The sequence below is a fragment of the Cynocephalus volans genome, chromosome 10 (assembly GCF_027409185.1).
Source record: "Cynocephalus volans isolate mCynVol1 chromosome 10, mCynVol1.pri, whole genome shotgun sequence".
In the NCBI taxonomy this organism is placed as follows: Eukaryota; Metazoa; Chordata; class Mammalia; order Dermoptera; family Cynocephalidae; genus Cynocephalus; species Cynocephalus volans.
This window is the reverse complement of record NC_084469.1, coordinates 37,559,227-37,631,034: the sequence shown is the minus strand read 5'-3', so window position 1 is coordinate 37,631,034 and position 71,808 is coordinate 37,559,227. Positions and strand designations below refer to the sequence as shown.

The 71,808-nt window shown below is 39.4% G+C and overlaps 3 protein-coding genes across 8 annotated transcripts in view; 2 read left to right on the top strand and 1 right to left on the bottom strand.

Moving 5' to 3' along the window:
* TMEM220 (transmembrane protein 220) overlaps positions 1-9,529 on the top strand; it is an 18,846-nt gene extending 9,317 nt beyond the window's left edge. The window contains exon 6 of the mRNA XM_063110515.1: positions 8,304-9,529. Within this exon, the coding sequence (XP_062966585.1) occupies positions 8,304-8,439 (136 nt within the window). The 3' untranslated portion in view covers positions 8,440-9,529. The remainder of the gene's footprint in view (positions 1-8,303) is intronic.
* Positions 9,530-12,234: 2,705 nt separating this feature from the next.
* On the bottom strand, positions 12,235-24,120 carry ADPRM (ADP-ribose/CDP-alcohol diphosphatase, manganese dependent). 6 transcript variants are annotated; one of them, XM_063110509.1, is made up of 5 exons: positions 24,073-24,114; positions 22,924-22,998; positions 17,204-17,830; positions 16,177-16,293; positions 12,235-12,645 (listed from the first exon to the last, which is right to left on the bottom strand). In XM_063110509.1, exons 3-5 carry the CDS (start codon positions 17,802-17,804, stop codon positions 12,335-12,337), a joined length of 1,029 nt encoding a protein of 342 aa, XP_062966579.1. In that variant the 5' UTR covers positions 17,805-17,830; positions 22,924-22,998; positions 24,073-24,114; the 3' UTR covers positions 12,235-12,334. The 6 variants fall into 6 exon arrangements, with proteins under 6 accessions (XP_062966579.1, XP_062966583.1, XP_062966584.1 ...); XM_063110513.1 differs by having other exon boundaries at positions 12,235-12,624; XM_063110514.1 differs by having other exon boundaries at positions 17,204-17,645.
* Positions 24,121-24,207: 87 nt separating this feature from the next.
* On the top strand, positions 24,208-40,689 carry LOC134388780 (protein SCO1 homolog, mitochondrial). The gene is made up of 6 exons (XM_063112082.1): positions 24,208-24,517; positions 25,730-25,820; positions 30,953-31,150; positions 31,957-32,049; positions 33,857-33,972; positions 39,741-40,689. Exons 1-6 carry the CDS (start codon positions 24,233-24,235, stop codon positions 39,873-39,875), a joined length of 918 nt encoding a protein of 305 aa, XP_062968152.1. The 5' UTR covers positions 24,208-24,232; the 3' UTR covers positions 39,876-40,689.
* Positions 40,690-71,808: the final 31,119 nt, after the last annotated feature.

Genomic DNA, 71,808 nt, shown 5'->3' with positions numbered 1-71,808 from the left:
ACTAACAGTTGATTCAAGGTTTCATGACCACTCCTATGTTCAGTGATACCATAGTTTCCTATGTGGCCCAGTGTAGTCAGAGGCAGTTGCCAGCCTAATGGGTGTTCTTCAGGGTGAAGGAAAATGATCGCAGGAGGAAGCTTGGAGGTCCAGAAAGAGTGAAGAAAAAAGAAAATACAAATGTCTGGGTACATATAAATGAATATTAACTTATAAATTAATGATGATGTCTTATGGGGTTTAAACATATAAAGAATAAAATACATGACAAGAGTAGCATATAAATTGGAAGGGGACGAATAGAGTCAAAGTGTTCTAAGGTCCTTGAATTGTCTGGGAAGAAACAAAAGGACCAATTTATATTAGACTTTGACAAGTCAAGGATTCATGTTGTGATCCTTAGGAGACAGGAAAAGAGAGGTGGGAAAAATGAGCAAATAGGACAAATAGGAAGCATATTTTTTTTTTTTTTTTTTTTTTTTTAAAAGATGACCGGTAAGGGGATCTTAACCCTTGACTTGGTGTTGGCAGCACCACGCTCAGCCAGTGAGCGAACCGGCCATCCGTATATGGGATCCGAACCCGGGGCCTTGGTGTTCTCAGCACCACACTCTCCCGAGTGAGCCACGGGCCGGCCCAGCATATTTTAAGATAGAAATCTAAACCCACATATATAAAAAAAATGCATTAAATGTAAATGTACCAAATATTCCAGTTAAGAGTCAAAGATTTTCAAAGTGTATAAAGAGATTAAAAACCCAACTCTACACTGCTTACAAATGACTGAAAGTCAAAAAATTTAAAAAATTTACTACATAAACACCAATAAAATGAAAGCCAGTATAGCAATTTTAGTAACAAAATAGACTTTAAGACAATTAGCAGAGAAAAAGGAGGGCTTTCTTGTGATTTTTTAAAACATTTTTGTTTTAACTTTTTATTTTGAAAATTTTCAAACATATACAAAAGCAGAGACTAATATAATGAATAAGATGTATCCATCACTCACCTTCAACAATTATCAATATATGTCCAATCTTGTTTCATCCATACCACTATCCACTCCATACTGTCAGACTATTTTGAAATAAATCCCAGACTTTATATTGTTTCCTCTATAAATATTTCAGTATGTATCTCTAAAAGATAAGGTCTTAAGAACTAACCATTATACCATCAACCATACAAAAAATAAAAGAACAATTCTCTGAATTATGCATTTCCCAATCAATGTTTAGATTTCCCCATTTTTCTTATAAACATTTGTCCCCGTGCTTTATATTTCCTGCAAATTGGTGGTTAGATCTACAGGCTTGACCAGAATCTATTATTATTATTGCTCAAGACTACTTCACATGAGAGTGCTATGTACTTCCACCATAATATACCTAACACCTAAGCTGTTTCTCTGTGATGTTAATAGTCTTTGATGATCACTGCCTAAACCCAATAATTCATTTGAGTTGCAAAATGGTGATATTGTAATTATATCATTGCTTGCTTATTAGGTAGAAAACTTCTATAAAGTGAAACTTCTGCTTATCGATTCTTTTCCTCCTCTGAGGTACTGAATGTAAGGGAGAAAGGAAAATAAAAGGAATTGATTCCCTACCTTTATTTACCAGTTTTCAGAATGAATTGTTACTTATTTGGGCATTCTCCAAAGCTGACCAATGAGTTTTGTTTCTTTGTTTTGTTTCTAAAGTTATGGATTTCAACACATTTGATGTGTTTCAGTCCATGGCATTTATTATCTTTATTGATGTTCCAAATCATCCCATCTTTAAAGAGTGGCACTTATTCAGGTTGGCTCTTGCATTCTTTTTGACATGACCCTAATAATCTTTGATAGAGTCCTTGCTTTCTAGTATGACAATATGTTCCAGGCCCATGTTTTATGCCCCAAACCTGAAATAGATCATTCTTGCAATTTATGTATATGTGAATTTATGTGTATGTATATATATATATATGTCACAAATATTTAAAGATAAAATATCTTATGAGCTCATACTAACTATTCAAATTCAGGGATATTGGTTTTCATTTAACCTCACAGGCAATTTTATATCTATATCTCTTTTTAATCATGGCAAAATCTCTGGTCTCAGAGACCTCAACATAATAACTCATTTGATTTATCCTACAATACAATCACAATCTCAAAATAATATGACTACTGAAAACAGGGTTTTTTTGTTTCTGTCATTAGTGTACATCCACTGAAGGATGTACACACAAATTACTAGGAATAGTTGCTCTGTGTTGTTAATGCCCCCAAGTGGGTAAACAAGTTCATTTATTTCTAGAGATTATCTTACTTAAAACACATTAATATTACTTTATAATTATGTAAAATATCTACATGGTTCCAAAGTCAAATCTACAAAAGAAGATATATCCAAGGAAATCTAGCTTCTCTATCCCCCGACCCTATATCCTCCCTTTCCCTATAGGTGACTTTTTTCAGTTTTTTGATTTATCTTTCCATGGTTTTTTTTTTTTTCCTGCCACAAAACAAGTCTTAATACATTTAAAAAGATTAAGATCACCGAAAATATGTCCTCTGACCACAATAACAGGAAGAAATTTAGAAAATTCACAAATGTGTGGAAATTAAACAACACTCTCCTAAATAAACAATGGGTAGAAATAAAAATCACAGAGAAATTAGAGAGTACTTTGAGATAAAAACCAAAGCACAACATATCAAAATTTACAGGATGCAGTGCTTAGAGGAAAAATTATTCTTGTAAACACCTATATTAAAAAAAAGAAAAATCTCAAATCTGTAATGTAAGCATTTACCTTAAAAAATAGACAAAGAGCAAACTAAATCAAAAGCAAATGTAAGTAGGAAATTACACTGATTACAACAAATATATGAAATAGGGAATTAAAAAACAATAGAGAAAATCAACAAAACCAGAAGTTGATTCTTTAAAATGATCAACTAAATGTGCAAACCTTTATCTAGACTGACCAAGAAAAAAGAGAGAAGACCAAAGTTACTAAAATCAGAAATAAAGTAAGGGCATTATCACATTTTAATTATGGGGGTTTTTTGTGGTTTTTTTTGGTGGTGGTGGGAAGATTTAGTTTCTTTCTCTTTCTCATTTTCATTTTTGTTCTACTAGTGGGTTTTGTTCTTTCTTGTGTATTCATGGTAGTGATTACAGTTTTTCAGATTCCAAATGCAGCTTGAGGATTTCTTGTAGGGCTGGGCATGTGGTGGTAAATTCCTGCAGTTTTTGTTTGTCTGGAAAGCACACTATTTTCCCCTCATTTTTGAAGAATAGCCTTGCTGGATATAATATTCTTGGATGGCAGTTTTTCTCTTTTTGTATTTTGAATATATCATCCCATTTTGTTCTGGCCTGTAGAGTCTCTGTGAGAAGTCTGATGTTAGTCTGATAGGGACTCCCTTATAGGTGACTTGATGATTTTCTCTTGTTTCTTTTAAGATTCTCTCTGTCTTTGAGCTTTGCCAGTTTGACTATGTGTCTTGGAGAGGATATTTTTGGGTTGAATCTGTTTGGGGATCTTTGAGCCTCCTGGATCTGAAGGTCCATGTCTCTCCCTATACCTGGGAAGTTTTCAATTATTTCATTGAATAGGTTTTCCGTGCCTTTTCCTTTCTCCTCCCCTTCTAGAACACCCATAATTTGAATGTTTGTGCACTTAAGGTTGTCTGCTAGTTCTCTTAGATTTTCTTCATTTTAAAAATTCTTTTAAACTTTTTTTTAACCCACACAGGTTATTTCTAAAAGACTATCTTCAAGATCAGAAATTCTTTCTTCTGCTTATTCCAGCCTGCTGCTTAAGCTATTGGTTGTGTTTTTTATTTCACTGAGTAAATCTTTCAGTTCCATAAGTTCTGCTACATTCTTTATTAAGATAATAATCTCTTTGTAAATTTCCTCCTTCATATCCTGGATTTTTTTCTTATTTCATTATGTTGTCTGAGTCTTCTCATATCTCAGTGAGCTTCCTCAAGATTGTTGCTCAAATTCAAGGTTTTCCTGTTCTATAGGGTCTGGTATTTGAGAATTACTGTATTATTTTGGTGGTGTCATATTTTCTTGGGTTTTTGTACTTCTAGTTTCTCTATGTTGGTGTCTGGTCATCTGGTACAGCAGTTGCTTCTTCTATTACTCTGGAGTGGGCTTTGAGGAGAAGAAGATCCTCATCTTTTTCCAGTCTCTGATGGTGACTCTCCTTGTGTCAATGCAGTTGAGTGCCTGCTGGGCTGGGCTGCCTGCATGGAGCCACTTTTGCAGTAGCAATGGCTGTGGTGGTAGCTGTGGTGGGCCACCCACGCATTAGTGGTGTTTTCTGCTCTGTGCCCTTCTCTGTTTCTGGGCAAAGGGCGCTGCCCTTGATTCCTGCCTAGGACCCTGTGTGTGCTCTCTTACCTGCTTCCAGGTGGAGGGGACTGCCCTCCACTCCTTGCTAGGACCCTGGGCATGCTCTCTTGCCTCTCTTTCCATGTTTTTATGAATGGAGCAAGTATGTGCATTTATTTGTATTCCTGCTTGTCTTGGGTAAGTGATAGAGTTTTATCAACAATTGCATTCTCCTTGTTTTTCTCTTACTTCATCCTGGAGATCATTCTATAGTATACAGACTTTCCTTATTCAACTGATAGCCCCATATCTTATTCAAACAGTTCTCTACAGTTCTCTACTATTTAGGCTGTATCCAATTTCTTGCTATTAAAAATAGTGCTACAGTTAGTAGCCTTATACATCTATCTAATATGTTTTTACCAATGCGTCTTTGGGATAAATTCCTGGAAGTGGATTCCTTGGTCAAAGTGTAATTGCATAGTTAATATTTTGATATATTCCCAAATTCTCCTCCATTTGGGTTGTTCCATTTTGTATCCCCACCAGCAATGGATAAGAGAGCCTGTTTCCCCACAGTCTTGCCAACGGAGTATTCTGTCAACATTTTGAATTTTTACTAATTGGATAGTTGAGAAAGGGTAGTTTTAACTTGTATTTCTCTTATTAAAAGCAATGTTGAGCACATTTTTATATGACTAAGAGCAATTGCATTTTTTTTATAAAATGTTGGTTCATCTCTGAGAGCGCTGGATTTAAACAGATTCTAAGGTTGTTGGTCTTCTCTATTTTTAGAAGCTCCTTTTATACTAGGGCTATTAACTCTTTGTCTGTGACATATGCTGGAAATTTTTCTTTGCGGTTTGTTATCATCCTTTTACTTTGTTTATGCAAAATATACTTCGCTATGAAAAAGTTTTTTGTTGTAGGGTTTTTTAAATGTAACCATATTTATCAACACTTCTCCGTACTGCTTCTGGATTTGGAGTCATAGTTAGGAAAACTTTCCTCCCTCTCAGATTGTAAAGTAACTTTCCTAACTTTTCTTCTAATACATGTATGGTTTCATTTCTACATTAAAATTTTTTATCTATTTAGAATGCATCCCAGTGTAATGGTATGAAGAATAGGTCCAATGTTATCTTTTTGTATATGGTTACCCGGTTATCTCAACACCATTTATTAAAAAGCAGATTTAAGAAGTCAAAGAAAGATGATAGTGATAAAAGGTTCAGTTTGTCAAGAAGATGTAACAATTCTAAATTTGTATGTACCTATTAACATAGCTTCAAAATAGATTTTTTCAAAAATTGACACTTCTCTCAGTTACTCATAGAGCAAGCAGACAAAAAAAAAAATCAGTGAAGATACAGAAGATTTTAACTGCACATTAAGAAACTTGACCTAATGGACATAACCTGTGTACAGAACATCTGAACCAAGAATGGCAGAATCCACATTCATTTCACATATCCATTGAATATTTACAAAATGACTATATGTTAGGCCATGAAAGAAGTCTCCCAAAATTTCAAAATACTAAAATCCTAGAGTATGTTCTTTGGCCACAGTGCAATTAAGCTAGAAATCATTAACAAAAAGATAATTAGGTAACCACTGTATATTTGGAAGTTAGGAAATACAATGTTCAAGTAACATTTGGGTTAAAGAAGAAATCACAATGGATATTAGAAAATAGTTTAAACAGAATAAGGAGAATACTACATATCAAAATTTGTGGGATGCAGCCAAAAATCATGCTTAAAAGGAAATTTATAGCCTTAAGTACATATATTTGAAAAAACAAAACAAAAAAAAAACAAGAATGGCTGAAAATCAATGAGCTAAGCTTCCAAGAAGTTAGGAATTCTCTGGTTCAAGAAGTTAAGAAAAGAACAGCAAGTTAAATCCAAAGAAACAAGAAGAATATAAACATTAAAGCAAAAACCAATGAAATGAAAAATCGGCATGAAAAATAATTAACAAAGCCAAATATTGATTCTCTAAAATGATTTATAGCATTGATCGGCCCTGGCAAGACTAAAAAGGAAAAAAATAAAAGCAAAAGGAAGCAGGAGGAGACACAAATAACAAATATCAGGAATAAAAGAGAACACCACTACATACCTAATAGATATTTTAAAAATATAACACAAAAGTCAAGAACCCTGTACCAGCCAGAACAAAACAATTGTAAGAGGATATTATAAACAACTTCATGCCAATAAACTTGAAAATACAGATTAAATGGACAATTCACCTGAACAATTTACCAAAACTTACACAAGAAGAAACATTCAGAATAATCCCAAAATTATTAAGGAAACTGAATTTATAATTTAAATTTTTTTAAAGGAAAACTCTAGACTTAGATGGCGTAACTGGAGAAGTCTACTTAACATTAAAGGATGAAATAATGCCAAATTTCAACAAACACTTGCAGAGAACAGAAAAAGAGGAAACACTTTTCAAATCACTATATGAAGGCAAAACAACCTTGATACCAAAACTTGACAAGAACATTATAAAAAAGGGAAATTACACAGCAATCTCATTCATGACCACAGATGGAAAAATCCTACTAAATAAAACATTAGGAAATCAAATCCTTCAATATATAACCCAACCAACAAGTTGAGTTTATTCTAGGAATACAAAGTTAGTCTAATACTTGAAAGCCGACCAATGTTTTCCACTACATTAAGAGAATAAAAGAAGAAAATAAACTATCTTCTCAATCTATACAGAAAGAACATTTGATAAAATTCAACAACCATTCATGATAAAAGATCTTAGAAAATGGGTGTAGAAGGGAACTTAAGCTGACAAGGGGTATCTACACCAAAGGATGATACTTAATGATGAACAACTGAAAACTTTCCCACTGAGACCAAGAACAAGATGAGGTTAGCCACTACTGCCTCTTGTACTCAGTGCTGTTCTAGCTATCATCGTAGCCACTACAATATGGCAAGAAAAAGAAATAAAAGGCCCAAGGATTGGAAAGGAGGAAATGAAATTTTCATTATTTGTAGGTCATGTGATAGCATATGTAGAAAATCAAAAAGAATCTAAAAAAATTACTAGAATTAATAAATGAGCTTAGCATGACTGCTGGACACTAGGTCAGTATACAAAAATCAACTGCATTTCCATCAGCAAGTAACAGAAAGTGATAAAAAATTACCATTATAGTAACATCAAAAAAATCAGCTTCCTAGGAATAAATCTAGCATAGATATGCAAAATCTCTACACGTAAAACTACAAAACATTGGGGAAGAAATTAAAGAAAACCTAAATAATTGGAGGGATAAATCTATATTGGCAATAAGATGAATACATATACTAATGAAACAGAGCAGAATCTAGAAACAGGTCCATACATATGTAGACCTTTGACTTATGACAAAGGTGGGACTGTAGGGTAGCAAAGAAAAGTTGTCTTTTCAATAAACAGTGAAAAAGACTACCTCTTCACTATTCACTGTTCAAGTGGATCAACTGAATATCCATATGGAAAAAAAGTGAAACAACTCCTACCTCACAAATTTTATAAAAATCAATTCCAGGTGTATTACAGATATAATGTGAAAAAAGCAAAACAATAAAACTTCCCCAAAAGATAACAAGATATTCAAGATCTTGGGAAGGGAAACTTTTCTTAAACAGAACACAAAACTTGTTAGGAAAAGATCAACTTTAACACTGACTTCTGTTCCTCAAAAGATACCACTGATTGGGACAAGATATTCGCAACATACATAAACAACAAGGATTTGTATTAATATATCAAGAATTCCTACAAATCAGTGAGTGAGTTGTTTCAATGAAGCAATTGAGAAAAGAGAATACCAAAATGTAAAGATGTGTTTAATTCAATCTTTATATTTGTTTCTAAAGCAAGCCATAATTTTTATTGGATTTTTTTTTATGATAATTTTTTGTGTCTTTATAGGAATCCAGTTGGTGGAAGAATTCAATTGGCTACTGCCATTGTTATCACTCTTTTCCCATTTATCTCATGGGCCTACGTATACATAAACAAGGAAATGCGGTCCTCCTGGCCAACTCACTGCAAGACAGTAATTTAAATGAAATCAAGAATCCTGTTTTTAAAATGAATATTTTCAATCAATCTTTTATAAACATTGGGGTAACAAGCTAGTTTCCCAGGAGTTTATTTCAGGTAACTGGAGCTAATAATACAGATTTAGTCCTAAATAATGTTTTAAAGCTGCCTACAATACAGTGTAAGATTGGATGGGACTAGTAAGAGACAGGGTCTGACATTCTCTGGAAGCCTTTTCTGAAGGGTATTGTGTCACGATGTAGTAGAATAGGCACTTGAACAAAAGCTAAGAAATATGAGTTCTAGTTCAGCTTCATCTCTATGTAACTTGGGCAAATAAACTGCCTGGTGGATATTTCCTTATGTATAGAGTAGGACAAATCCCAGATGTCCTACTTACTTATACGGTTGTAAGGATCAAACTAGAAAATATGAGTGCACCCTGAAAATATGAAGTGCTTGCAAGGATCACAAAGGGCTGCACATGATTATCATAGAGGGGAGCAGGGTTTGGGTAACATATTGAAATAGAGGTTCAAGAGAGGGTGCTAGCCCTGAACTAACCTCACTACACTGAACTGGCACAGTACCATGAACTAAATGAGGACTCTAGATGAACAGGCACATATTGGAAGGAAAGGGAAGTTGGGTAGAATAAAGGAATTGGGGATCTATCAAGAAGGAAATAGTATTAATTACATTCTAAATGAGAAATAAAGGCTAATAAAGTCCTTGTGCATTCTTTTTGAATGAATGTTCAAAATCATCCTAGAGAGGAGAGCATTTTAGAGCTGCATTCCACTATTGCTACCGTACTTGAAATGTGGCAAGAGTGACTGAGAAAGTAAATTTTTAATTTTCTTCATTTTCATTTAAAAATTTGTATTCAATTATTAGAAAATTTTTAAGTATGTTTGGAACAAATTAGGTATATGAATCTATTTTTCAACTGCAAATTTTAGTATATCAAAATACAGATCAAGTATTTCTAATGAAAATTTAGTGTCCAAATGAGTGGGCTGTAAGGATAAAGTACACACTGTATTTTAAAGACATGACGTGGTATAAAAAGAAAGAATGTAAAATATTTTATATTGATTACATGTCGAAATGATAATATTTTAGATATACTGGGTTAAAATAAAATATACTAATAAGATTAATTTTATCTGTTTCTGTTGACTTTTTAAAACATGACTGCTAGAATAGTTTAAATTATTTATGTAGCTCACATTACATTTCTGTTGTCCAATGCTCTTTCAGACATCTGGATGGAAACTTTTTACATACGTTAGCACAAAACTATAGTCAGATACAAGGGTACTTCAAAAAGTTTGTGGAAAAATGGAATTAAAAGATATTACGGATCTTTCCATGAACTTCTTGAAGACCCCTCGTATTGCTTCACGAAATTTAGGATATACTTTACTCAAAAGAATTAGTACCTATCACATGTCAGGAGAATGAAAATTAATCTGGTAGCTTGTTTCTATTTTTATAGCCTGTAAATAGTCTATAAATATCTGTGTTGAATATCTATGTTAAAGAAGGTATGCATGAATTTTTTTGTTTTCGAGAAACTATCAAGATTAGATGAGAGAAAAAGGGAAAAAATATAGTTGATATTAAAGCAGCTATAATGAAATTTAAGGATTAATAAAATGCATGTAAAGGATTTGAGTTTTCCAGTCTACATTTAGCTTACATAATATTTATGGCTTTTATACCTCCTTTAGTATTAACTATTAAAGTCACACACATTTGCCAGTTCTATATAGTTCTCTCTTTCTCTCTATAGATATGTATGTATGTATAATTCTATATAGGCTCTACCCATCCTCCAAGTCATGCTTGCTTCTGTATCTAAAGGACAGTATGTTCAAGGTACACTTTCATTGAATCAGCATCTCCCATGTCAGACTAAATTCCATGAATACTCATAGTCCCTTTTGCATCTCGAGTTAAGCATATATAAAAGGTACTAACTTTTGGTGGAGTGCTGCCTTTTGAAGTCTTAATGAAATTGTTTTAAACTCTATTTTCCAACTGAATTGACATATTATGAGTAAGTTTAAGCTATCTATTATCAAAGTCTGTCTTCCCTGCCCCTACAATTTTTTTCCTACCACTGTCCCTCTTCTACATCAGCCTCTCGTCATCTGCTGCCTAGGCTGACACACGAATCGAATCACATCTTCCCCAGCTCAGAAACCTCAGGGTTCTTCACTATGTGCCAAGTTACATTCTGATTCTTGGCTCATCATTCAAGGCTCTTCACAACACAGCCCTGGCCTGTCCTTTTGCACCTTGTTTCTTGCCACACCCGAGCACTTTGGTGAGTCCTCATTTCATTACTTGCTACTCTTAAATTAAGCACATCCTCTGATGCTATTGCTTATGCTATTCTGTCTACTTGAAATACTCTTCCCCACTTATTCAAGCCATTTTTCATGTCACCCCTAATCCCTTCAAACACAATTAAATTCCTCTTCCATGTTCCACAGTCCTTTTTCTGTAGTATGTCTCCCACTCACGGTTAAGGTCTGTGAATGCAAGAGCACATTACAGTCACCTCTGTGGTCGGCTGGGTAATAATGGCCCTCAAAGATACCCAGGTCCTAATCCCTGGAAACCTGTTAACTTATATTGCAAAATGGACTTTGCTGATGTAATTAAGGATCCTTAAATGGAGGAGATTACTTAGATTATCCAGGTAGGCCCTAAAGGTAATGATAAGTATCTTTACAAGAGGGAGGCAGAGGGAGATCTGACTGCACAGACAAGAGAAGATGATGTGACAACAAAGCAGAGCAATGTAAAGAGGCTACACTGCTGACTCTGAAGACGGAGGAAGGAGCCATGAGCCAAGGAATACTAAAGGTACAGCTCCAGAGGCTGGAAAAGGCAAGGAAAAGGATTCCTCCTAGAGCCTCCTGAGGGAGCGTAGCCCTGCCAAAACCGTGGTTTCAGCCCAGTGAAAATTATTTCAGACTTCTGACCTCCAGAACTATAAGAGAACAAATGTGTTGTTTTAAGCCATCAAGTGCATGGTAATTTGTTGCAGCAACCATAGAAAATGAATAGACCCTTATATATCACCATAGTGCCTACATATTCAAAAGGCACACTTACGTTCACTAATATTTCTCTACACTTGAACAGTCCTCATTTGCCATTTACTAAGTGTATCTGCGAATAAGCCTTAGCATATATGAAAGTAGGTTACACATGTTCCATCTGTCTGTAAAGGGAGTAGAGGGTAAATTTGTTTACCCACTGTAATCTCATGCAGCACCAGCTGATGATGCAAACATCCCAAGCTAGCAGGCACACAGCTGCACTGCACTGGGCCCTGGTTTGGTTAGAATTACAAGAGGATCCAGTGACTTCTCAGAAGCCCGTATAGAGATGCGAATGCCGCACATATACCTGTGAAATAACTATTGAAGGTTTTTGTTTACAAAATGGGAATACCAACCTATAAAAGTCCAAGTACCAGTATTCTTACCAAAAACTGTCCAAAGCTCATTCACACAGCAGCATGAACAGAAAAAGTTTACCTGAGTTTTTTTTAATCATGAATTTTAAGTAACATAGTTAACAACACATGAATACTTTCTCCTTGTAAAAAGTAAAAAATTTCAGGTAGGGCCAAATAAAGTCCCTTAGGAGGACTATATGCCTCCATCTCAGTGCTTCCCCTAGTTTATTTTGCTTCTAACTTTCAGAACTGAATATATTACCCCCAAATGACAATTCAACCAACACACACTGAAGTCATAAATACATTTTGTCATGCAAGCAGAATACTAAACAATGAGGTTGAGGACTTTTATTTTTGTTTTTCTCTTTGTTTGGGGGGACAAACACAAAGCTAAGTCATTCTCTTTCTACCAACGTAAACAAATCAAATCAGACTAAAAGTGGAAAGATGCTTCCTTCTTGAAATTCATAATTCTGTCTGGAACTCTGCCTCTCCCTTTCAAAATCATTTTGTCAGGATAGACATGAACTGTGCCAAAAGCTTGGCTGTCTGGAGCTGTTTCAATAACTCCTTCTAGGTTGACATGGTGCACACCAAAAGGATCCCGAGAGTAGCCACCATCATGAGTGTGACCAGCAAAGAAACCCACCACGCACTGGTGAGACCACATGACTGCCAGGGCGTCTCTGTAGTTCCAGGCCAGGCACACGCTGTTAAAGGAGTCTGGGTAAATGGGAAGATGGCCTGTTAGTTAAAGAAAAGAAGAGTTATGAGCCAATTAGGAAATATCTCTTCCATAAAGATAAATGGCTAAAAGCTATTTACTCAGAAAAGAAAATGTGTATTGCTACCTCATTATCCAAATGGACTGAGACCAGAGAGAATCCATATACATGAAGAAGTATGCAATCTATAGCCACGTCTCTGGAGCACAGAAAGAAGTGTAAGACAGTTCACATGTGAGCAGGAGAGGCTACTGTAGAGGCAAAACCCTGAGATCGCTGAGGCCTACATAGAGTCTCAAGTTGCCCAAACACTGAGGAAGAGTGAGGACATTCTGTGCAGGGCAGTCTGCAAAGCCAGCAGAAATTAGGCAGATGCTACGTGTGCTAAAATCCAATCTCACTGACTTCCTTAAATATGAATGTTATATACACAGAAAGTCGTAATACTAAATGAGAACAATTCAGTGATGGGCCACGATGATGTGTCATTTTTATAAACACTCGACACCTTAGAACTGATTCATAGGACTTTAAACATCTCCATGACGTCAAGGTAGCCACGCCCATTTTACAGGTGAGAAAACTGAGTTAAAGCATTAGGGAAGGTTTATACTGGGCCCCACAGGAGATATGTGGAAGCAAAGCCAGGAGAATTTCAAATTCTTAATGCTAACCCATCTATGAGCCTATACTATATATCAGGCCACAGTTTTCTCTCTTAAGTATAGGTACTCACTAGTCTTTGCAGGAGATATGTGGAAGCAAAGCCAGGAGAATTTCAAATTCTTAATGCTAACCCATCTATGAGCCTATACTATATATCAGGCCACAGTTTTCTCTCTTAAGTATAGGTACTCACTGGTCTTTGCTTTTTTCCATTAAATCACTTTTCTTTTTTCTGTTACTGTTTATTTTTATTCTGAAATTTAAACAAGCTCTGCTTTATATTTGTTTGTAATCAATGTAAAAATAAGTGGGGGGCAGAGTGTAACAGGACAGGAGTGCACATGCTCTCTCTCTCCCTCCTGCACACACACTGACTCCCACCCTTTGAGCTGTAATAAGGGCTAAGAGTACAAGAGTCTAAAGGGGCAGTGTGACTTTCCAGTACCTAGAAGCCATACTGACTCATCTATGAAGTCCCTGTAGCAGTTGACACAATTAGTTGCTCCCTTCTTCCTTGAAACACTTAGTTTTCCCCCAACCTCAATGGTCACTAATTTTCAATCTCTTTTGCTGTTTTTTCCTCATTTCCCCAGCATCTTATCAGGAAAGCCTGAATGATTGGTCCTTGGACTTCTCTATCCATATCTAATGCTTTGGTGATCTCTTATTTACATTGCTCTAAATATCATCTATATTCTTTTTTATTTATATTCTTTTTATCATCCACATTTATATATCTAGCTTAAACCTCTATTCTGAATTTCAGACTGCCTACTCAACATCTCCATTAATGTCTAATAGGCATCTGATATCTAATAGGATCTGAGACTCAATATTTCCAAACCTGAACCCCTGACTGCTCCACCTAAGCCCCCTCATCTGCAGTGTTTCCCATCTCAGTTTATGGCAATTCTATCCTTCTAAATGCATGGCCAAAATTCTGAAAGAAGACAAAATAACCTCTGAGTACCCACAATAAAGTTAAAAAGCAAACAAAAACAAAAGAAAATGTCTATTAAACTTTAACTTTTAAACTTTACTAAAGAAAGCCTGAGGCACTCAGTTGTTAAAGGTTTGCTTATCCAGTTTCTCGGCTCACAGCAAATGGTGGAAGAAATTTAAGAGACTGCTAAAGTAGATAGGTGCACTGCCATCAATAAAAAGAAATGGGAAGAATACAGGATTGAGTGGGAAAGGGGACTTGTATAAAAAACATGGATTCTTTAAAAAAAAACAACAGATTCTAGTCTCAATCTTGTCAGTAACTGTGATTTTCACTGTGTAGCTTATTCTCTTTGGGCTTCAGTTTTTTTATTTTTAAAATTAAATGTTTGGCATTATGGTCTCTAGGTCCCTTTCAGCTCCAATACAATTTAAAGTAACAGGTATACAGCCTGGCAGTGGGAACTAAAAAGCAGACACAAGTCAAGAAGTATCCGACTTTCTGTGACCATTTATTATACAGCCAAATAGTATCACGTCATGCCAACAACCCCTGAGGGTACCTTATATTTTTCAAGCTTTGATTGACACTTCCAATGGTAGCAGAAACACTCCTGCTCCATCTACATGTTTTTACCACATCAGTGGAAGATTAATAAGTAAAAACTACATTTATAATAGAAACGCAGTTGGCCCTCTGTATCTGTGGATTCCATATCTGTGGATTCAATGAACTGTGGATTGAGAATATTCAGGAAAAAAAAATTGTGTCTCTACCGAACATGTACAGACTGTTTTTCTTGTCACTATTCTCTAAACAATACAGTATAACAACCATTTACATAGCATTTACAGCATTTTAGGTATTATAAGTAATCTAGAGATGATTTAAAGTATACAGGAGGATGTGCACAGGTTATATGCAAATACTATGTTATTTTACACGATGGATGTGAGCATCTGCAGATTTTGGTATCCTCGGGAGGTCCTGAAACCAATCCCCTGCAGATACTGAAGGACAGCTGTATAATTTAATATTATCAACTATCTGTATAGCCTATCATTTTCGAAGGTTTTCATACTCATAATTGAATCTGGTATAATATACAGAAAACTGCAGTTTGTAGGTTCAATATTTGTTCAGGGCCATACAATTCTTATAAACAAGTGCCAGAATGGCATCTCGTCCTTCTGGCTCTCAGTCCTGTCTTCTATTATGCCACGTCAACTCTAGAACAAGGGCTGTAACCTCAGTCAACAAAACAAGTTTAACAGCCATAATGAAAATCCAAATTTGGTTCTGTGTGTGTGTGCTTGTGTGTGTGTGCACACATCTGTACATACATGTGAGTGTTTTAAGCACCTCCAGATTCCTATAATCTCTGATGACAGGCATCAATCAAAAATGATTCTAAATAAAAATAAATACAAATCTAAATACAAATCTGACTTCCTTGTAACCGTGCGGTAGACACAGTTAGAGAACTGAAAGTGCTCACTGCCAGCTGAGTCTGTAATACTCATCCCCCATTACATCAGCTTTGCTTCATCTGGGCAGCAATAGCCTCTGTCTGGTGGCCACGTCACTAATATGCAGGTCTCCTAAGGCTGAGATTCAGTATGGAGCCTGAACTGAATTTTTCATTTAAAAATTACTATATAATTGATACCATTTGGGGAGATTCTACTTTGAAACCTAAAGGGCCAACTCACAGGATCTAATATATGGCAAGATGTTTTTGTTATTTTACATTTCTTTCCTGATTCATCTTTAAATGTTAATCTTATATTCAGGTTGTCTCTCAACAAAAAATTTTAAATGAGGAATCCATTTTATAGAAAGAGGATATCAAAACATAAATATTGTTAGTATGCTTTAAAACCTGACTTTTCTCAATATCTAAAATGCTGCTGTAATCAGATAAACAATTTAAGTACTTACTCACAATCACCACCTTTTCTTGGTGTGTGTCAGAGAAGGTAAGAACTTCATTCAACCAGTTCAGCTGTTCTTGGCTGAATCCTCCATTAAATTGGACAAAATGAGGCTCAGAAAGTCCTGAAACGAATTAAGCAAGTTAGACCTATCACATGTCATTTTTCCCCTCATTTGGACATTCAAATTTAACTAATGCAGAGACACTTGTTTCCTTCTTTTGGGAATATTTGATTAACAGCAATTGACTTAAAACTAGAAATCACAAGAATTTAGAGTAGCATATAAGTAAATCACACTGTACCTTACTCCTAGTCTTGACATTCCTCTGCTTACTTCACTGGCTTTCCATTACACAGAAAATACAAACTCCTCCTTATGTCCACTGAGCCACTCCACAGTCTTGCTTGTTTACTCTCCAAAATCACTGGCCCTTTTCTGTGTTCTTCAATAATGCCCAAGTCTTTTTCCACTCAGAGCCTTCATATTTGTTTTTCTCTTTGCTAACCCCCTACCCAGTTCTTCCTAAGGATGACTCCATCCTGTAATTTAGGTCTCAGCTTATATATCTTTCTCCTTGGAGAGGTTCTCTCTGATCACCTAATCTGAAATACTACTCCTGGTCCTTTTCTATAACATTCTATCACATCATACTCTATTTCCTTGGAAGCATTTACAACAGTATAAATAATCTTGTTTTTGTTTCATTGATTATCTGCCCCACCCACCTTCTTCTTCTGTTCTCTCCATTACATCCATAAAAAAGGGAGATTGTCAGTATTGTTTACAGCTGTAAACAGCTAGCCCTAGAAGAAGTGCCCAGCCCAGGAGAGCCATTCAAATATCTGTTAAATAAATGAGTCTTGAATCAACTGTAACCAATCCATGTAACATCAGGCTTACGAGAAGTCTTGACCCTGAACAACAGCGACAATATACTTTTACCTTAATAGTCCATCTTCCTGCTGAATAAAAGGTAGCTGAAGAATTTAAAGACAATGTATTAGATTCTCAGCTCAAAGGAATAATTCACCTTGAGGACTATTTAATTCCACATTTGGATTGTGCTCCCTCAGTATCTTCATACACTGCTGGTATTTTGGAGAAGACTGATCTATGCCCAAGACACTCAAGTCATAAGCATCAAGTAAAATGAAGCGGAATTTAGGGAATGGTACAAAATGATAAGCATAATAATTCTCTGAAGGCATGGTCTCAGGATGATGTGCAATCTGGTCTTCCAGAAACTTTGTGTTAAGTTTAGAGTTTGTTAAATAATCTCTACTGAAGTTATAGAATTCATGATTTCCCCATATATGATGAACTGGGACTTCAAGCATTTTGAATGCATTCATAACAACTTCCAGGGACTTTTCTGATGCCTTATACTGTGCATTGTATCCATCGATGAGATCTCCAAGCTGAAGGACACAACAGGGTGTGCTACTTTCCTTATTCCAGTCTTCAATGGCACCCTGTAAGTGAAGAAGACTGTGTCTGTAGTACCTCCGCCTGTTTCCTTGGAAATTATAGCCGTCTTCTAAATCAGCATACTGAATATCTGCTATAACTCCAAAGGAGAAGAGACGTTCTGAATTCTCACTTAGGGTTCCAGGATTGGGTTTATCATCCATAACCTCCAAACAGATTTCTAAATAAACTAGATAAAGCAAAAAAGATAACCAAGTCATAAACATCTTAATTTTCTACTTGGAATGAAGTAAATGGTAAAATGAATATTAAACTTAATAGTTAATTCACTAAGCAGCCTGATATAGCAAAAAGTGCTTGGCTTTAGCGTCCAACAGTCTTAGGTCTAAATTACTAAATATTTGAAACACTTCAGTTTTCTCATCTGTAAAATAAATGATATCCTCTATCCTTTAGAAGAGTAATTTACAAAAGGCTACTATCCTATTACTGACAGGCATTCTAATTCTAGTAAAGCCAAATTCAAAATTGGAATAATTTCTAATTTTTAAAAAGTATGCACTCGTTTTAAATGTATGTCCAGGGCCGGCCTGTGGCTCACTCGGGAGAGTGTGGTGCTGATAACACCAAGGCCACGGGTTCGGATCCCATATAGGGATGGCCAGTTTGCTCACTGGGTGAGTGTGGTGCTGACAACACCAAGTCAAGGGTTAAGATCCCCTTACCGGTCATCTTTTAAAAAAATAAATAAATAAAAATAAATAAATAAATAAATGTATGTACGTGCGTATGCACACACACACATATACATTCTCTCCCACAAACTCCAAATAATTCTATCAAAACATCAAGTTTTGGGGGGGAAGTTGTATATCACACTCATTCATTATACTTTATACATCAGGTTCTCATTATAGGTTATTGTGTATCAGGCTGTCCTCTCTGTTGGTGGGTAGGTTACCTTAAATAAGCTTCTCATATTTTATATCTTAAGTAACATGGAAAGCAATAAAGATATAAAAGGAGAGAAATAATTTTAAACCAAAAAAAATCCAGCACAGAAATTAACTATGACATTGATGTGACTACCATTATTTCTCTGAGCAGTGGTTCCTAGTGCTTCAATAGCTGGATTCTAACTTGAACCACATTTTAAAAAACGTGAATACTAACCCTTCTACGCAACCGAAACAGAAAACATAAAATCTTTTCTTCTTACACATGATCTCTGCCCTGCCTCTGCAGCCAAAAGAGCAAGAGACTTAAAGTTGAAAAAGCTTTTATAAAATTGTTTAAAATCTAAATTTATAATCTGTTAAGAGCCAAAAACACTAACAATGAAACAAAAACCAAAGGCCAAGATCCTAAGTTATCAACTATTTTTATTATAAAGACTACAGCAATAAACTGTGGCTGTGTCTGAATTTATTAAAACCTAGTTGTTTCTAAAAATTATTTGACTTTCTAAAATTATGTTCAGACTCCTGGTCTCCAGTCATTTACCCAATATACCCGCAGAGTTCCTATTTAACTCTCCACAGACTGTGAAATCCCAATTGTAAGAGGGCTCCCAGCAAAGATGGAGGCAACAACTCCACAGTCAGAATAAGAGCCAGACTTCAAGAATTAGAGGCCTCTTTTCATTCTAAAACTGTTGTCACTAATGATACACTCTCTATCCAACCTGCCCAAGCATGAGCTCCAGCTACTTTCCTTTCTTCCTTAATTTGGTTAGGTATAACTAGCTCTAAAACAGGTGAAACTTCACCAGAAAAAAGAGATGGAAATCCCGAAAAATGGTTTGGTATTCTCACGCCATTTTTCTTTATCTGCTCACTTCTTCCTGCAGTCCCCATATGGAAACCCCAATAGATATCAAGTCAGTAAATATGTATAAGGAATGGTATAAATGAGAGAGAATTTGACGTGAAAGGTGGAAAAACTCAGATACAATTACAAGAAATACAAAACTCATCTAAGTGAGCTAAAAATCTCTAGTCCTGTAAGGTTTCAAATACTTGAGATTCCAAGTACACATTAATAGGAGAATCAAACCAGAAGGTAATTGAGCAAATATATCACATGAACATTATTACCAAAGCTTGAGAGAAAACTGTTTCTGGGAATGTTCTTATGCCCTGCCAAATGAGCTTATTTGTTTTTATCTTTAAACTCAGAGCCTTTAAGGTGATAACATGTACTGTGGATCTCCTAGAGAGGATTTAGTCCCAATTAATTCAATCTTCTCTCCAGTAGACAGCTGTTATTTTTGCCTAGCCAGCATTCATTTCCTGTTCTCTGGGTAACAGCAACCCAATTCTCCTTTAGGCATCTACCCAATTCCCCACTTTCACTTTCGCATGGTTTGACCTCCACTCTCCTGGCTGAGGATGGGGAGCAGGAGTCACATAAAAAAATCTCAGTTTCCCTCTGGCTAGTTAGGGGTAGGCATATAACTCAAGATGGGTTAATAAGCACAGCCGTGGGACATCAGCTGGAACTACTAGCAAAAGTACTGCAACTACTTCTGCTAAATTGATAACTAAGACCTGAGTTTCTGTGGAAAAGTTAACTGAGAAGGAAGCAAACCTGAATGATGGAAAGAAGATTCCTGGAAACATTAGTTGAACACCTGGATCCACCTGTAACTGCAGAACTATTCTTGGTCATTTAGTAATATCAATCAATAAATCCCCCTTTGAGCTTAAAGCCAAATCAAATTGATTTTCTGTCATTTGATGCTAAAATCCTGTCAAATATACCGTCCCCTGGAATACAGATCAGTTTAGGGAAATTCAAGGCTATACTGAGATTTGGCAACCTTATAAAGAAAGTTAAGCACACACACTTCAAAACAGCCATGTGTTCTGGAGTAGAAAAGATATCCAAAATGACAAATACATACAGCTTTTAAAGATAAGGTCAAGGATAGGAAGGCAACATACCATTTTATTAAATAAAGAAATTACTTTGAAAACCAGAAACTTACATGTATACTGTGATTTGTTCAGAGAAAGACAAGAGGCAAGAGGGGAGGCCAAGGCCACATTCAGGGAAAGACAATCAGGATGAGAAGTGAGTAAAGCAGGGCAAAAAGAACTATGTGGGTGAGGAACTGACCCTCCTGGCTAGTTCAGTATTATATTTCATGATTCAGGGAGATTCCTGGGAGCTCAGAAAGATTGGTCCTGGTGGGCACAGAAATCAAAAACTCAAAGCCACCTCCAGTAGGGAAACTTAAAATTAATAAGCACTCTAATGTCACGGAATTTTTCCAAATTAGCCCCTTCTCTACCAAATACACACACAAACACACACATACACACACACAAAATGGGTGAGGTGAGGATTATAACTGTTGAAGCTAGTAATGAGTACATGAGGTATTATTCTCTCTACTTTATGCACGTTGTAAAATGTCTATAATATGAAGTTTAATAAAAGCCTGTAAAGTTTAGAGAAAATAGAATCTGGAAGAATTAGAAGACCTAAGAAAATATTTTTCTTTTGAATAGAAAGGAGGATCCAAGTTTTTAGTGAACTTTGTTCTGTAAGTTTTGCCTGCATCATTTATCATGTGATAAGTTATCTAAAAGTTTTAGTTAAAGCGGGATTATGATAAAATGTTTAAAGCTCTGAAGTTGAAAACCTGGAACTGAATTATAGTCCCAGTTTTTCCTACGGCAAAGTAACCCTCACCAGATCATTGAAACTCAACTGAGTTATAGTGCAGAGCAAATTTCTTTGTAAATCATAAAGCACTATATGAAATTAAGAAAATAATTTTTAAATTATATACCTGAAAATATATCTGTCTAGTGAGCCTCAATATAACAAACTATCACAACTTTTAAACAGAACAGAAAAATGTAGGAAATTTTACAAGATTTTCTCTCAAAATTCCTACAAAAAGTCCTGATGCAGGATAAGCAGCCAGTATTTTGTGAAAAGCACCTTAGGCACAAACAATTTTTAAGAATAGAAAGAAAAACCCAGTGAACCTTTAATTTCTGAAAACTTGCTACAAGATGATACTAATAAAACTTCTGTAATACTTATGAGTGGCAGCCTGAAGTTCCTTGTAGAATGCCCTCAAGTACCTATGATGAACTTGTCGAAGAAGACTGCCCTACACTGAAGAGTGCTTCTTTCACACTACTGTCAAAGGAAAAACAAAACAACAACAACAAAAAAAAAAACAGCAGGGGGAAGTCCAGACGTTAGTAAGGAGACATTTTAAGACAGACTGTTGTAACAAAATCTCAAAACCTAAGCCAAAGTGTCTCAGAAAAGGGTGGGTGAACGAAGCTTTCATATGCAGTGACCATGGAAAGAGGGGTGGCGGATCTTAAAACCTAACTATGTTAAAGATTGTAATAAGGAAAGTAGGAGCAGGAAATGTTTGTGGTTAGGCACACAAGGGTCTGGACCTAAGATGAAGCAAACAAATTACAGTGCCAAAAGTTCACAAAAAGTTAGGGCCTAGCTGTCCTAGTTAAATCACTTATGTCAAACACAAAATTTGATCAGACTCGTCATTATTTGATAGAACAAATATCAGAAGAGATTATCCATGCCCTGTCTCTCTCTCAAGGGAAGTATCAAAATTGAAAACAAAACAAAAACAAAAACAAAAACTCATTTGGTGATCTTGGTAGTTCAATAGTAGTAATAAAAGTGATGGGTTTACATTAGTTTAATGCTTTAGGTACCTGAAATCAGGCTCAGGGATGTTACTAGCAATTCATCCAAACTTCAGTTATAAAACACCTACTTGGAGCCAGAAGCTGTTTTAGATGCTAGTATTTTATTTAATATTATAAACTTAATATGAAGAAGTTGTAAAAAAAAAATTCTTCAGTAAAGAAATTAACGGTAAAGCTATTTTAAAAAATTCCTTTGACAAATAAAATTTAATAGAGCAACTGAAAACACTGAATTCAATTTTAATTTACATGATGTGTGTTTGATTATTTAACCTACAATTGAGCAATTAAAGAGATGAACAATAGTTTTGTATACTCATTGCTGAATATGCAAGGTACTTTCAGGTCTTTTAGTCAATTATAGGAAAAATTTCTCCATGAGCAAAAAATACACAGAAATAAAAAGGTAAAAACCTTATCCACAGGCAACTTCAAGATAGAAAAATTAGTTTGATTAATATTTTGATGTGCTGAGAAAACATATAAAAACTCTAACTTTGAGGAGAAATTTCAGAAAATTCCAGCTCAACTTTGGAAATCAAGAAACACGGGTCATAGCAGACTACAACTTGACTGGATTCGAGAGCAGCACACTCCGATAGTTAGCCCAGCTTACCGAAAAAAAAAACCCAACCATGTTATATTCCAACAATCACTGGATCACGAGTTGCTTCAGCTCAGTGGAAACCCCCTGAAAAAAAGGCACACAAGAGCAAGTTCTATAGTTAAGGTAGAGAGTTACAAAGCGATCTTTTTTCTGTCCAGTAATTTACAAATCCACCACAGAATTAAGATTGCAGATATTGAGACCTAAACAAAGGCTGACTGAAAGAATCCGAGTTCAACTTCCACAAGGAAGGAAACATAAACCTAAGAAAGCTCTTGGCCTCATTAATGTGTGGCTGTACCCAAGGAACATAAGCAGTCCCAGGTGAGGAACCTATTAACAAACTTTATTTTATTTTATTTATTTATTTTTTTAAAAGATGACCGGCAAGGGGATCTTAACCCTTGACTTGGTGTTGTCAGCACCACGCTCAGCCAGTGAGCCAACCGGCCATCCGTATATAGGATCCGAACCCGTGGCCTTGGTGTTATCAGCACAGCACTCTCCCGAGTGAGCCACGGGCCGCTATTAACAAACTTTAAATCACGAAACTGAAGGGAGCATTTTAAGAAACTGTGGCCCCAGGAGACTAAATGAAAGGATGGAATATAAGCAGTATAGACTTCGTGGAGAGCTGTGCTTTACAATCAGGATACATTATAATACAGTTAGAATAACTAGAAGCGCCGGGCATTTCAGTCTTAACTCATCCTTGCCACCCTAACTACTAAAATCATCCTTATTAGCAATTTAAAAAAAAATGCAAGGGTTATTTCAAGCGCCATGGGTCTGACTCTCCTTTGAGGATGTGAAGGGGTCAACCATCTGGCAGATCCACTTGGCTGGCCTCCAGACTGGACAGGACAAGGGTGACCAGACAGGATGGGGACGGGGGTGCTCGGTCCCGCCGACCTCTGAGCAGCGTTTTCTCTCTTCCGAGCTGGGGACGCACCGGCTGCTCTCGCCGAGGCCCCTGACCAAAGAGGGGCGCCTCCAGCGCTCAGGGATGCCGGGCCCCGGCCCCTGTCACGCAGCCTGGCCGCCCGAGGAAGCTCCTTCCCCGGGGCCCTACTGCCTTGCTGTCCCGCTGCCCCGCCGCCCATCCCAGACCGCCCGGGGCCGCGTAGGACCCGCCTCCAGCCGCAAGGAACCACCTACCGCGCGCCGGCTCCTCGGCGAAGGGCTCCCTGACTAGCCGCTGGGGAACTGCGCCACCACCGAGAGGAGCGGAAAGAGCGGCTCCTTCCGGCTTCCGGAGGAAGCGGAAACATGTCGGAAGTCGCGGGGCGGGGCGAAAGAGGTGCGGTTGCCCAAGCTCATGGCGGTGCTGTTGGTAGGGTCTGGCCGCATGATGCGGCCACCGGGTGGGTCACTTTGGCATCTCTTGCCTCGCGGACTCTGGCTTTGGGGCCCGGCGGAGGGGACCGCAGGAGTTTTTCTGAGGCAGTTCTGCGCGCGGCCGATGGACGTGCGGCGGGCTTCGGGGCTCGCTGGCAACTGCCTGGGAGGCCGACTCCTTAGCACAGCGATGCCGCCACCCCCGGGGTCGTCAGGGCCCGAGCCGAAGAGAAGCAGAGACCCCACGCGCCCCTCGAAGCCCGGGGTGAGTGCATGCCTGGAGCCCTTCCCGTGCTCGTCGCGGCTGTCAGCCACACCGGTGGCCTACCCATCCCCCTCGGGCATAACCTCAGAGACCGCTCGGCCTGGCCTGAAATTGTCCCCAACGTGGCCGGTGGAATTTTCACCCGAATTCTCCCCTGGCTTGCCGGTAGTGCCAACCTTCGAGAGAACCTGAGAACCTAACCCCCCACACGGTTAGACCCGGGCTTGGATTTTTTTTTTTTTTTTTTTTTCTTCCTAAAAGATGACCGGTAAGGGGACCTTAACCCTTGACTTGGTGTTGTCAGCACCACGCTCTCCCATGTGAGCCACGAGCCGTCCCCTATCGGGCTTGGATTTTTAAGTTAGCTTTTGCGCCAAAAAAAAAAAAAAAAAAAGTTTCAGACTTTATTAAAGGTCTCAACTTTGTTTACCACTGTTGAGTCAGAGCAGTTTTATGATTTCTGTCACTTACCTTCCCCTTCATCAGAGTTTCCGTGTATACGTTGAGATTGAAACAAAAAGTGCATCTTAGTTGCGTGTGGGTTAGCACTTTTTCTTGGTTTTCTCTCAGGTTCTAGTTCTGACCGGAAAAGAACTTAAGAGCATTTACTCTCTAGTAATAGGTAAGAAAAATGGATTTTCGGAGCTGGGGGAATGAAGGTTAATGAGTTAAACCTAGGCCAGCGTCTTATTTGGGGACTTGAAAAGAGTACAGAGAAATAACTCAATCCAAGAAGCCCCACTTGTAGACAGCTTTTCTACTTTGGCTTTGGTACTTCTGGAAGACGGTTAGGTTAACCTCACGAATTTTGTGTGGTTTATTTATATTCTCAATATCAGCACAAGCCGATTTTAAATTTTTTTAAGATTTTTTTTAGATTTTTTTAAAATCAGCGATTGGAGCCAGAGTTACACATAATGACAGTCATGGTCCTTTAGCTTCACTGGGTCGTTTTTCACCTGAGCAGAAACTGACTTAGCAAGTTTTCCTATGGGAATCAGTGCCTTTATAATTGTTCTTGGAGCCCAGACATAACTGCATCCGCAGAAATTTTCAGCCTCTTCTCATTCCGTAGTAACCTGAAATATTCTGCATGTTTAACAAGATGTTGGCTTCTGTGTATGCATATTAAAAACTAGTATAATAAATCTGGTATGGTTAAATGTTTGCATCACAGTAGAATTTTTATTTTTGTAATCTCTGCCCCAATAGCCTGTTTCCTGGAAGTCTTTAGCAATCACGTTTGCTATTGGAGGAGCTTTATTGGCTGGAATGAAGTACTTCAAGAAAGAAAAGGCAGAGAGTAAGTAGATGTCATCTGGTCAGCTCTGAATAAAATCTTTCCTGGCTGTGTACTAGCATCTTTTCTGTTGTGGGTCCTAAACTTTTTATTTTGAAATAATTTTAGATTTACAGAAGGGCTGGAAAGATGATATAAAGAGTTTCCATATACCTTTCACCGTAGAGAGTTTCCACATACATTTTACCCAACTTTCCCTAATATTAACATCTTACATAACCATGGCACATTTATCAAAACTAAGAAATTAAAATAGGTACAAAACAATTAACTATAGAGATTATTTGGATTTCACCAGTTTTTCCATTAGTGTCTTTTATCTCTTCCAGGATCCAATCCAGGAAGCTACTATCTAACAATATTAAAAGATTTACACTGTGGACAGATTTGCAGGTGGGCAGTGTGAAGTCCAGAGGGTACAGTGCTGGCTAAGATGCAGTCCAGCCCTTGAGGTGCACATGACAGAAAAACAGACACAGAAGTAAAGGATTTCACTAGATAAGGTTCTGCCAGACCAGACGGAAGGTCGGGGTGCTGTGAGGGTGCTTGGGATTTGAGATGGCTTCCTGGAAGTCTGGCATAGGGAACAGTGTGAACAGATACGGCAAACCAGTGGGTATCAGAAGAGGGGAAGGACAGTGGCTGACCATGGTTTATGGAGAGCCTCATTGGGGAATGCCAGGCTCTGCCTGAATTAGCATCTTGAAGTGTTTAGAAATTGTTTACATTAACTTTGTTTGCGGGGGGGGGGGGGGTGGCACCTGGCCAGTACGGGGATCCGAACTCTTCACCTTGGTATTATTTATTTTTATTTTTTATTTTTTTTAAATTTTTTTGAAGTCTAAGATTTTATTTATTTATTTATTTATTTTAAATTTTATTTTGTCGATATACATTGTAGCTGATTATTGCTCCCCATCACCAAAACCTCCCTCCCTTTTCCCTCCCCCCTCCCCCCCAACAATGTCCTTTCTGTTTGCTTGTCGTATCAACTTCAAATAATTGTGGTTGTTATATCTTCTTCCCCCCCTCCCCCCGGTTTGTGTGTGTGTGTGTGTGTGTGTGTGTGTGAATTTATATATTAATTTTTAGCTCCCACCAATAAGTGAGAACATGTGGTATTTCTCTTTCTGTGCCTGACTTGTTTCACTTAATATAATTCTCTCAAGGTCCATCCATGTTGTTGCAAATGGCAGTATTTCATTCGTTTTTATAGCTGAGTAGTATTCCATCGTGTAGATGTACCACATTTTCCGTATCCACTCATCTGATGATGGGCATTTGGGCTGGTTCCAACTCTTGGCTATTGTAAAGAGTGCTGCGATGAACATTGGGGAACAGGTATACCTTCGACTTGATGATTTCCATTCCTCTGGGTATATTCCCAACAGTGGGATAGCTGGGTCGTATGGTAGATCTATCTGCAATTGTTTGAGGAACCTCCATACCATTTTCCATAGAGGCTGCACCATTTTGCAGTCCCACCAACAATGTATGAGAGTTCCTTTTTCTCCGCAGCCTCGCCAGCATTTATCGTTCATAGTCTTTTGGATTTTAGCCATCCTAACTGGGGTTAGATGGTGTCTCAATGTGGTTTTGATTTGCATTTCCCGGATGCTGAGTGATATTGAGCATTTTTTCATATGTCTGTTGGCCATTTGGATATCTTCCTTAGAGAAATGCCTACTTAGCTCTTTTGCCCATTTTTTAATTGGGTTGCTTGTTTTCTTCTTGTAAAGTTGTTTGAGTTCCTTATATATTCTGGATATTAATCCTTTGTCAGATGTATATTTTGCAAATATTTTCTCCCACTCTGTTGGTTGTCTTTTAACTCTGTGAATTGTTTCTTTTGCTGTGCAGAAGCTTTTTAGTTTGATATAATCCCATTTGTTTATTTTTCCTTTGGTTGCCCGTGCTTTTGGGGTCGTATTCATGAAGTCTGTGCCCAGTCCTATTTCCTGAAGTGTTTCTCCTATGTTTTCTTTAAGAAGTTTTATTGTCTCAGGGTGTATATTTAAATCCTTAATCCATTTTGAGTTGATTTTAGTATACGGTGAGAGGTATGGATCTAGTTTCATTCTCCTGCATATCGATATCCAGTTATCCCAGCACCACTTGCTGAAGAGGCAGTCCCTTCCCCAGTGAATAGGCTTGGTGCCTTTGTCAAAGATCAGATGGCAGTAAGTGTGTGGGTTGATTTCTGGATTCTCTATTCTATTCCATTGGTCAGTGTGTCTGTTTTTATGCCAGTACCATACTGTTTTGGTTATTATAGCTTTGTAGTATAGCTTAAAGTCAGGTAGTGTTATGCCTCCAGCTTTATTTTTCTTGCTGAGCATTGCTTTGGCTATTGGTGGTCTTTTATTGTTCCATATAAATGTCTGAATAGTTTTTTCCATTTCTGAGAAAAATGTCTTTGGAATTTTGATGGGGATTGCATTGAATTTGTATATCACTTTGGGTAGTATGGACATTTTCACTATGTTGATTCTTCCAATCCAAGAGCATGGAATATCTTTCCATCTTCTTGTATCCTCTCTAGTTTCTCTCAGCAGTGGTTTGTAGTTCTCATTATAGAGATTTTTCACATCCTTGGTTAACTCAATTCCTAAGTATTTTATTTTTTTGGTGGCTATTGTAAATGGGCAGGCTTTCTTGACTTCTCTTTCTGCATGTTCACTATTGGAGAAAAGAAATGCGACTGATTTTTGTGTGTTGATTTTGTATCCTGCTACTGTGCTGAAATCATTTATCAATTCCAACAGTTTTTTTGTAGAGGTTTTAGGCTGTTCGATATATAGGATCATGTCATCTGCAAACAGGGACAGTTTGACTTCATCTTTTCCAATCTGGATGCCCTTTATTTCCTTCTCTTCTCTGATTGCTCTGGCTAGTACTTCCAACACTATGTTGAATAGGAGTGGTGAGAGTGGGCATCCTTGTCTAGTTCCTGTTCTTAAAGGAAAAGCTTTCAGCTTTTCCCCATTCAGGATGATATTGGCAGTGGGTTTGGCATATATGGCTTTAATTATGTTGAGATACTTTCCCTCTATACCTAACTTATAGAGGGTCTTTGTCATGAATGAGTGCTGAACTCCACCTTGGTATTATAACACTGCACTCTAACCAACTGAGCTAACTGGCCAGCCCTACATGAACGTTACATTTTAGTGAATATTTCAATACTTTTAAGATTTGGTTTAAAAGTTTCAGGTAAATCTTTAAAATATTACTTAAATCTGATTTGATTTTCAACCTTGGAGTCTCTTGATGCTGTTATACAGAGAGTAATGTTTAAAGCTGAGAGTGAGAATTCATAGGCTTTAGAATGTTAGCAATATAAGTTTTGTACTGATATATATATCAGTACTTTTTGCATAACAAGCAATAATTTTATTGATAATATTTTCCTATCTCGATTAGCAGTGAGTTCCTTTAGTTTCACAAAGAAACTGAAAAGCTAGGAAAGTAGTGGCAGAGACAGTTCTAGAATATGCAAGTTTCTTTTGACTTTAGTTTGAAATATCATTTACAATAATATTTGTTTTATTTTTAAAATATACTATGAAGTAATCTTAAAAGCATTTCTATATTTGAGAATATTTGCTGATATAATGCCTTATCATCTCCAAATACTTTATTGTGTATTTCCTACAAACAAGGACATTCTGTAACACGATCACAATACAACCATCAAAATCAGAAAATTAATTAATCTTTAGGACAGTCTGTTTTGAGTATGATCCAATCTTCAAGTTTTGCTATTTGATGTTTCTTATAGCAAAAGGATCCAGTTCAGAACCACATCTTGTACCTACTTCTCTCTTTAGTCTCCTTCAGTTTGTAACAATTTCTCAGTCTTTACCTGACTTTCATTACTTAGACGGCTTTAAAGATTACAGGCCAATTATTTTGTAGAATGTCCCTTGGTTTGGGTTTGTCTAATGTTTCCTTGTGATTAGATTCAGGTCATATTGGTGGGAATATCACAAAAGTGACGCTGTGTTCTTATCGCATCTAGTCAAGTGCCTCATGGTTCCACTTTGTCCATTACTGATAATGTTCAGTTTGATCATTTGATTAAGGTGTTCAGGCTTCTCCACTGAAAACTTACTCTGTTGTGTCAAGATGTGTTTTGTGATGTGTGTTTACATATGTGTATTTGCATATGCTGTTCCCCATCAAACTCACCGTTTATTCATTTATTTATGTCGGTGTAGCCTCAAGGTTTCCTACATATTTAATGAGTTGTGATCTACTATTCTCTTTATTTTGATGCTCAAGTTGTTCCAAATTAGCCAATGGGAACCCATTCAAGCAGGCTTTTCTGTGCTTTTGACATGTCTCCAATATTCTTTAGGTTCTTCCTTATTTTTACCACAAGAAATTCCGGACTCATCTTGCGTTTTCTTTGCTTCTGCCCTGCTATCAGCCATTTCTTCAAAAATCCCTTCCTTTAGTTGGAGAATGGTACTTAGAAGTCAATAGGGCTTATGGCTATTAGGGTATGTCTGTCCCCAGGTCCTCTCAGTGGGCAGAGCTAGTAAATAGATATATGTATTTACATCTATATTTCTGTATCTGTATATATTGAAACCATAAGTTCACACCAGTACCTTTGATTCCTTTCCAGTACTTTCCGTAGTTCTAACTCCCTTTCCATTTGTGACTATCTTATAATATATTTTATCATTTGATCAATCCCCTGTAAAGTCCCATCACTCTGCCCCCTCCTTATGCAGCTGCACAGTCAAGCTCAGACTTCCTATGCCAGGCCCCCACCTCACTCCGCTTGGGCTTAAACATTCTGCTCTGAGCCACTGTGACCCTTCCCCCACGTCCAGGATGGCTTAGGACTGAATTATTTCAGAAAGGGAAGAAATATTTTTGCTACTTTGTTTTCTTATAGTACTTACTACATACCATAGCATTTAATTTGATTTTGTTTAATGTTTTATGCTTATTTTTCTTAAAAGATTTTTTTAGCTTCTTGAAAACTGAAACAATTTCTTCCACTTTTTGTGCACCCACAGTCATTAGTAGAGTACTGACCATATATCAGCCATTTGAGTACCTGTGGTAATGCTTTTCTTTTTTTTTTTTTTTTTTGGTATGTATGTTTGTGTCTCTTTCAGAGCTAGAGAAGGAACGGCATCGAAGCCTTGGAAAGCCTTTACTTGGGGGTCCATTTTCTCTCACGACTCATACGGGGGAGCCCAAAACTGACAAGGACTACCAGGGTCAGTGGGTATTGATTTATTTTGGTTTCACTCATTGCCCTGATATCTGTCCAGAAGAACTGGAAAAGATGATTCAAGTCGTGGATGAAATAGGTAAGAAAGCCGTCATTAACTGTACAAATTAACTGTACAAATGTTTACTTAATGTTCTTAATGTTACTATGTATTTAACATTTTTTATATTAATTACTGGTAGGTGGGGCATTGTAATCATGTGGTCTGTGGGTATGTAAAATCTTAGCATTTGGCTTGTTTGTTGCTTCTAATCCTGTGACCTTATTCTCTACTGAAGGAAGCTTGTTTTAATGCTGACTGTTAGATTGCTTAAAAATATCAGTGTGGTCTGAGTCTCCCTTGAATCTGCTTTTGTGTCCCTTCCTTTCTTATAGCCTTCTATCACCAACACTGCCGTTGCCTTTTCCCTTGTGACCGTGATGGTTAGACTAGGAAATCTGTGGCATGGTCTGTGATATGCAGTCAGTGGTATTTATTAGTACAAATTAGAAGGAAGGGTGCCTCCTTCCTGAAATTAATTGTTTCAGGGTATTCAGTCCTTATTAATAGTTTACCTTGCCCTTGAGATGTGGTGGGGGAAAAAAACTACAAACATTGCATTGGATCAGGAGATAAAATATCCACATGATGTGATCTGGAGTAATAACATTAATGTACCTGTGCAGGTGTTTGATAGTATATTTATCTGATTCCTCCACAGATAATATATGGATCTCTCCTCCTAGAGGCCATCCCATTCCCTTCCTTTTCCTCTCCACCCAAATGTTAGATGTCCCTCTGTTTTCTTAACACTTTGCTGTAGCACTTACTATGCTGTCCTGCCATTGCTTGTTTCCTTTATCTTTTCACTTAGGGTGTGAATACTAATTTGAACTTTCTTTCAGATAGCATTCCAAGTCTGCCAAATTTAACTCCGCTTTTCATCACCATTGACCCAGAGAGGGACACAAAAGAAGCCATCGCAAATTATGTGAAAGGTGTGTTTTATTAATAACACTTTATGTCTATTTAGCCCTTAATAGTTTTTGAAATACCAACTCATTTGAACCTTACAGTGCCTGTTGAAATAGGCAGGAGAAATGGTATTATCACCAATTTTACAGGCAAATAAAAAGATGTAGCTCAGAGTTGTGACTGTGGTTAGTAAGGAAATAATTAAGAAACAGGTTTCTCAATTGGTGCAGTGCTGTTTTTATTTTGTCATAGTGGAAGGATTTGAATTTGGCCTTTGCAAATCAGGTTTATGATTTGCAAATATTTTCTCCCAGTCTATGGCTTGTCATTTTGTTTTCTTAACAGTGTCTTTTGAAGAACAATTTTCAAATTTGATGAAGTCTTACCAGCTAGCCACCAAGATAAATAAATAAATAAATAAATAAATAAGGGCTGGCCAGTTAGCTCACTTCGTAGAGCATTATGCTGGTAATGCCAGAGTCAAGGGCACAAATCCCTGAACCACCCAGCTGCCAATTTTGATGAAGTCCAAATTTATCTGTTTTTTTTATATATAGTGTGTTTAGTTTGCCTAACCCAAGGTTACAAACGTTTATGTTTTCTTCTTGAAGTTCAGGGTTTCTATCTTATATGTTTAAGCAGAATTTATGTCCACAATTGCACATTTGTCAGAAATTTGGGCAATAACATAGTTATTTCCTAAAGCAGTGAAAACCAGGTATTTATGAACTCATTGGGTAATATACAATCTCCAATCTAAACATGTGTTATATTGGCAGTTATTTTTATTAGACATTAAACCAAACCATTATATCCCCAAATGAGTAGATATCTGAGTTACTGTACTTAACTGAAATACTAAAACTTTTGGTAATTTTTTTAACACCACATATGTACAGTGATTGATAATATAATTATTACTAGTTGCACTTTGAGGGGATTTTTTAAAAAATTTAAGTTGGTATTTGGAGAAATATTACAGTTTGGCAATTCAGTTTTAAAAAAAAAAAGTTTGTGTGTGTAGCTACGTAAGGTTTCACTCACCTTTTTCTTCATTTACTCAGAGAATGGAAGAGAAAAGCCATCCTGCTCTTTCAGTAACTGAACAGTTTCTCAATTTAGAATGAATTAGTCAAAGGAATGAAAATAGGCTTCTGTACCTATGGAAGCAAGAACTGCTATTAAATGCTGGGCTATCATTTCAGTAGTCTTATGAATTCAGATGTTTTAAGTGATTTTCACCAGCTTACTTACATAAATTCCAGAAACTTAACGAATACGTTCTCTGAATGATTTGCCCTTAGCCCTGAACTTTGTTATAATTGCTGTTTTGGAATGGTGAGTATTAATTGTCCAGTTCTTTATCAGAAGTTAAAAGTAGAACCTGATCATATATTGAGATTATATGCTGGAGAACAAGATACAGATATTTTGGCCAGGTATAAACTAATTGTGAAGCAACTGTTTTTCTCATGATACAGTGAAAAACTATAGTACTTAATTTATGATAATATTTTTATATTTCAGCATATCTCAGGACTACATGTATTTTAAGCCAACTAAATTAGTTACAAATGTGATTTAAATAATTAGAATGTATTTCCTTCAGATCCTTACTAGATAAAAGGAATTGAATTATATGTCACATAAGAGAATTTTCATTTGCTTTATGTGAATTTCTTTTCCTTTGAATCATTAGGAAATGCTAGGGGACCCGTAGGGAAGAAAGTGGCAAGAGGCCTGCTTTATAATTGATAACTGTTTTTTGAAGTAGGGGTGGCTGTTTTGCTTACTTCTCATTTTTCATTCTCTTTCTGATTTGTAATTTAGAATTTTCTCCCAAACTGGTTGGCTTGACTGGCACAAAAGAAGAAATTGATCAAGTGGCCAGAGCATACAGAGTGTATTACAGCCCCGGCCCCAAGGACGAAGATGAGGACTACATTGTAAGTGAATGCTCAGGTTTTCAACCAAATATTCATACAGCTCTAAATGCTTCAGACATGGAAGGAAACCTAAGGTTATAGCCTTAGGAATTTTAGATATTTGAAAGGATAGTAGAAGCATTTGTTTTAAGGATACTTGTTTAATTTATACTCACTGTTCTCATAACTTAATTGCCTGATTTTCTTTTCTAGTGGCACACAGAATTATGGGGCAATATAAAATCAGTGATACCTTATATTCAATAGAATATGAAACTTGGATTCCATGTTGGAAATAAAGAGAAGCCATCATTCTGTGGCAGGGCTTATATTAGTATGAAAACATTGTTTTGGTTTTCCCTGTCCCTAATGAAAGAATATAAGAAATATGCTCCTTTTGAGAAGCAGTTTTACGCCATGGGGAACTGCATTTTTAGGTTGAATGAGAATTCTGAAAAGCAAGAGAAAAGGTGAAATCTATCAGAAGGTATCAGAAGGTCTATTTCCATAGCAACTCTATGCCTTACACAATTAGGCGTTTAATATATGCTTTTTAATGATGAGGAACAGAAATTCTAAGTTGTACTTCTGTAGCTTTTGCATTAAAGATCTATCTTCACATTCATCAACACTGCCCTAGAAGCTAAGGCCAAGTTACTGTGTTCCTTATCTGGAGTTTCACAGTGAAGCACCAACAAAGGGCATAAGCACCATCCCTACCCACTCGATTCTCTTTTCAATATGTACATTTTTTTCTATCATATTAAAAGTTGACATTGTGTTTTAGTAGTATTTCAGGTTTTTCCTCAGTTGTCATCCTGGTTTCTCAATAATACTGGTTGGACAAAATGATTCATCATAAGAGCCTTGCCAGCTGCAAAGCTGGTTTTGTGGACAGAAAAATGGCCAAGACCCTGAATCACTGATCCGCCAGCTACCCATGGCCCAGGGGTCACAGCAGAGGGGACAGCTTACTGCAGTGCTTTGTCTCTACAGCCCACTGTGCTTTTTCTGTCACCTTTGAACCTGCAGCACACTGTGGGCCCCTGTAGCTTGTGGCCTGTAAAAGCAGATTTCTGGCCCCTTTGCCTTAATTAAGCCCACACATTAATCATACCTTCCAGGTTTGGTGCCTCATAGAGTTAGGGGAACTTGGATTCATGGGTGAAAAAGAGAAAAATGAGCATTTTTTCCTTCACCCTTAAGTTTAGGAAAGGAGAGGGACCTACCCTGGTTCCCTCTCGCTGCAAAAGCAGCAGCAGAAGAATGAGAGAAGAGCACAGGGGAGCAACAGCCAAGAGAGGAAGCCCTGGAAAAAGAGGAGCTTTTCCAACTGCTTTACTGTTTCTGTGGAGAGTTGTATTAACTGGTTTTGAGGTTTAACTAAAGATGACAGCTGAAGCAGATGGGCTGATCTGACTTCCAGCATTAGATGAGTTACATTAAATTGTTTTAGTATATGCAATTCTAAACTAGATAACACTCCTTAGTCTTGTACTTATAGGTCATGACTCTAAAATCAAACAGGAATTTTACAGATAAAACTAAACCTCTTCTAAAACTCAAATTTAAAACATTCTTAAAGTGATAGATATTTTGCTGAAACCAATGCACTGCCCACCAAAGGAATGGGATTTAGGTCAGACTGTTATCAGATGCCCAACTATACTATCAATTGCTCCTCCACGTCTTTCTACTTAAAATACTTTGAAACCTTTGATTGTATAGTTTGCCTTGACTGATTGGTCTTGACCCAGCAAGGATGCATCATTTCCATGCTGTCTGTCTATAGCCCGTAGTGTACAGCTGGCTGCCAGTGAGATCATGAGCACAAACCAAACGCAGGTTTGGGCCCTAAAATTTGTACTCAGCTCTAAGATGTGATGCATATAATTCAGAATATGGGTATTAATTTTTTTAATCTTACAAATTAAAGTGTAAATATATAGTAAAGAAGAAAGGAATAACAGTTCCCAAGTAAGTCCAAAACCCAAGGCAAACGTTAAATCTTGAGGCTTGAGAATAATCTTCTTTGACTTCATGTCCCTCTTCCTGGAGAAACTGGGGCAAGGATTGGGTCCCCCCGTCTTTATGGTTTAGCCAGGCACAGCACACACTGAACTCTAACCAGTTGGTGTCCATGCCTGCGGCTTTCCCGGGCTGGTGTCACTACAGGCCTGGGGTCTTGAGGGCAGCCCTGCCCCTACAGCTTCACTAAGTGTTGTCCTAGTGGGGGCCCTCTCTGGTAGCCCCAACCCCACAGTTCAGAGACTTTTTGTAACCTCTAGAATATATCGTACATCATATTTTAAGAAATACTGGTTTACCGCCATAAGAATTTGACCTTTTGATAAGAATCAATGGGGAGTTCTTTGCTGCACATTTGCTAAATCAACCACTAGGGGGAGGCACTCTCCAGCTTGTTAGGTTTGTCATTAATGTAACTTCTGTCCCTTGAAGTCACACATTTTCATCCACAAGACTTTTTGGGAAACTTATTAAGATTTAAGTACCTAGGTTCAGCCCGTGGCTCGCTTGGGAGAGTGTGGTGTTAATACCAAGGCCACGGGTTTGGATCCCTACATAGGGATGGCTGGTTAGCTCACTTGGGAGAGTGTGGTGCTGACAACACCAAATCAAGGGTTAAGATCCCCTTACTGGTCATCTTTAAAAAAAAAAAATTTAAGGAGCTTCAAGGAGTAAGGAAGTGCCTTAAAGGTTGACCTTGAGATGGAATGAGGTTTTCTTAATCTCAAAACAACAGCATCAAAAGGTAAACTTCTGGCTTTTGAATACTAGTGGAATTTTCAGACTGATAATATATGTAAACCAGCATGCCAAACATTTGGGATTTCACAGAAAGCTTGATCTGCACATTATTGCATTATACATATAATATGAGGGTACTTCAGAAAGTTCATGGAAAGATTTATATTATCTTTCAGTCGTATTTGTCCATGAACTTTTTGAAGTACCTACGTATTACATTATTATGTAAGTATTAGAAGACAAGTGGCTTTCTTTTTTTAAAAAAAAAAGGTGACTGGTAAGGGGGTCTTAACCCTTGACTTGGTATTGTCAGCACCATGCTCTCCCAAGTGAGCTAACCGGCCATCCCTATACAGGATCTGAACCCATGGCCTTGGTGTTAGCAGCACTGCACTCTCCTGAGTGAGCCACAGGCCAGCCCTTACAAGTGGCTTTCAAACCTAAGAAAAGATGTTCCATTTCTTAATTAAAGAAATTTGAATTATATAATAAGTTGGGATTTTTTCACCTACTAGTTCAGCAAAGGTCAGAAAGTTTGAAAATACTTTGTCAAGTATTATAAAAATCTAATTTGGAAAACCAGAAATACATGGTTGGAGTGAATTTGGAACAACACGTTTTCATGCATTGTTGATAGGAATTAAACTAATAGACACTCTTCAGAGAGCAATTCAGCTATCAACATTTAAAGTAGAATACTTTTTTGGTCAAGGATTCTACTTTTTGGAATATATCTTACAGTAGACCCTACAACATTGTTTGTAAAGAGAAAAGACTGAAAACCAAGCAACCATTTTTAAAAGAAGCTACTGTATTTGTACTGATATATAGAACAATGTCCATATGTTGTTAAACGAGAAAGCAAGTATAGCATTTTGTTATCTGTGTATAAAAAGAAAAGGTGGTAGTGGGTATATACTAATGTCCACTAACAAATGAGAATTTTTCTGGAAGAATACAGAAGGAACGGGTGGCAGTGGTTCCCTCTGAGGGACTGTGGGAGTTCAGAATAGGAGGAAGGTTTTCATTGCATAAATTTACTGGATTTTTTTTTTTTAAAGATGACCAGTAACAGCATCTTAACCTTTGACTTGGTGTTGTCAGCACCACGCTCACCCAGTGAGCTAACCGGACATCCCTATATAGGGATCCGAACCTTGGTGTTATCAGCACTGCACTCTCCCGAGTGAGCCACGGGCCGGCCCAGGATTTTTTTTTTTTAGTGTGTGTGTATTATCATTTCAAAAAATAAAAATTTATATTAAAAAAGAACTTTCACATTAGGAAAGCTGAGTTGCCGATCTCCAGTGGAATTAGCATAGTGGCAACATGGTGATAAGAAAAGATTGTGGACTTTGGAACTGAACACATCCTAGGTTCTAAGGTTGGGTCTGGTCTTACTAACTATATAACTTACCTGCCCCGGCCTGTTTTATTGTTTGTAGAGGAGGATGAGACTTGTCTCATGGGTTCAGATGACATGTGAAAGAGCTAGTCAGTAAATGCCAGTTCCTTTTTCTATACTAGTAACTTCTAGAACTTTGAAGAACTCTGTTCACAGCCCAAATGAATATTGAGAAGTGAACACTGCCATGTTTGACAGATATGGATAGAACAATATTCAGTTTTTATTACATACCAGAAAGTAATTTTTATTAAGAACACTTAGAAGTAAGTCCAACACACTACAATTCTGTTTTTTTAAGGGAGAAGGAGTAGAAGAAAAAGAGGGGGAAAGGGAAGTGTGAGTTACAGAGTAGGGCTTGAAGAGAGAACAAGAGACTTAATTCTGATTTCTGTGTCAACTCTGGAGAAACGTAAACCCCCTGTCTTGTCCCACGACACATGAAATCACCAGCTGTTGGAGCTCTCTTGGTGTACATTCTTCCGTTATGTGGGGAGACAAGTGGCTCTTTCCATTTTTCCATTTGCTATCTCCTTATGCATGTGTGTTTATAAAAAAATATATAACCTCACAGACATATAATGTGTGTTGGGGTATATTTGGGGAGTGTCTCCAGTTTGGTATGTGTGTTCACATTCCTTTCTGTCTTGCCAAATAGCAATCAAGTCTGCAATAAATTCCAATGACTTGGTGCCAAGTCTTTTGCTCATTTAAAATTGGATTTTGTGGAAGCATCTATCTAAAAAAATTGATGCCTAATCTAAATTTAAGTTAGAGCTTGGAATGTTTTAAGAACTTTGCCAGGAAAATGGATAATGAATTTAAGATGACTCCTTGGGGATTTAGCATTTATTGCTCCTGACGAGTTTCCAGGTGATTTGTTTCAGATAAGATTGTTCAGTGTGGCATATAAAAATTCCCTAGAGGAGAAAAACATGTTTTTTTGTTTGTTTGTTTCTGTTTGAGTTACTAATATCAGGGCTAAATATTGTATTAGAATTTATAAATTATATAATTAAACTATTTGTTAGTTTTCTGTTTCTTCTCATAAAACATGGTAAGCAGAATTTAGGCAGTAATGAATGAGAACCAATTCTAGAATATACCCATGAACTTATTAAAGAAAGTAATTTCTCACCAACACTTGTAATTCCATGTGACATCTCTTTATGATTAAGGGGTCAGATATTTTACTCAAAATGTAAGGTGTTTCCAAACAAGCATTGTGTTCTATAGGCATTCGCTGTTTTATGAAGGCCAGCAACGGCCATTTCTTAGAAGGTGGATTCTTTTCTCAGAGATTGTGTGGGTTAAAAGTTGTATGAGTATGTTAAGGGTATGAGTGTGTTTAGGGTTGAACCGAAAGAATTCCAAGTTTTAGCTGATAGTACAAGCAATAGGCAGTGCAAATTTCTGGAACACAAAAGATTTTAGACAGTCTGTCTCTGTGAATTTGCTATAATAGGATTAGGCCCATTCCACAAATAATAGCAAAGATTATTTCGGCATTAATGTAAAGTTCTCTTATCCTGCAGCATTTATTCAGGTAAAATAAGCAGCTTATTTTGTTAATCTTTTTGTCATAACCCCTCCCCACAACCCCTTTTCTCTGCAGGTGGATCATACAATAATAATGTACTTGATTGGACCAGATGGTGAGTTTCTAGATTATTTTGGCCAGAACAAGAAGAACGCAGAAATAGCTGGTTCAATTGCTGCACACATGAGGGCGCACAGGAAAAAGAGGTAGCCAAAGCAGCATTGTTGGATGCAATATTCTCTTGCTAAAGAGGAAGGAAACTTTGTCTCCCGTTAGAGCCAATGTGTGTATATATATGTGCAAACTACAGAATGGCCTTCTTACCATGAGGACATCTATATTTTGGACGGGTATGTTACCCTTGGCTTTAGCCAAGATCAATTCTTGGAAATGTAAAGATGACAACCAAGCATCTCCCAAACAGCCGTCATGAGACTGGAGGACCAAGTTAAAGTGGAGCCACTGCAGAGCAGACCTCCCAGCGGCAGGATGCAGCAGCGGGAGGCACAGCCGTGCAGGGCCCTCATGAGCAGGGCCCAGGGAGCAGCTTCACTGCCTCTCCATTGCCTTGGACCCTTGCTCACACAGGTTGTGGGACTGAATTTCACAGAAAGGGTGTAATTTTCATAGAGCCCTTGCTTTCCTCTACTTGAGTTCTTTGCTGTTCTGAGTTCCTGGTGGCTAGTAACAGTTGAATTAGGCTTCCTGCCATCCAGAGTTAATCATTATACTTGAAAGCATGAATGAAGTCTTCCTTGTTAATGAATATTATTGTCAGGTTTGCATTTCATTCCCCTGTCAGCAGGTGTACATGAGACTAATGAAGAGGAAATCTATTGCTGGGAGAAACTGTTAATTTGGTTTCTCTAGGTGCCTTTTATGTGATTTTTAGCTAACTGATTTGTAAGCTTTTGATGGCACACCAATGGAAGTCGGTGGTATTGATTATGAGTGTGACACAGAGTACTTTTCTGCATATTCTGGATTGCACTTTGGGCAAAATAAAGTTTTACAACTCAGATAAGCATGGCCTTTCTCATGGATGCTGAGTGGGTGCACAGATGGCAGCACACAGCCCAAGGGCAGAGACTCATGACTCGATGGGCAGGGAGGTGGCTGCTTGTTACAGTGCAGGTCTCCCGGCCCAAAGCTGGATGCACTGAGTCTGGAGTAGGATGCAGAGACCTGCATTCATAACAGATACCCCAGATGACAGATGCTGGTGGTCATACCTTGAGGAACTGTTTTGTGGGGAAGTAGTAACAACTTGACCCATCTTTTGCTGCGTCAGTTAGCTGTTCTAGAAAATAATAACGAGTGATAGGATGCATCTTGGCTTTTTGTTTCTAAATTTAACTTCCCTGGGTTCCTGAGCTTGACTGTCACCTTTTTCTACTTGAAGCTGCTGCCCTAAGGCAAAGTTCTTTGGACATTATTCAATAAATCCTAAGATGCAATAAGTGTAATACTTAGGAAAACAGATTCTTTTTTACACATCAGTTATATTTTTACATGCATATGATATAGGCCTGTCCTTTGTTTTTTAAATTAGCTTAGTACTTACTTATATTAAAACTAATAGAAGTATTTATGTAAAAGTATGTGAAAAAGAAAAATCAAAGTCCATAGCAGTTCTAGGCTGTAGCTGTATTGTGTTCCCCAAATTCATAAGTTGAAGTTCTAACCCAGTACTTCAGAATGTCACTTCACTGTTCTTGAAGATAGGGTCTTTAAAGAAAAAATTAAATTAAAATGAAGCTGTTAGGATGAGCCCTAATATAGTATGGCTGGTGTCCTTATAAGAATAGGAGATTATTAGGACACAGATAACGCACAGCGAGAAGACCATGTGAAGACACAGAGAAGATGGCCACCTATAAGCTGGGGAGAGAGGCCTCCAGAAAAAAACAACCCTGCTGATGACATCTTAATCTCAGACTTCTAGCCTAGAGAACTGTGAGAAAATAAATTTCTGTTTAAGCCACCCCCTCTCTGTATTTTGTTAAGGCAGCCTGAGCAAGCCAGTATAATAACCAGTCTTTCTTTGGATAGGTTCCTTTATAAACAACCGCAAGATTTAATTTATATAAACTTAAACTCAGAAGTAGTTGGTTTGGAATGACTTTCTCAGGAAGCTTCTCAAGAAAGTGAAGAACTTACTAAAAGACTAGTCTCGTGTAACATGAGAAATACTAAGTATCTGAAATGCCAAAATTAACAAAGATGGTCTGTTTTAAGCCACAAAACATTTGTGTGGATCACTTTGTAGCAAGCTTGCTCGTAGATAAAATTTAGTGTTCATTCTCAGCTGTTGCAGGTCAGAGCTGCTGTAGAAAGGGGACAGCAGCTTTTGAAGAAACCTTTATTTGCTCTTGATTCCAGTGTCAAGTTTAAAGGCTTAGCATCAGCATGTTAGAAGCAGGGAAGGGAGCTGCAGAGGTGATGTTGTCCAAATCTCCCTATTTATGTATGAGGATTAAGCTGAGAATTAGGTTGTAAAATTCAGGTCCCAGTTTCTGTCAGGTCCTTGCTTGTTCCACTGCTATAGAGTGCTTATGATGACCATGTGGATCCAACCAAAACAGTGTTCCATGTGCCAGTGGGACAGCCTTTCAATTGTGAGTCTTGGGAAGTCACAACAAAGGCCCCCTTTCACTGTAGCTAAAATAGCTCAGTTGGGAGAACATTAGACCAAAGGCCACCTTTCAATGGAGTATCACCTGCAGATCTTTACCTGGGTGGGTTAGGGTGTTTTCACGGAACTCTTCAATGGAATTAATATTTTAAGAAATTCTGTTTATTTGAAAATTGTAAGAATCCCGTCAGTGCAGTAGGCATGAAAGTACTTAATGGATTTGGCTGTTCATGAGGCAGCTGATACCTTAGGTATAACAGTATTTGCTGAATACTAGTAAAACACCCCTGTGCGTTGGCAGGCTAATGTGAACTCAGTAAAATGATTTGAAATTGTAAATTCATCTGCATAAGATATTTTAAAATAGCATTTATTGTTTTTAAATATAAGGTTAAAAGAAATTAAAAATTTTAATTCATCCATAATCTCCCAGACAAGTGTTTCCTTTTTTTACAAGCAGCACAATTTAAATCTTTGTGTGTGTGTTACATTTGAAAGAGCAGTCACCCTTGAAAGCATTTTTCATTCATTTAGTTTATACATTTTACTTGTAGTTATGAGTTATATTACTCTGTAGCATTATGGTGGTTATTCCTGTTCATTAATGAAATGCAATTAATAACCTCTTTGCATAACCTAAATGTGTTCCTTAGCAGCAACTTTAGAACTTAGGAGGTAATTATTTTCTATTCAGTTTTTAAATGTATTTTAAAGTTTGTTGGTTCTTTTTTGATAATTGTACAATATTCTCAATAGAGAAAGTTCGGAACATACAGAAAAGTTGAAGGAAAAAAATTTTAATTCACCATTGTTCCACTACCAAGAAACAATACTTAGATGTGTTTCCTTTTTAATCTTCAACATCTTTAAATTAATATTTTATTATACCACAGATTTGCAAATGTATTTTTTTAAAACTTAGACGTGACAGATCAAGTTCAAATCTTTCACCCACCATCACCCCATCCTCGGCCTCTTCTCATAAATAACTACTAGTAGTGTTTGGTGTGCCTTTTCAGTGTATTTAAGATCCACTTAGTCTGTGTTTCGGGGCTCAAGTTTTGCTACTAAGACGTAGTTAAAAGTGTTAGTACCATGACACAGATACTGTTCAGTCTTTTATAATTATTGATATATATTGAAGGTAGCCCCAAAACAGCTCCCCCTTCTCCCTTGCCAGGGCTAGATAGTGGACTAAGGACAAGATTCACTTGTAAGGTAAATTGCGGTTGTCCCCTCAACCCCAAGACACACACCCGTTTTTCAGTGATGGTGACATTTCAGGTATGTTGTTGGATAAACTTCAACCGTTCTCTGAGAATGGCAAGAGAGCCGAGAACCACATAGTAATCACTAGAATTAGCAGGGACCTCTGGTTCTCTGTTGAGTGACTGCTGTGTTCCTTAACAGTTCACATACCAGCTTCTTCCCTGCAGGTGCCGGTAGGTGTGCAGTGTGCACCCACAGCCTGACCTCTCCACCATCGTGCTGTTGCTTCTCAGGGATTCATTGCACAGAAACCCGCCTGGTCTGAATCTTGACAGCGGTGGCAAGTTAACCTCTCTAAGCCACATTTTTCTTACCCATAACCTAGGAATGCTAATAGTGCTGTTCTCATGGGGTTGAAGTGAGGGTTAAATGAAATCATGGAGAACATCAGCACATGCTCAGTAAGGGATGGCTGCCATTATTTTTGGTCCTGATGAGAGTGGCCTTTCGGGGCTTGCTTCATAGGTTGTGTCAACAAGTGGGTTTGATTCCTGATTGTTGGTTACGGTGTCTTCTGCCCTACCTCCTCTGTCACCATTGCACTACAACCTGCACTGTGCTCGCTTCCAACGGTCTCCCACATCTGCACCCCCAGACTCACACATATCTAAGCCCAAAACTGTGGGTCATCTTGCTTTAATGAACTATTCACACTGCTTTCTTAAATGGCGTTAGATTTTAGAGAAAAGTTTGTTGAAAGAAACAATTCAAAGGAGAAACTCTGGGCCTTTTGCTGTTGACCCAGGAATGTTGGGCGTGATTATGCGGTGAGAGCGGGCGGCTTGACTGGTTCTTCCTCAGGGGCCTGATGAAGCTAGCTGGTTTTCAAGACTATTGTAGAGTGTAATGCTCAAAAGTTCTCAAATTTAATGCCTCAGGACAGGAGATGGTTGGGAGGGCCACTGAGCAGCTTCCACCACAGGCCTACCTGCTCTATCGGACTGTGGTCATTTCTATGAAGGATTTCTGGTTTGAGATAAGGGACCCGTTTGCTGTTTCTTGCTGCTCACATTTTCCCAGGGCCTCGTTTCTGCTACTCTGCATGGTTAATTTAATTCAATAACCGTCTCTGTCTGTTCTCATAGGCTCACAAGGTGGTGCTTAGCTTTCTTCAATGGGTTCAAGAACAGAGGTCATGAGTGAGAGAGTTCCCTTTTTCAGCCCCAGGACAACCAGCCTGAGACTAGCTTTGCTCAGCAGCCTGCATGTTCATTCACTCAGCAAGTGTTTATGTTTATTGTGCATCTAGTTGGCATGCACTGTTCTGTGTGCTGGGGATAAAGGAGTGAACCAAACAGAGCCCCTGCCCTCATGGAGCTTATTTTTAGTGAGGCAGACAGACTAAACAGAAAAATATATAATATGATGTCAGTAATAAGTGCTATAAGGAAAAATAAAAGAAGGTAAGGGTTGGCAGTGTGATGGGGTGGATAATATTAGTGTGATCATGGAAGGGTTCCTTCAGGAGGTGACCATTTGAAAAATGAGAATGAGCCATGTGAGTACCTGGGTGGGCAGGGGGGCGACATTCCAGGCAGAAGCCACAGTAAGCACAAGGGCCCTGACCATGGAGTGTGCCTGGGATGTGGAAGGACCAGCAAGGAGCCCAGCATGATCGAACGCAGAGGCAGAAGAGGCCAGGAACCACATTCCACAGGGCCCTGTGGTTCACCACAGGGACTTTGGTTCTGTTGAAGGTGTCGGGGGTAAGCCCTGGAAGTACTGAGAGCAGAAGCCTGGCCTGACCCATCAGTGCAGGGCACTCACCGTGATCACTGCTTTGATTCACCTGGGAGGCTGACACTGCTGATGTCACTCCTCACACAGAGTCTTAAACATCACTAACCCTGCGTACTACTACATGAGAACATTTATGTGGATATTCATCTGAAAGAAAACTTGTGTTTTCTTTTTTCTTTTTTTCCTTTATGTTGTGAAAAATTTCAAACACATTCAAAGAGTAGAATAGTTTCATAAACCTGATGTACCCATCACTGAGCTTCAATAATTATCAACACAGTGGCTGATCATGTTTCATCTATGCCTCCACCCACTCCACTCCCAGCCCAATCCAGGCATTTATCCCTAAAAGAGACAAACTCTGTCTTTTAAAAACATAATCACAATCCAGTATCAAACCAAAAAAGTTTTTGGTTTTGTTTTTTGCTTAATATCATCAAATATCAAGTCAGTGAGAACTGATGTTTATGGTTTGGTCCTTTGATTTCAAGGAGCTGTGATACTTTGTTGTGGAGGTATGTTCTGTCCATGTTACACATGTTACTGTGTCCATGTTTGCTCCAAGTCAAGAAGGACACGAGGAGTTTAGAGAGAGACAGCCCCCCTCCAAACCTCCCTTTCCATCCTCAAGAGTAGGGGTGGTCATATTCAGTCAGGTTAGACCAGACTAGAAAGACCAATCTAGTTGTCTTAGATATTTTTTTATTTGTAAGACAGAGATAATTGTGTTAGGATGAAGTACAATGCTGTGGGAACAAACTAACCTGTGGTGATAGAAGTCAGAATAGTGCTTACCTCTGGCAGAAGTTGGGGTGGTTATTGATTGAGAAGGATTGTGAGGGAACCTTCTGGAGTGATGGTTCTCTAGTTCTATAGCTTGATCTGGGTGATGACTTAAATGCCTAAAAATGTATTAAGCCGTAAAGTTAAGATTTATTCATCTTACTGTATGCAATCTATAACCCAAAATAAAACAATGGAGAGATGGGGCTGACCCATGGCTCACTTGGGAGACTGTGGTGCTGACAACACCAAGTCAAGGGTTAAGATCCCCTTACCAGTCATCTTTAAAAAAATAATAATAATAAATAAATAAATAAATAAAAACAATGGAGAGGAAGAAGAGTTCCTGTGAAAGGCAGGTTTGAAAGAAAACAGGTCTGTGATGCGGAGAAGGCATCAGACAATACTCAGCAACTGGCTCTAGTGAGAGAGAGAGAGAGAGAGAGATGCAAGCTGGTAGCCAGCACCAGGTTGCCCAGGTAAGAGAGGGGCCAAAAGGTGACTCCCTGGAGGATGAAACTCTCAGCAAGCTTGAACAAAGCCAGAGGAATGACCAGTCAGAAAAGTAGACTGGGGTGTGATGCAGACAGTCAGAGCAGGGCAGCTACACCTAAGCCCAGTATACAATGTCTGTCTTCTCTTCTCACCTAGCTTGAAGGTAAAGGAAATCAATAGCTCTGGTGACCCCCAAGCTAGAGGGACAGGGCGAAAGCTGCACAGCTTTGAGAGGCAGAGAAGTTTGACAGAAGCTCAGAGGCTGTTGGAGGCTTCCTGGGTCCCAGGACACAGGGAGGAACAAAATGAAGAAGGCAGGCACGTTCCTTATGGCTGCTGCAGGGACCATTCTGATGACTACTGTGCCCATTTGAGTCCCTTTTTATGGAGTAAGCCAAGGACATCACCCTTATACTTGAGCCATCTGAAGTATTCCTGGGCGGGTCTGCAGTTGGTAGCCCCTCATCCATTTTCCATTCAAAGATGACGCGAAGGTAAGGGCCAAGGCCGAGCTCTGCAGATGCCAGGGACAGCCACACACTCTCAAGAGCCTTGGCCTCTGCATCTGCTGGCACCAGGGCTCCTGGTGACCTGGAGGATATTTTGCCAGCACAGTATCAGACGTGTCAGAGACCATTTAGTGTGTCCTCACGGTGTACAGGAGGAAGAGCCCAAGTGGGGTCTTGTCTGCAAGTCCATAGCAAAGATAATACCAGAACTTCCTCTACAGGCTTGCCACTCAGGTGAGGTCCCTGGACCAGCACTGTCACATAAGGAGAGCCTACTATAAATGCAGAGTCTCAGGCTCCGCTCCAGATCCCCTCAGTCAGAATCTATTTTCACAAGATCCCCAAGTAATTCTTATGCAGATCGATTTCCTTTCAATACCACAGAGCTTCCTAATTTTGGGAACAGGAAAAAGTAAAGAATAATAAAGAGACTAATATTCTCCTGACCAGGAAGCTCTTTAATTTTGCTTCCATGAAACACTTAATTTGAAGGGTCTCTCAAGTAAACAAATTCCGTTTCCTGATAATTGTCTTATCACCCCATTTAAACATTTTAATGAGACATTTATCACTCCCTGTCAGAACTTCTTTTCAGTACAGGATACCAAGAGTTTCTCCATTAAGTTGATATAATTCTAGAAAGAAAGCAGAGAGATAAGCTGTTTGGTTAGCCTGAGAGGCCTTGTCAGGGCTCACTGCAGTATTTCCATTTAGGCATTTTGAAATACCAAATGGAAACCAGTTTGAGAACCATTTGATTCCATCCACCGTGGTGTTGTCAGGCTGCTGAGAATCACTAACATGATTAAGTGAAGGTGAGAAAGGCTAACTCTGCCTGTCACCAGGTCAGCTCAGGCTCCGTAAGGCACTCTTAGTTACAGAAGAGCCAATGAGCTCTGCAAGGATGAAATTCCACTGGTAACAGGGACAGGCAAGCATTTAGTGTCCAAAGCAGGGCAGGCCTTTGCCTGGTTTGCTTTCCTCTGCTGGCCTCGGGGTCTTCCCCTAACTCATGGGCCCCAGCCTGTGCAAGTGCAAAAGGCACCAAGCCCATACTTTGAGAGAGCCCTGCATGAGGCATCACAGCAGGAGGGTAGATTCAGTGGTTCATTGATGAAGTCAACATTTTGGGGGTACCTATGTTAGGCTAAGTACTAGGGATACAGAAATAGACTCAGTCCCTGGGGAGTGCCTCTGGGTACAAATAACCACCCAGATAAAAAAAGAATAGGATAGTTTTTAGACATTCTGCCTCATTTAGTTTGCCAACCAGTGAACCTAAAATTAAACCCTCTTTTGAGTGTTTTATGTATCTAATCAGCATCCAGTTAAAAATATGCAAAAATCAGTAAGTTTACTTTATACCATAATAGTCATATAGAAGATATAATGAAAAAATTATTAAATTCATAATAACCACACAGAATCTATCATAAATAGAATAAATGTAATAATGATTCAAGATCCATAAAAAAATTATAAAATACTGGAAAAAAATTTAAGATATTTACGAATAAAGAAGCATAGTTTGTTCCTTGATAAGAAGACTCGGGATGTAAATATGAACACTCAATGATGTCGCTTTTCTCCTTAAATCCTCAACAGTTTCAGTATTATTGCAATGGCAAACTTGCTGGGCCACCAGGGAATTTGGGGAGGTGGTGGAAACAACCTTTGTCTTGATGGTAGTGGTGGCCACACAACTGCATACATTTGTCACAACTCATTGAACTGTATACTTCAAAGGGGTGAATTTTAATGTTTATACCTCAATAAACCTTAGTTTAAAAAACTTCAATCGCATTTTGTGGGGAGCTCAACAAAAAGATCCTGAAATTAATCTGGAAAAATAAATGTGAAAAATAGTTACAGGAAAAATATATGAAGATAAAGGAAATCAGTGGAAATAGGACTAGCCTCAGCCACCTTACCATACGTTACTAAGCCACAACAATTTTTTTATCTTATACTATTTATATAGCATTTTATAGAAAGATCAAGTTGGAAATAAAAGTATGGAAACAGATGCATGTTATAGAAAACTTTACTGTATAACAAAGGTAGTATAGTATACTGGAAGGATTATGAAACATTAGTATTGGAGCAATGATTAATGAAATGAAAAAGTTACATTCCTGTTCTCTATCCTCCGTTAAAATGAACTCCAGATGGATTAAGAATTTAAATGTGTACAGTAAGAACAATAGAGCACTAGCAGGAAACATGTGAACAGTTATGCTACTTGGGGGTAGGTTTACCCAAGAGGTCATGGTGCAGCCCTGCCCACACTCCTAAGGGGAGCAGCCCACTCACCCCTGTGGATGAGGGGCTGTGGCCGTGTATTGTACCACATGACCACACCCACCGCAGCCCAGAGCCACCAGTTCATAGGCTGAACCAGTCGGATCCTTTTGGTGGACTGAACAGAGAAAGACTGTGCTGACCAGCAATGGGGGTTGATGCAAGAAGGTCATGGTGAAGACTGGCCAGAGCCAGGCCAGAGGTGGCCATGACGAGCCACATGCAAACTGAAATAATGGGTTTGAGCCAGCCAGCAAAGAAAGCCTGTTTGTAGACAGAAAGAAGCAGGGAAATGGACATAAGTGGAAACCCTAAAAAAGAGACAAGTTCCTTGAGCATTGGTCTCCAGATTATTCAATTAAAAGAAACAATCAATAAAAAAATTTAAAAATTGACATGCATTCTGCAATATACATACATTTATTTATTTATAAATTATATATGAGGGGTCTCCAGAAAGTTCATGGAAAAGTCATATTATCTTTTAATTCTATTTTTTCATGAACTTTTTGAAGTACCCACATACATGTACTGCTGCACAAATGTATTTGACAAGTGGAATAGCACGTGCAAAAACAAAAAAAGAGCATGAGATAAGTGTATTATTAGCCCAGGTGGTTGATACATAGGCATTCATTTAATTATTCTATAAGCTGAACATATATGTTTTTATATTCTCTTATGTATGTTTGCTGTATTTTTGTATAAAAATTAAAATTAAAAATTACATACATATTAGAAGGGCTAATACTCATATTTTCTTCCCACACTCCAACGTTGTGTGTGCTCCTGACTTTGGAGACCACTCTTAAGCATTCCACTTATAGATGCTAGTGCACATTGTTCTTACAATACCCACTGCCCCCTTCCCTTTCTCTGGAGGTTCGAATGAGCCTCTGTTTCTTGCAACTATAAAAGCCAGACTAAAATATCAAGTACAGTTTTTGTAAACATGACACCAAAGGCAAAAAGCATAAAGTCAGTCATTGCCAGGCTTGATCAGAAAGGTATGTAACAAAGAGTTACTATCCCCAATATATAAGGAATGTTTACAAATCTATAAGGAAATAAAAGATGAACATCCCAAGAAAAAGCTGGGCAAAGGACATAAACAGGCAGTTTAGAAAGAATATCAAATAGCTAATAGCCATATAAAAAATAGTATTACTAGTGATTAAATAATGCAAGTTAAAACAGAAGAATTTTTGGGGGGTTGACAAATCACTAAAAAAAAGATGCTACCTAGTGAGGATGAGGGTATGAAGAAATGGACCCTCACATGGAACTGGCAGAAAATAAAGTATGGCAGCCTTTCTGGATGGCAATTTGTCAATATATAGCAAGCCAGCTACTGCACATTTATGCATTTATCCACAGAAAGAACCATAGGTATGCACAAAAGATTTGTTCACTGCAACATTTTGGTAATACTCGTAGATAACGGAAATAGTAGATAATAGAGAACAACTTAGATATGCAACCACAGGGGGTCTTCAAGATACACAACTACAGTGGATAAATGGTGGTGCATTCTAAGTGGAGTATCATAGAACCATTACAATAGGGCTGTTGATTAATATTTAATGATATGAAAAGATATTCAACATATGCTTTGAGTGAATAAGTAAGCTGCAAAAGTTTGATCCCATTTTTTGTTTAAACACAAAAAATACACATCAAAAGATGTTAACAGTGGTTAGCAATGGTGGTATGTTGATAGATGATTTTTATCTCCTTATTTTTTTTTTTTTAATTTTATTTTGTCGATATACATTGTAGCTGATTATTGCTCCCCATCACCAAAACCTCCCTCCCTTCTCCCTCCCCCCCTCCCCCCCAACAATGTCCTTTCTTTATGCTTGTCGTATCAACTTCAAATAATTGTGGTTGTTATATCTTCTTCCCCCCCCCCCGGTTTGTGTGTGTGTGTGTGTGTGTGTGTGTGTGTGAATTTATATATTAATTTTTAGCTCCCTCCAATAAGTGAGAACATGTGGTATTTCTCTTTCTGTGCCTGACTTGTTTCACTTAATATAATTCTCTCAAGGTCCATCCATGTTGTTGCAAATGGCAGTATTTCATTCGTTTTTATAGCTGAGTAGTATTCCATTGTGTAGATGTACCACATTTTCCGTATCCACTCATCTGATGATGGGCATTTGGGCTGATTCCAACTCTTGGCTATTGTAAAGAGTGCTGCGATGAACATTGGGGAACAGGTATACCTTCAACTTGATGATTTCCATTCCTCTGGATATATTCCCAACAGTGGGATGGCTGGGTCGTATGGTAGATCTATCTGCAATTGTTTAAGGAACCTCCATACCATTTTCCATAGAGGCTGCACCATTTTGCAGTCCCACCAACAATGTATGAGAGTTCCTTTTTCTCCGCAACCTCGCCAGCATTTATCGTTTATAGTCTTTTGGATTTTAGCCATCCTAACTGGGGTTAGATGGTATCTCAATGTGGTTTTGATTTGCATTTCCCGGATGCTGAGTGATGTTGAGCATTTTTTCATATGTCTGTTGGCCATTTGTATATCTTCCTTAGAGAAATGCCTACTTAGCTCTTTTGCCCATTTTTTAATTGGGTTGCTTGTTTTCTTCTTGTAAAGTTGTTTGAGTTCCTTATATATTCTGGATATTAATCCTTTGTCAGATGTATATTTTGCAAATATTTTCTCCCACTCTGTTGGTTGTCTTTTAACTCTGTGAATTGTTTCTTTTGCTGTGCAGAAGCTTTTTAGTTTGATATAGTCCCATTTGTTTATTTTTCCTTTGGTTGCCCGTGCTTTTGGGGTTGTATTCATGAAGTCTGTGCCCAGTCCTATTTCCTGAAGTGTTTCTCCTATGTTTTCTTTAAGAAGTTTTATTGTCTCAGGGTGTATATTTAAATCCTTAATCCATTTTGATTTGATTTTAGTATACGGTGAGAGGTATGGATCTAGTTTCATTCTCCTGCATATCGACATCCAGTTATCCCAGCATCACTTGCTGAAGAGGCAGTCCCTTCCCCAGTGAATAGGCTTGGTGCCTTTGTCAAAGATCAGATGGTAGTAAGTGTGTGGGTTGATTTCTGGATTCTCTAATCTATTCCATTGGTCAGTGTGTCTGTTTTTATGCCAGTACCATACTGTTTTGGTTATTATAGCTTTGTAGTATAGCTTAAAGTCAGGTAGTGTTATGCCTCCAGCTTTATTTTTTTTGCTGAGCATTTCTTTGGCTATTCGTGGTCTTTTATTGTTCCATATAAATGTCTGAATAGTTTTTTCCATTTCTGAGAAAAATGTCTTTGGAATTTTGATGGGGATTGCATTGAATTTGTATATCACTTTGGGTAGTATGGACATTTTCACTATGTTGATTCTTCCAATCCAAGAGCATGGAATATCTTTCCATCTTCTTGTATCCTCTCTAATTTCTCTCAGCAGTGGTTTGTAGTTCTCATTATAGAGATTTTTCACATCCTTGGTTAACTCAATTCCTAAGTATTTTATTTTTTTGGTGGCTATTGTAAATGGGCAGGCTATCTTGATTTCTCGTTCTGCATGTTCACTATTGGAGAAAAGAAATGCTACTGATTTTTGTGTGTTGATTTTGTATCCTGCTACTGTGCTGAAATCATTTATCAATTCCAACAGTTATTTTGTAGAGGTTTTAGGCTGTTCGATATATAGGATCATGTCATCTGCAAACAGGGACAGTTTGACTTCATCTTTTCCAATCTGGATGCCCTTTATTTCCTTCTCTTCTCTGATTGCTCTGGCTAGTACTTCCAACACTATGTTGAATAGGAGTGGTGAGAGTGGGCATCCTTGTCTAGTTCCTGTTCTTAAAGGAAAAGCTTTCAGCTTTTCCCCATTCAGGATGATATTGGCAGTGGGTTTGGCATATATGGCTTTAATTATGTTGAGATACTTTCCCTCTACACCTAACTTATAGAGGGTCTTTGTCATGAATGAGTGCTGAACTTTATCAAATGCTTTTTCAGCATCTATAGAGATGATCATATGGTTCTTGTGTTTGAGTTTATTAATATGGTGTATCACATTTATTGATTTGCGGATGTTGAACCAACCTTGCATCTCTGGGATGAATCCCACTTGATCGTGATGAATAATTTTTCGTATGTGTTGCTGTATTCTGTTTGCTAGTATTTTAGTGAGGATTTTTGCATCTATATTCATCAAGGATATAGGCCTGTAGTTTTCTTTTTTGGTTATATCTTTACCTGGTTTTGGTATCAGGATGATGTTTGCTTCATAGAATGAGTTTGGGAGATTTGCGTCTGTTTCAATCTTTTGGAATAGTTTGTAAAGAATCGGTGTCAATTCCTCTTTGAACGTTTGGTAAAATTCTGCTGTGAATCCATCTGGTCCTGGGCTTTTCTTTGTTGGGAGCCTTCTGATAACAGCTTCAATCTCCTTTATTGTTATTGGTCTGTTCAAATTTTCTACGTCTTCACGGTTCAGTTTTGGGAGCTTGTGTGTGTCCAGAAATTTATCCATTTCCTCCAGATTTTCAAATTTGTTGGCGTATAGTTGTTTATAGTAGTCTCGAATGATTCCTTGTATTTCAGATGAATCAGTTGTAATATCGCCTTTTTCATTTCTAATTTTTGTTATTTGAGTCTTCTCTCTTCTTTTTTTTGTTAGCCATGCTAATGGTTTGTCTATTTTATTTATCTTTTCAAAAAACCAACTTTTTGATTCGTTGATCTTTTGAATTGTTTTTTGGTTTTCAATTTCATTCAGTTCTGCTCTGATCTTAATGATTTCTTTCCGTCTGCTAACTTTAGGTTTGGATTGTTCTTGTTTTTCTAGTTCTTTAAGGTGAAGTGTTAGGTTGTTCACTTGCCATCTTTCTATTCTTCTGAAGTGAGCATTTAATGCAATAAATTTTCCCCTCAATACTGCTTTTGCAGTATCCCACAGGTTTTGGTATGATGTATCATTGTTTTCATTAGTTTCAATAAACTTTTTGATTTCCTGCTTGATTTCTTCTTGGACCCATATGTCATTAAATAGAATGCTGTTTAATTTCCATGTGTTTGTATAGTTTCCAGAGTTTTGTTTGTTATTAATTTCTAGTTTTAATCCATTGTGGTCTGAGAAGATACATGGGATAATTCCAATTTTTTTGAATTTATTGAGACTTGATTTGTGACCTAATATGTGATCTATCCTGGAGAATGATCCATGTGCTGATGAGAAGAATGAATATTCTGAGGTTGTTGGGTGGAATGTTCTGTAGATATCTGCCAATTCCAATTGGTCTAGAGTCTTGTTTAGATCTTGTGTTTCTCTACTGATTCTTTGCCTAGATGATCTGTCTAATATTGACAGTGGAGTGTTCAGGTCCCCTGCTATTATGGTATTAGTGTCTATTTCCTTCTTTAGGTCCAATAGAGTTTGTTTTATAAATCTGGCTGCTCCAACATTGGGTGCGTACATATTTATGATTGTTATGTCTTCTTGATGGATCAGTCCTTTTATCATTAAGTAGTGTCCCTCATTGTCTCTTTTTATGGTTTTTAGTTTAAAGTCTATTTTGTCAGATATAAGAATAGCTACTCCAGCTCGTTTTTCTTTTCTGTTTGCATGGTAAATCTTTTTCCATCCTTTCACTCTTAGTCTGTGTGAATCTTTATGGGTGAGGTGGGTCTCTTGTAGGCAGCATATAGTTGGGTCCTGCTTTTTGATCCAGTCAGCCAGTCTGTGTCTTTTAATTGGGGAATTTAAGCCTTTAACATTAAGAGTTGTTATTGAAAGGTGTTGATTTATTCCTAGCATTTTATTGGTTGTTTGGTTGTCTTAGGTGTCTTTTGTTCCTTGCTTTCTGATTTACTGTTTGGTTTCTTTGTTTGTTGGTTCCTTGGGTTGTAGATAGTGTTTTTGTTAGCTTGTTTTCTCTTCATGAATGCCATTTTTATTGTACTAGCGGGTTTAGATTTTTCTTGGGTTTTTATGGCAGTGGTAGTTATTTTTCAGGAACCAAACCCAGTACTCCCTTGAGGATTTCTTGTAAGGGTGGTCGTGTGGTAGTGAACTCCCGCAGTTTTTGTTTGTCTGAGAAATATACTATTTGCCCCTCATTTCGGAAGGATAGCCTTGCAGGGTAGAGTATTCTTGGCTGGCAATCTTTGTCTTTTAGTATTTTGAAAATATCATCCCATTCCTTTCTAGCTTTTAGGGTTTGTGATGAAAAGTCTGATGTTAACCTGATTGGGGCTCCCTTATAGGTGGTTTGACGCTTCTCTCTTGCAGCTTTTAAGATTCTCTGTCTCTGAGTTTTGCCAATTTGACTATGACATGTCTTGGAGAAGGCCTTTTTGGGTTGAATACGTTTGGAGATCGTTGAGCTTCCTGGATCTGAAGATCTGTGATTTTTCCTATACCTGGGAAGTTTTCTGCCACTATTTTGTTGAATATGTTTTCAATGGAATCTCCATTTTCCTCCCCTTCTGGAATACCCATGACTCGGATATTTGATTGCTTAAGGTTGTCTGATATCTCTCTCAGATTTTCTTCCATGTCCTTGATTCTTTTTTCTTTCTTTTTGTCTGCTTGTGTTATTTCAAACAGCCCATCTTCAAGTTCAGAGGTTCTCTCTTCAACTTCGACAAGCCTGCTGGTTAAACTCTCCGTTGTGTTTTTTATTTCGCTGAATAACTTCTTCAGTTCAGCAAGTTCTGCTACATTTTTTTTCAGGACATTGATTTCCTTGTATATTTCCTCTTTCAGATCCTGTATACTTTTCCTCATTTCATCATGATGTCTAGCTGAGTTTTCTTGTATCTCATTCAGTTTCCTTAGAATTATCACTCGAAATTCCTTGTCAGTTATTTCAAGGGCTTCTTGTTCTATAGGATCTAGAGTATGAGATTTATTAACTTTTGGTGGTGTACTTTCTTGATTTTTTTGTATTTCTGGTGTCTTTTTTTTGGTGTTTATTCATTGTGGCAGGGGGTTTCACCGTCCACCGGTTTGAGACTAATGACTAACTAGGATGTTGCTGTGGTTGCCAATTTGGTATGGCTCCCGCCGTGACTGCTCAGTTGGCCTCTAGTGTCTTGTGTGTGTGGTTGCCTTGGGTCTTGGGCTTCTCCGGGGATCCACCTTTCTGGTCAGCTTGGACTCTGCTGGGCTGGTGGATCACGTACCACAGGGTGTGTGATCTCTGTTGAGCTTTCACTTCCTGTACAGGACTTCTCCCCGTTCCGTGTGCTCTGGCCCAGGCTGTTAGATCGTGCAGTGGCGACCCCACCGGGTGTGTGGTTTCTGTCGAGTCTCCGCCTCCCTGGCCGCACGTCTCCCCCCTCTGTGCACACTGTGCTGGGCTGGGGTGTGTCTTCTGCACCCCTCGTCTATCAGCTGGGCCTTCAAGACCCTGCTCAGGACCGCCTCGCCCAGGAAGTCTACCAGGTTTCTGCTAGGCACAGACGACCGGTCTCTCTGGGTGCCTTTGTAGCACTGTGTAGATCTTTCTCGGGTCTTGTTCACCTTTGTATCCCCCCGGTATAAACCGAGTCTAGTGCCCGCCTGCAGCCTGCTCTCCGGCAGGTTCAAGCGGACCTGGGAACTCTCCTACCACACTATTCCCAACCAGAAATTCGTTAGGCTTTTTTCCAAACTGGTGGTCGCAGAGATGGTATCTGCCTCCCAGTAACAGGAAGTTTACCGGGGCCGGAGTCCAGGGTGTGGTGGAGTGACAGTCGGCCCACCCGTACTTCCTTGCCCTCCCAACACTGGTCGGGCGCCCCACGCCCCCAGCCCCGCCAGAGAACCGCGGAGGGAGTGGGAGCGGAGACCGGTCCGCAGGCTCCGGAAAGCCCCGTGCCAGGCCAAGCAAATGGGCTCAGTGATGGCCGAGCAGGGCGGAGCTGCCCGCACCTGGGAAAATGGAGGCAGCACCGGGTGGTGAGTGGCCTGGTGGTGCAGGCGGGAGCCGCGTTATCTCCTTATTTTTGAAAGCCTATTTTCTAAACCTTCCTAAATGAACATATATCAACTTTGTAATAAGAAAGAGTCGTTATTAGGAAAAATAGTCTAGTGCCAAGAAGACAAATAGTTTATCCCTGAGTTGATTCCAATCAAGTCATAGCTGCTTCCTACAATACACTGCTAAGTAGGATTATGAAGCTGTGATCAGGCTCAGATGATGTGTGCTACGATCCACTAATGATGCCTGCAGCGTCATGAGAAATAGTAGCTTCCTTCATCTATTCCTCTCCAGCGTAAAACAGAAAGGCTGGAGTTTATTGCGGTTGCAGTGCGTGCTTGATCGACCCAAGCTCCTCGCCCACAGACTGGGGAGTGTCTATGAAGGAAACTCTATCATGGAGATTCACCCTGGAGAATGTCCTACATGGAGACGGAGAACACAGCTGCCTCCCCAAACCCACATTCAACCCACATACACGCTTTGAAGACAGACAGTGCTTTTGCCCAAATGACTCTGTTGTGTCAAATCAAGAAAGTAGAGCTGAAGAGGACTTAAGAGGTCATTTAGTTCAACTCCTTTCTTTACAGAGGAAGAAAGTGAGGCCCAAATATTTAAGAAAGTTTAATTTGTATAGGGGAAAAATTATTTCTCTGTAGTCCTAACAGGTGCCATCGGGGCTCAAGTCCCTGTTGGGGCAGTAGGACAGCGTGGTGCACCACACTCGCAGCAGGGATACCAAGGTCTTCCCACAGCCCTGTTACCCTGGACACACATTCCCCGTGAGTCATCGTTTCCCCATCAATTAAGTGGAGATCATTCCACCTGCTCTGCCTATCCCCTGGGATCGTTGCAAGGCTCAAAAGAGATAAAGAGCAAATGGGGAAAACATTTGCAATATACACGAGAGATTACTAAAATCCTTGATATATGAAAGTTCTTAAAATAGAAAAATATTAACATCTCAAAACAAAAAGGACAAAAGATATAAAGACTATTCATAGAACAACAAATGACCAGCAAGTGTACGAGGGTACTTCAAAAAGTTAATGAAAAGATTTGTGTTATCTTTTCATTCTATTTTTCCATGAACTTTTTGAAGTATCCTCATGCAAGATGAAGTTTAACCTCATTCAGAAGAAAAGTAAATTAAAATTTCAGTAAATTACGCTTTTCACCTATAAAACTGGTCCAAATTAGAGCGGTGATACCAGAGTTTGTAAAGATGTTGGGAAATAAATCCTTTCACAGTGTGGGGGGAGAGGAAAAGGGAAGAATTGGAAATGGACACAATCTTCATGAGATTAATATGGTTATAAGTACCAAAAGCATTAGATTAACATCCTACATCTAGGAATTTATCCTAATGAAATAATCGGATAAATGTTCAAAGATATATGTACAGGGATGTTCATCACTGTGATATTTTAAAAAGTAGGATTTATTAAATTAACTACAGTACATCTACGTAATAGAATTGTATGGCATCATTAAAAATTATATTAATTTAAAGTTCCTGACATGAAAAGATGTCCACAATATATCAGGTAAAATAAAGTTGGCTACAAATATATTTTTGTGTGATATGATTTTATTTTCATAGTGAGCATGTGTTGCTTTAATAAAAATATATATCTCCCCCTTTTTATTTTGAAAAGACAAATATAAATAGGTAGAGAAAAAAATATTTGAGAGGAATATGCAATATTAGTGGTTGTCAGTTCTGAGTGGGGAGGTTATGATACCTTCATTTTCATATTTTTCTATAATTTAATTTTTTACATGAATATTAATTTTATAATCAGAAAAAAAATACAAACTTGAGAAAGGGAACATTTTCCCACAAGGTCTGGTTGCTGAGCCATTTTTAAGTTAGCTCGTCCCCCAGTGCTGGCCCCAGTTTTCTGAAGAACCCATAATGTGCTTTTCTAGAACTGAGGATCCTACCAGAAGGATGATCCCTGTCCTGGACTCATGTTCTTGGTGGGAGTCCCCATTTGCCACCTGTCCCAGTGCTAGGGAAAGCCATGGAGGTTTCATGGTTTGGGAAGAGGAATGCAGCGGGGTGAGAAGAACGAGGTGGCAAAGCACAGCGTGGCACAAAGGGCCCTTGCAGACTTGCCAGCGAGTCAGGGGCTCGGCACACTGTGGACCAGAGGAAATGGTTCTGTCGGCCTTTGATATTGGGGGTGTGCAGCCAGGTGCATAGGAGGTAGTGAGGTCATGACAAATTGACAAATGATGTGGCAACAGGAGGGTCAAGGTAGGGGAGTGGTGACAACCTACAGTCCCCCAGTGCCATTGGCTCCAGAGGGCAGGACAGGAGCACTTAGAGTTCTACCTCACATGGAATAGGCCTGTTGGGTGTGGGGATCAGAGTGCCATGAAATGGAGACCGGGTTATTTGGGGGGGCGGGGGGCATCTTGTGTGAGACTCTGTGTTAGAGTTGGATTGTAAGGAAATGCCTTCAGAGTCCTACCTGGGGTAGAATCCAGGCCCTGGGGAGGGCTTGCACCCGGGCTTGAGATGCTGCAAAAGCTACTGTGCATAACCAGGAAGAGGGGGTTATGAGCTCCCCGCTTGGGGGTCGGAGAGTGGAATCTGGAAAGAGGGAGGTGGGTTAAATGGAGAAAGCCGATGCCTCCTCCACCCTTCCTGTCCCATCTTTAATAGGATGCACCCAAACTGTAGACTCTTAGCACGATTGGATTTCTGGTGGGAAGCAGTGAAGGACTCAAGTTTTGCATTTATGCTGACAAAGGTAGCACTGATGCCACCAGGGTCTGGGAGGCTTCCTGGCCCCATCTGCATTATTGTGAGCTGCCTGCATTTCTCCTTCATAGTACAAATCGCAAAGGCACGTGATTCTTCAAATTAACCGCACAATTTGTATTTAACGTCTGTCACATCCACCCCTGGCATAAATGTGGGCGCAGCAAAGACACCTTTACTTCAGGTCAACACTGGGTGTTGACCTGAGTCTGGAGGCCATGGAGACTGGAGCTTGGACATCAGCAGAGGGCGTCTGCATGCAGGGACAAGGCCACTTCTCAGCAGAGGTCACCATGGGCAGAAGACAATTGCACACAAGAGGACCCTCAAGATGGAACAGAAGGTGTTCTCCTCCCCAAATTTAAAGGAGGCCTTGGGGGACAGGGCGGGGAAAGGCAAAAGGCAGCATCTCAAACTGACTGTCTATCAAACCATACTGAAAAAATTTAGTTTTCTCCTCTGTTGCAGAAGTGGAGGTTGGAAAACAAAGATAAAATCAATTAAAGAAAATAATAACAATTACATCTTGGCCCACTCCTGTGATCTGTGAAATTGGTACCTGCTTCACAAGCACAGTCTTGCAGGGGAGAGCACTGGCCAAGGGCTGTCACAAAGTGGGGCATTCTGGCATGCAGACACCCACCCACCCATGTTCCCTTTGGTGGTAGAATGAATGTTGCAACATGCTTCAGCCTTTCTCACCCTTTTTTAAGGCCACTGGCATGCATACCTGACTGTAAAATCAGAGAAAGTGGAGACCAAAGGGGACCCAGGAGACCAGAGACCCATTTCTCAGATGAGGAGACTGAAGCCCAGGGAAAGGAAAAGATGAACTGAAGTCTCAGGTCCAGGCAGCTCCTGGGCTGCGTGGCGCCCGGCCCCTCTCTCACCACCCCCTTGGACTGCAGCAGATGCTCATGGGTTGTTTGGTTGCTGCTGCTGTTGTTGTCCTGCAACCTGCACTTCCTCGCTCCCTCCCACCCCCCTTTGAGTACAGACACAATGTTGGGGAGTTAACTGGGGGAGAACCTTACTGCCCACTTTCTTTCCAAGGCCTCTGGGTTCCAGTTGGTGAAGGTGTCATAGCCTCTAAGGCTTGGTCACTTAGGGGTGAGGCAGTCCCCAGCCCTTCCTAGATCTAGAAACATTATATTTAAATGTGGCATCACACAATGTCAGAGTTGGAAGAAACTGAAGACAGCATCTATCAGTAAGCAGTTCCTACCCAAAGGTATTCCTCAAAATTACATGGAGAACCTTTTGAAACCCACACACCTAAGTCTAACCCCAGAGATCCTGATTTCGTGGGTTCAGGTAGAGCCTGGACATCTGGTTTTTAATAAGTGTTCCAGGGGATCCTAAACCAGGTTAAGAAACCTGCCTCCAGCTCAGCGACAGTACTGTCCTTTACAAAAGGCGTCTTCGATCTTCCCTCGCCCCACCCCCCTACAGCTTCAGCTACAGTCCACTCCATTTGAGACTTCTCCTGAATGCTCCTCAATTTCCCCCCGCAGAATCCCTCCTCCACCCCACCAGGGTCTCTCTGGTCTCCTAGGTCCCCTTAGGTTTCCACTTTCTCTGATTTTACAATTCTAATCAGGTGCACCTGCCAGCATGCCTCAAAAAGGGCGAGAAGGGCTGAGGCATGTGGCAACATTCGTTCTACCAGTAAAGGTAATGTGGGCAGGAGAGGGTCTGGATGCCGGCATGCCCCACTTTGGGACAGCCCTTGGCCAGTGCCGTACCCCTCTCCCCCAGCACACAGATGTCTGCTCAACTCTGGGTCTCCTTGCTTATTTCAGTCACTATTGAGGGAATCCCCTGTGTGGTTTCAAATCTGCAGTTTCACTTCAGAACTCTGTTACTCTTCAGCTTTGCCTCTCCCTCCCCGCTGCCCCACCCCCACTCCAAATCCTCAATTCTCGGCTGTGGGTGTGCATTAGAATCCAGGACGCGCATTAGAAGGGGAACTTGACGAATTATGCCCAAACTCCACACCTAGAGATTCTGGCTGTTGGTTTGGGCAGGGACTGAGCTAGAGTTTTTGTTTTCATTTCTACATTTTCCCCTCAACTTTTTATTGGGTATTTTCAAACCTATAGAACACACATATTCTCTTCCCCTAGAATCATCTACTGTTAAATTTTTGCCACATTTGCATTATCGATGTGCATACATGTCTTTTTTTCTTTTTGACAGAACCATCAGAACTTTGTTGCATAAGTTATGATCTCCCTCCAGGTATCTCAGTATGAAACTCCTGTAAGTAAGGACAGCCTCCTACATAAACAATACTATTTTCACACCTAAGGAAAACGACAAAAATGTCATGAGTATCATCTAATATCCAGCGTATGTTCAAATTTCCTCAATTTGTTCCCAAAATGCCTTTTTAGGTTCCTTTTTCCCCCCTTCTTTCCTCCCTTTCTTTCTTCTTTCTTTCAATCTAGGATCTAACTAAGGTTCATGGATCGCATTTTGTCCTGTCTCTTTGGTCTTGTTCAACCTAAAACAGGCCCTCCAGGGCTTCTTTTTTTTTTTTTTCTTTAATAATACTGATTTGTTTTGAACTGTCTAGGCCAGGTTTCTTGTAGAATGTGCTGCATTCTGGATCTGATTGTTTCTTCATGGTGTCACTTCCTTGTTTCTCTATTTTCTGAAAACATGAGGTTGTGCTGAGAGAGGTTGGGTTAGATTCAGGTGAAACCCTTTCATAGGGGATGTTGTGCATTCTGGCTGCCTCCCACTAGGCTGTCGGGCTGCCCACTATCAGTGGTGCTGTTTTGTCACCTGCTTAGGGTAGGGTGGTGAACACCCTTCTCCCCAGTACCCTTCCACCCAGTGCTTTTAGCATCCATTGGAGACCCCTGCCTGGGTCAATTATGATGTCAGGGGTGGCAAAATGATACTTTTTCAGATTTTATCATTCTATGTATATTAGTGTCATTCTTCTGTAAAGAAGAGCTTTCTTCCATGTGGCCCCCAATCCTCCAACCCATCTCACCTTAGGACTCACAGATTACTCAATTGTTGATATTCAAATACAGTCATTATTCTTTAAGATACTCAAACTGATCCATACTAATAGGTCCAACTCAAATTAGCATTTACAGTGTTTTTCTTACCTCCTTTTATGCTTGCGTATTTTTTCTCTTAAAGGGAAATCTTGGTTTCTCATAAAATGAGTATATTTATTTAGTTTTTTTGTTTTTTTTTTTTTCTTTTGGTGGCTGGCCACTTCAGGGATCTGAACCCATGACCTTGGTATTGCAAGGCTGCACTCTAACCAACTGAGCTAACCAGCCAGCTTGAGTATATTTATTTAGTTATTTGCATTATCCAAAAATATATAAAATAGTTTCAAATTACAATCCAATATTACAACTAATAAATCTACTGAGAAAAGTTTCCAATTTCTTTACAGTTCTTTTTGTGCTTTGAATACACCTCACTATGAATGTGCAGAGTACTTTTCAAAGTTGACAGGAATTAAGTCTTTTCTAAGTGTGGTTATGTTATTAATTTGTTATACATTGGTTTATTAATGTTCTGTTTGTATTCAGTTTCAGGATTTGCTTTTTTCTTTTCTTTTTTAAATTTATTTTTGAATTAATATACCGTTTATACGGTTCAAAAGCCGAAACCATATAAGAAGGCATACCTCTCATAGTTCCCATTCACCCTCTGTAGGTAAACATTTCCATTAGGTTCTGGTTAATCCTTCCTACGTTTCTTTTGCAAAAATTAGCAAATATGCATAGATATTCTTATGTCTCCTTTCTTACACAAGAGGTTGCATTCCATGTACACTGTTCTGAACCTTTCTTTTTTCACTTACAATGTATCCTGGAAATTAATCCATAGTAATTCACAGGGATATCTGTATTTCTCTTTACGGCTGTATAGCACTCCATCATGTGGATATAGCATAATTTATTCAACCAGCCTCCTATCAATAAACACTTGCGCTGCTTCCAATCTTTTGCTGTTATAAATAGTGCCGCAGTAAATAACCTTGTGCTTATACTGTTTTAGTATTTGTGGAAGTATATCTTAGGGGAAAGTTCCTAGAAGTGGCTTAGCTGGGTTAAAAGGAAATTTTATAATTTAATTTTGTTAGTTTTTTTCTAAATTCTCCTCCATAGCACTGTACAGTTTTCACCCACTAGAAAAGCATAAGTGTATGTTTTATCACAACTTGCCAACAGAGCTTGCTGCCCAGCACTTGAACTTCCTCCAGTCTCACTGGGGAGAAAGTGTTTTTAATTTGCATTTCTCTTAATAAGAAAGGTGGGCATTTTTTCATTTGTTTAAAGGCCATATATAGATCTTTTTCTATAAATTCTCTGTTTGCTTCTTTGCCATTTGCTTCTAAGGGTTTTTTGTGGGGGACAGTTGTCTTTTTCTTTTTAACTTTTAAGAATTAAGGAGACTGGCCCTTTATGATGTAAATTGCAAACATTTCCTTCCATTTTATCATTTGTCTTTTAACTCTGCTATTTTTTTTTTTTTTTTGCTATTTTTTTAATTGTCAAGATGTTGAATTTTTTATTTTACTGCTTTGAATTTTGAGTCATAGTGGCCCTGCCCCACTCCTAGATTATAAGGGAATTTACCCATATTTCATTTCTTTACAGTTGGATCTGACACTTTTGTTATTGAATCTGGTGTATGGTGTGAACTATGGATCCAAATTTATCTTTTTCAAAATGCCATCCACTTGTCCCATCACCACTTCTATTAAAGAGTTCATCTTTTTCCCACTGACTTGCGCTGCCACCTATATGTATCAAATTTCTATATGTATTTGGGCCTCTTTCTGCACTTTCTATTATGTGTTTTTGCTCAGTCTATCACTTCATGCATCAGTATGACACTCTTCATAATGTAGACTCTATAGTGCATGTTTTAATATCTGGCAGAATGTTCTCCCTGGGGCTTTTCCTTTTCAGGAGTTTCTTTACCATACATGCATGAAATTTAGAATCAACTTTCTAGCTTCGGGAAAAAAAAGTTGGTATTTTGATTGAGATTGCATTGAATTTATATATCAACTTGAGGATAACTGGCATCTTTATGATGCTGAATCATACTACCCAATAGCAAGTTACATCTGCTTTTGTGTCTTTCAGCAGGACTTTAAGGTTTTGTACACATCTTGTTAAATTTATTCTTAAGTGTTTTACCTATCTGTTGCTATGGGGTCTCTTCCTCCATGTGGGGTCATATCTTCCAATTGATTATACAAAGTTTTTTTTCTTTTTAATAGCACCTCAGATGATTCTGAGGTATAACCAGGCTTGAAAACCACTGCTTTAAATGAAAATTCAGTGTTATTCTTCAAATTAAAGGTTATAGCTTAAGTCTTAATCAACCCTCACCTCCCAAATCAGCCACCTTTCTTCCAGATTATTATCATGGTGCCATTTGTTTTCCATTTCCTCCCTTTGGTAACCTCGTGGTGATCTTTGATCTTTCCCTTCCATGCCCCACATATAGCCAGTCGACTAATTTATCTGCTTCTTTCTCTACGGCATTGTTTGGACTCATCCATTACTTTTAATTCCTATCCCCAAATCCCCTGGCTAAGCCCTGGGACATGCCTGCCTCTCTAAAACCTCCTTTCCCTTGGAATCCCTGTCTTCTCCTGTCCTACTCAAAGCACTCTTCGTTGCTTTAACCACATTGTTTCACGCTCCCAACCACAAGGGCCGCATCAATCATCTGAGTCCATTGCAGACCTGTGACAGCAGCTGCCAGCTGCCCTGTCTTACGTATGGAGTTTGTCTCCACTCTGCCAGCCGAGTGTCTCAGCCTGACTCTCGCCCTCAGCTCTAGTCCTCTCCCTATGTTTTCCAGTGTATATATGGAACCATCTCCTTACCTGGTCACCTTTCAGTTCTAGCTCTCCCTTTCACTTACAGATTGAGGTTTGACATTGCGCCAATTAACTTTGCAAACTTTCTGGCTCATGTCGTAATTTCTGAACCATTCATTCCCTGATCTCTTCTCATGTAGTTAGTGAGGAGGTTCATGGCATGGCTTTGACATCAAAGGGAACTGCATTATAAGCCTGGCCTGATCACTCACTGGCTGCATATCCCAAGCAAGTTTCTTTACCTCTCTTGTGCTTTGGTTTTCTCTTCCATAATACGTGGCTAATCACAGTGCCTGCCTTGCAGAGATTATGTGAGCACCAGATGAAGAAATCTTTAGAGCAGTGCCCAGCAGAGATGGAAGAATGTGAGCAACTTTTACCCCTGCACGAATAGTGAGTACGTATGTTACATAATGCTCTTGAAAATAGACATGATATTCATTTTTATTTTATTGGCAGTGTAGGGAGCATTGTTTATACTCTATCTTTCTTAAAGTATTACCTAATTAATTTTTGGAATAAATAATACATATACCAGTCACATAGTTCAAACATTACAAAAAAGGTAAATAGTAAAAAGACAAAAGGAAATCTCCCTCCCCCTCCTCTGTCTCCTCAGCCACATGGTTCTCCTTCCAGAGGAAAGGAAACTTCTGGGAAATCAGCAGGCGTTTGTTGCCTGTTGACTTGGCTTTCACAGGATTGCAGCCTCACAGGAGCCCCTTCGTTTCCTCCCAGCTCCCCACTTCCATCTTTGCCCTGGTTCCCCTCACCTAGAATGCCTTCCTGCAAACTCCGCTTCCCAGATTCCTGCAAACTCCACTTCCCAGATTACTCATCCTGTGCCTCAAGGCCCGACTCTCGTGCTCCTCATGAAGTGCTCTTTTGTCCCTCCCCTGGGCCCTTGCCCGCCTGTCCAGCTGGAAGTTCTTTCTCCCTCGTTCAAGTGCCAGACACACATGTGCCTCTGTGTCCACTCATCCTTTTTATCTTGTACTGCACAGTTAATTCGGGGAGATGTTTTACCTTCCTCTCACCCCCTTGGAGGCAGGGACAGGGCCATTTACCTCTGTATCTCCCTGGGAGTGTTCAGTTCTGTGCCCAGCTCATAAAAAGTTTTCAACAGACATTTATACTACTAAAAAAATAAATAAAAATAAAAAATAGATGGAAGCATGTCCTAGACTAAAACTAAAGAGACAGAACCGCTAAATGTGATGCCTAAAACGAGATTCGATCCTGATTGGGTGGGGGAGACCCAGCTATACAATTGTTGGAAAAATTGGAGAAATCTGAATATGGACCGCATAGTATAGAATTATTGTTAATTTTATGAGGTGGGGAAATGGCATTGTGGAGACTGTCCTTACTCTTAGGAGATACACACTGAAGTATTTAAGGGTGACGTTTCATCACATTTACCACTCAGAGACTACGGCAAAATAAGATGCAAAATAAGAGAGAGAGAACCAAGAGAGGGAGAAAGCGAACCAAGCACTAAGGTTGTTGCATTTAGCTGCGGGTGTCCCTTTATTACCTTGTACTTATCCGCATGTTTGAAATTTTTCATAATAGAAAGTTGAGAGAAGTGTGCACTGTTGAGTTGAACTGAAAGGAGCGTAAGTCCTCTCTCTCCTTGAATTTCTTCCTGGGGCTCTGGACATTGGCTGAGGACTCCCACCCTCCACCTCAGTGCCAGGGAACAGTCGTGGCTCCGAATAATTTCCAATGACACCTAATCCCCCCCCACAGGGGGATGTGGAGAAGGCACTTGACCCAGGAGGCATTTGCTCTCCTAGGCTGACCTCATGCTCTGGCAGAGAGTGGTCCTGGGAATGCTGCTCTGAGGCTGGGAGCCCCAGTGTCCACGCCTCCAAGGGACCCGACATCAAACGGCGGTGGAGGAAATAGCTCAGGAGGACGTGGCCAGCCGTCACGAAGCGGGGCCCAGCGGCCTGGATTCATTACCTCCTGAGCCGGCCTGCATTCTTGAGACACAATGAATGTTTTTCCCAGCTCATCAAGGGGTAAATGCAGCTCTCTGCCCTGGCTGTGGGGATTAGCTCTGGCTGTGTGATGGCTGAAAGAACAAGGGCTCCTCCTGTTCTCCAGAGTTGGCTAATAATATACCAATAAGTCATCTGTCGCCTGTTTATCAGAGGAGGAATTCCACACCAGGAGAGTATCCAATTCGCCCCTGAAAGCTGCCTCTCAGAGCAGCAAGAGGTTCTCTTCTTTAAGATTTCTCTCTTTGGATGGAAATCTTTAAAAAAAATATATTACACTGATACATGTCTCTCTCTCCCTTCCCATTTCAATAAAACATAAGTCCAGTATAATCTATCTGCTAGGGGTTATCATTAAGAAAACCAGTCATACTGTGCTGTAATACATTAGGTATATAAAAAACCTTACATTTGTCACACATCTACAATGTGCCAAAAACAGCACAAGGCACAGCATGCCTAATATTTTAATATCCTACATGACTAGTCTGTGAGGCAGGTATGTCATCCCATTTTGCAGAAGAGGACCAGAGGCTTGGAGAAGCACAGCGCCTGCCATCACACAGTCTCTGAGCTGGGATTCAGCCCAGGCCTGTCAGACTCTGAAGAGCCACGCTCTTGCTGCTACAACCTGCCACTGCTGCGGTTACGTATAGATCTCCCCTCTCCTAAAAACAACTTTCCAAATGAGCAGACTTTTAGATTCCAATATCTAGTTTTGAAACTGCTTTCTACGCCACCGTGGTGGCGGTGTCATTTTTGTCCTCCTCAGGATTTCTTCTGGAGAGCTGCGTTCCATCCCGAACTCGATCCTCTTTTCACTGCCTCTAGCAAGTTTCCTACCTCTCTTACCTTCCACTTTCCATATGCAAAAGGAGGTTGTTAAGCACATGATCTCTACGATCTTTCAGCTGATCTTTCTCCTCAGTTCACTTAAGTTTGTTTGCTGAAGATGAAGTTTGATGGAGAGAAGGAAGAAAAGATAGGTAATCTTAGAGAAGCTGGGGCAGGAGGCCCTCAGCATTTTAGAGCTTGTATCAGGTCCAATAGTGTGACATGGATACTCTCTTTCAAGGAACTCAAAGAAATCTTGTATGGAATGTTTCTTTTCTGTCTCCTGGAGGTGGGTATGGATGTGGTTATGCCCACAGATGGATAAGCTGGTGACTACACAGTGGAAAAAGTAAAATTGACCTCTATTTCATTTCTACGAAGTCCCTCCCACCAACTCTGGGTGCTTAAGATGGAGCTGCAAGCACCATCCCCCACCCCATGGACTGCACTGCCTGAGATGGAGATGGAGATGGAGATGGAGATGGATGCCCCTCACCCTGTCCCTTGGCCCCAGTGGGCTTGTTAACACCTCTGCACGTACTTGCCCCATGGATCTCCTGCCCAGGTCTCCCAGGGAAATGGCCAGTCAACCACACAATGACATGGGCTGATGTGTCACTGGGCAGGTAGGACAGAGCCCCAGGAGACCACTGCTCTTCAGGACACAGACGGACACTTTAGAAGTGATGGTGCTCTCTTTGGATGAGGAGGGGCTCTGAGAATGGGCGTTTCAGTCCAAACTGGAGGAAGAGGGGCAGTGCGAGGGGGCAACCCAGCGCAGGCCAGGGGGCGGGCGAGCGGGTCAGCAAGCCCTTCCCAACTCATTCTCTGGGTGGCAACTCACCTTGCCTGGCACTCACAGAACAGGAGCTTAATAAATATGTGCTGCTTTGATCTGAAATTGCCTAAATCATGAAAATGAGTCTATATAGTCCGTATGACTCATCATGTATAATATAAACTATTAAGGGTAAAGGCTGCATGCAGCTCCCATTTCTTTTGTGTTTTCTTGAAGTGCTCTGTATAGATGCCAGAGTACAGTGGGTGTTTACTAAATGTCCCTTCATCATGGAAACTGCAGCCCTGCTTCCCTCCCCTATCCACACGTCTGTGAGTAGCCTTGTATCTGGGTTTCGTATCGATCTGTTGGGAGGGACAGTTCTTACTCCCAAGTGGGAACTGTGCAGAAGCAGTTCTATTTAGAATGGACAACCACAAGATGCCCACCCAGCCAACCTCCCAAAGATTTGGTCAGGAAAAAAACAAACAGCAGAATGAGAAAGACCAAAAGCTTCAAATGTACCTTTATTCTTCTCTTGAGGCTTTATTTTTCCAGTCCTGATTTAGAAACAACCACATTTGTCAGACCCCCCCCCCCCCCGCCCTGTCCTGCCTTTCTCTGCAGACACCACCACGCCCCTCACCCCCCATCTAGGCCAGCAGCTGTCTTTCCTAACTGGTGATACCTCTTAATCACAACAGACCCTAAGGCAGCTGTTGCTGTGGATACTGGAGGGTGACATAGCTCCCTCTCACTGATTTACTTGTTGGTCCTACTGCTGCTTAAGAAATGACTAAGTTAATAATGATACCAATGAGACAGGAAGGTACATAGGAAAACAGAAGAGGACGAAGGGGAGAAGAAGGGAAAAAGGGGGGCGGAGAAGAAAAGAATTATTATCACTATTATTTATAATTGTTATTTCTGGCACAAGTTTTACTATCATAAAGCCCTGTCACAACCCAAGGTTGTGACAAAAGTCTTGCTCAAAATTCCAACAGGGTTTCAATTTTTTCATCCTCAGTTTTATTTATTTTCCCATATGATGCGTTTTCTAAGCCCATTGCCCAACTGAATGTCCCCTGGTCCCACAAGGTAGTGGCTTGCACTGATTTCCCGCAGCACGTCACGGCAGGCGCTCTGCAGCGAGCTGTGCCGTCACACCCAGCGAAGAGGCGCCGGCCCCACATTCCAAGAAAGGCATCTCAAACTTCCAACTTTCTGGAGTTGGAAAAATGGTTATGGATCCTGCTCATTTCTATATATACCTTTCCCTTGGCAATGACAAAAAATTCGTGTGGAAGGAGCTGGTTCTCAGATTGTGATGTTTGTCATTCTCTTTCCAAATATAGAGAAGGAATGAGCCATGGGGGTTAGCGGAGGCCTATAAAGCCCCAGGGCAGCCACCCCTGCAGAACTGGCTCTCTCGTGGGTGGAGGTAAGTCACAGTGCTCCTCTCAAGTGGCTCTTTTCAGTCCCTGCTGCTTAGGGTACACTAACCGGGTCTGTGCCAAGGGCCCACCTGGCTTTGGTGAGATGGCATCTCATTTCACTTTCTGAGGCATTTTCACAGAATCAGTTAGATGTAGAGCGAGGCTCCCTGAGCCCAAATGCCCAGCCACCCTGTGCCTCCTGCGCCTCGCTGAAGCCGGGGTCTTGCAGGCTCTTTCTTCCTCCCTCTCTCCTTGTCCTCCTGTTCAAGTGCCTTCTCGAGCAGGATCCCTTTGGACACCCATCCACCCATCCGTCTGTGCACCATGGCCTGACGTTCTCCTGTTGCCACTCTGACCCGTGAAGTGGGGCGGTGGGACCCTGCGCTCTCCCTTTGCACCTGGGCTGTAATGCCTGTGGGGCGTCTCATCCTCTCAAGACCACACTGGCTGTGGCACCGGGTGTAAATTAGCCAATCTCGGAGATTTCTTCTGTTTGCACAAGACAAGGAGACCTGACACCGGCCTGGTGCCACAAGCTTTCTAAGGGTGTCTGTCCCTGTTGCCCAATTCTAAGTGGAAGGCGTTGCAGACTGAAGAAGGAGCTGTAGAAGTCCGGGAGGAGCCAGATTTGGGGGTAGCTGAGGACTTTTCCTACCTTGATGGACTCCCTCAGGGTCTTGTGCCACCTGCTCCTCCAGATTGACACTAGGCTAAGGATCTTAATTATTCGTCCTTTACCCATATTGGTTAACTTGTCAAGAGC

What these genes read in the sequence shown, in the direction of transcription:
- ADPRM (XM_063110511.1), bottom strand. Translation starts at nt 17,804, where the DNA reads ATGGATGATAAACCCAATCCTGGAACCCTAAGTGAGAATTCAGAACGT. An exon ending in GGAATTAAATAGTCCTCAAG is followed by an intron (nt 16,294 to 17,203) that starts GTGAATTATTCC and finishes AATTCGTTTCAG; the next exon opens with GACTTTCTGAGCCTCATTTT. An exon ending in AGAAAAGGTGGTGATTGTGA is followed by an intron (nt 12,646 to 16,176) that starts GTAAGTACTTAA and finishes TTTAACTAACAG; the next exon opens with GCCATCTTCCCATTTACCCA.
- LOC134388780 (XM_063112082.1), top strand. Translation starts at nt 24,233, where the DNA reads ATGGCGGTGCTGTTGGTAGGGTCTGGCCGCATGATGCGGCCACCGGGT. An exon ending in CGCGCCCCTCGAAGCCCGGG is followed by an intron (nt 24,518 to 25,729) that starts GTGAGTGCATGC and finishes CTGCCCCAATAG; the next exon opens with CCTGTTTCCTGGAAGTCTTT. An exon ending in CATCGCAAATTATGTGAAAG is followed by an intron (nt 32,050 to 33,856) that starts GTGTGTTTTATT and finishes TTTGTAATTTAG; the next exon opens with AATTTTCTCCCAAACTGGTT.